This window comes from Camellia sinensis, chromosome 4, assembly GCF_055761805.1.
Source record: "Camellia sinensis isolate YWXY chromosome 4, ASM5576180v1, whole genome shotgun sequence".
Taxonomy (NCBI): Eukaryota; Viridiplantae; Streptophyta; class Magnoliopsida; order Ericales; family Theaceae; genus Camellia; species Camellia sinensis.
Genome location: NC_138964.1, coordinates 193,215,835 through 193,287,923, shown reverse-complemented (window position 1 = coordinate 193,287,923; position 72,089 = coordinate 193,215,835). Strand labels below are relative to the sequence as shown.

Sequence of the window (72,089 nt, the reverse complement as noted above, 5' to 3'; positions counted from 1 at the left end):
CCTACCACTCATGGCATGAAATTAGCCAAGGTTTCGCTCTATCATTCCACCTTTGCTTTTTACTTTTCTTTCTTCCACCAGCTCCCAGCTTCCCCTTTTTCTCACAGTTTTCATCCCTTCGAACCTACCAATATTGGCCCATCCTAGTTAAGGACCTTCTTGAGTGATAGGTCTTGCTCTACACCTCAGCATAAAGACATGTGGGCCTCTATTCTGATTCCTAGAGAATTATTCATCGGGACTATGAACCCCAGAGCTTACAAATGCAGCCCTATTGTCCTGCCCAATTTGTTAGGCAATTTGGCTTCTCACAAGGAGTCCCAATACCTCTCTATAGCCAAACCAATTTAAGTCTTACCAGCAGGGATCTGAAGGTTTGAAGATCTAGATTAGAAGAAGCAGCTTCCAAATTCATCTAGGATTTTATTGACTTTGAGTACTTTCCCTTCATACCTCAAAGCAATATACTGAAAAGATGCCAGAACTGGTGGATGGCCAATATGGAAGTACATTTGGCCATTCCTCCGCAAGATCTGTTAATGGTACTAGAGGTACCTTAAACCAAGCCCAAAGGGGCCAGAGTTGTTACCTCTTCCACTGCTCCTGCTACTTCAATTCTTGCACCTGTCACCACAAAGTCTTTTCCTGCTGCCTCAACTCCTTCTAGAGTTACTCGAGCTGCCTCGAAGAAAGGTATATACTCCTATTTCTTTTCTTTTCTTCTTCTTTATGACGCTCCTGTCTTTACTTATAGCTCTTTTTTTGATATAGGTGGTGCGGGTGCTTCTCAAGGAGATTCTCTCCATAAAGTCCAAGCTTTAAACCTTCTCAGGAGCAAACAGCAACAACAAAAGAAAAGAAAGCTTTTACTTGATCCTGAAGAGGAGGCACCTGGGGTTCACGTAGAAGAAGAGGAAACATAAAAAAAAAAGAGACAGAACAAGAGCAAGAGAGACCCTTAAAGAGAAGGAAGAAAATGGCTGTCTCTCGTGCTGATTTCACTGGAGACCCCATTCACGAAGCATCTGCTACAGCAGTGGAAGTAGAGCATTCCAAAGAACTTATTGTATTTCAGAGGGCTGAGAAGAGGAGACAACAACAAATGCTTCGGGATGAAGCTGCTGCTGCTGATGCATTCCAAAGAGAAGTTGCAAGAAAACAACAAACTGCTGGGCATTATACTCTTCGCAGCTCTCCAATTGTAGCCACCACTTCTGAAACCAGTAATTTCTTCGTGCCTCTATTCATTTTTTTTTTCAAGTTCTTGATACTGAGGCTTAACATTGTTTTGTATTTCTTCTTTTGTAGCAACAACAACTCTGCCTCCTCCTATAACAAGGATTCCTTCAATTTCATCCAAAGTTGAAAGACCTCAAAATGTGGAGCCAATTCAAGCAGTACTCCCACTCTCTAGTCCTACATTTTTCCTATCTTTCTTGAGGCAAAGCATCCTTGCATCCCTATCATTTGGCTTAGCTCCATACTTTCCTCTTCTATACTTCAACTCTACCCAACTTATTCTCCTTTCAAGCCTTGCTGCTCCTTCTCTTTCTGAGGAAATTCCAGCTATTACTTCATCTTCAGTGATAGCTGATTCTCATAGAGAAGGTGTTGGTAGCTCTCCAATTCCTTGTCCATCATCTCTACCTAGCTCCAGTCCCTCTTCTCTTGACCTACTGGTAGTTAAAACTATGGAGACTGCTAAGAATACTTCACTTTCTTCTCCTATTCCTATACAGTCATTTCTTCCTCCTACTAGAGTTCTTTCTGCACCTTCCATGTCAACAGATGAGGTGGACATCTTTGAGGCTAGGCTAGCTAGTCTTTTTGACATGCCCTCCACCACTCCACCAACTAATAATGAAGCCGAGCCATTAGTCCTAGCTGATTCTTTATTAGAAATTTTTTAGAGCTCTTCCTCCAGTGTTAGGACTCCCTTACCTTCAATAGACTTAGACAGCTGTCTGCAGTTACTGATATCCTTCTCAAGGAATCCTTTCGAAGCCTTACAAAGACCTATAATCAGGAATGGCTTCCTCTAGTGCTGCAAGATTGTTGAGCAATCCAACATGACTATTTTGAGTCATTTATCACAGGTGGTAGCCACCATTGATTTCTACATCAACATCTACCATGCTGCCAAAGCTGCAGAAAAAAAATTGCTGAGAGACCAGAGTTTTGTTTCCCAAATTCATGCTGAAGTGTCAGAATTGAAAGAGCAATGTTCCTCTGTCTCCCAATTTTGAGCTCAACTACTGGAGAAGAAAGCTCATCTTGAAGAAGAGTTATCAGCAGTCAATCAGGCTTTAGATCGAACTGTCACCAAGCTGTAGATCGCTAACCAAGGACTGGTTGATCGAAAACAGGAGATGGCTACAGCCATTTAGTTGTTCCCATCTCTTAAGAGTAGAAAATCTATTGTAAAGGAACAGCTGAAATATTGTACTGACTTTTGGGCCAATCTATGGCTACATGTATTCAACTCATTATGAAATAAAACCCTATTTATCATTTGAGTGTTTTCATGCTCTTTTTTTTTTTTTTATTCAGCACTTATTTTATTCCTTATGTTTCCCACACGATTGAATAGTAAGGCTTCAAATATCTGCCATTAATCTTTTTGGGATGTACATATCCATTCAAAATTTTCAAATGATATACTCCCGAAGGCAAGACTCTATGAACTTAATATGGTCCTTCCCAGTTAGATGACCACTTGCCAAACTTGTGGCTTTTAATCCCTATTAGGAGTATTGTCTTCCATACCAAATCACTTTCATTAAAGCTAATGTGCTTGACTTTCTTATTATAGTTTTTGGCTGCTTTCTTCTTTTGGAAAAGAATGCTATTTAATACCAGAATTCTAACTTCATCTATGTTCTCTAATTCCAAGCACATACTTTGATAATACTGCTCAGGAACTAACTGATCCTGATCTCTCACCCTTAAGGACTTGATGTTAATTTCTACTGGTAATACTGCATCATGCCCATATACTAAAGCATAAGGAGTAACCCCTGTACTTGATCTTAGAAAAGTCCTGTAAGCCCATAGTACATCCAACAACAAGTTATGCCAATCCCTGTGATTATCTTCCACAACTTTCTGTGTTCCTTTCTTCAAGGATTTATTGGATGATTCTACCTGACCATTGGCCCGTGCATAATAGGAGGTAGAATTAACAAGGCTAATTCCAAACTCTGCCACAAAAGACTTTATCATTCTCTCATCAAATACAGTTCCATTATCAACAGTTGTGGTCTGTGGGATGCCAAATCTGTGGATCAGATCTTTAATGAATCCAATAACTTCGGCCTGATCTACAGCCTTATATGGCTTAGTTTCGACCTACTTAGTGAAGTAATCTATGGCCACTAAGATGAAACAATGATACTTCGAAGAGGGTGGGTGTATTTTGCCTATCATATCCATAGCCCATCCTCTAAATGACCAAGGTTTCACAACCGCATGCAGATCAGTTATGAGTACACGTCTTATCATATGCTATGCAATCCTTAAGGATGGTTGGCCAATAGTAAGAATGTCTTCGAAGCAGCCATCTCATCTTCACACCAGGCTGATGAGCACCACAGATGCCTTCATGAACCTCAGCCATGGCTGTTAATGCTTTCTTTGGACCTAAACATTCAAATAATAACCCATCTACCCCCATTTTGTAGAGAGTATTACCATACATTATGTATTTCATAGATTGCAATTTGATTTTTTTGCTGGCTTTCGAAGATAGGCCAGCTAGATACTGCATTATTGGATGCCTCAAATCTTGTTCTTGTAAGTCATTATGATTGACTTCTAAGACCACATTCCTTTTATTTAAGGGTGGTATTACCTTTTGATATGTTGTTTAACTTATGTTCATTTGAGTGTTATCATTTCTCTTGAAATTCGAAGCTTTCTGAGCCACATCATTAGTTTTGTTATTCAAGAATCTTGGGACTTAAGTTACATTTGCTATCCAAAATTGAGAAAACAAATATAATGCAACAACATAGTATGACAACATGCTTACACTTTGACATTTGAAAACCTCTTTCACCTGGTTAACTACCAATTGAGAATCTCCAAATATGTCAACTGTATGAGCTTGTAATCCAATAAGTATTTCCAGTCCCATTATTAAAGCTTCATATTCAACTTGATTATTGGAACAAATAATTTTATCCACTCTGAAAACCGTGTGTGGTTTCTACCCTTTGTGGTGACTTAATCACCACACCAATTCCAGTTAGACCATTAGTTTTCAATCCATCGAACCATATTTGCCATGGTTCAATACTAGCCATACCAAGTTCCATTATCTCTTGGCTTTCTGTTTGACATGGATAGTCTGCCAAGAAATTAGCTAAAACTTGTCCTTTTACTGCCTTTTGGGGGACATATTTTAGATGAAATTCTGATAAAGATAGTATCCATTTGCCAATTCTTTCCCTCAACATAGGTCTAGATAACATATATTTAACCAAATCTGTGGTTACAATTACCAAGACAGTAATAAGCAAAAGATAGTATCCTAATTTCATTGCAACAAAATACAATGCAAAGCACAGTTTTTCTACAGCTAAATATTTACATTGACAAGAATTTAGAAACCTACTAAGGTAATAAACTGCTTGTTCTTTGCCTTCTTCATTGTCTTGGGCTAAGAAAAGCTCCCAATGAATCTTCTGTTGCAGCTATATACAACTTCAAGGGCTTATCACCCTTTGGTGGCATCAGCACTGGAGGGTTGGCCAAGTAGGCTTTGATTCCTTCGAAAGCAGTTTGATGCTCTACTGTCCACATAAATTCCTCTTCATCCTTCAATCTTAATAAGGAAGAAAATACTTTAGTTTTCCCTGCAGTATTAGAAATAAATCTTCGAAGAAAATTAACATGCCTAAGGAATTTTTGTACTTCTTTCTTACTTGATGGAGGTCTGGCTTCAATGATAGCTTTGGTTTTCTTCTGATCAATCTGTATTCCCTTCTTGTGTACTACATAGCCCAAGAAGTTTCCAGCTGATATGCCAAAAGCACATTTGAGAGGATTAAGTTTTAACTTGAACTTTCTCATTCTTTCAAAAGCTGCTTCCAAGTGAAACAAATATTCCTCCATGTATTGGGACTTTACTACAATATCATCACTGTAACACTCTAAGTATCCTCCAATGAGATCATGAAAGATAGTGTTCATATCCCTTTGATATGTAGCCCCAGCATTCTTCAGACCAAAGGGCATTTTAACCCATTCGAAGGTGCCAATGTTCCCAGGACATCAGAATGCTCTCTTATGAATATCATCTTCTGCAATGCAGATTTGGTTATAACTAGAGTGCCCATCCATCATTGCTAAAATTTGATGCCCTGCTGAACTGTCCACCAATAAATCTACTATAGGCATAGGATACTCATCTTTTGGAGTTGCTAAATTCAAATTTCTGAAATCGATGCATACCCTCATTTTACCATTCTTCTTAACTACAGGCACAATATTGGATAGCTATTCAATATACCTGGTTGTCCTGATAAAGCCTGCCTTTAGAAGCCTAAGAATTTCTTCATTGATCTTCTGAATCACTTCAGAACTCATCCTTCTTGATTTTTGCTTGTATGGCTTGAAATTAGGCCTCATAGGGAGCCTGTGTTCTACTAATGATCTATCCAATCCTGGTAGTTCATTATAAGACCATGCAAAACAATCTTTATATCTCTTCAAGACCACCAACAGCTGGTCCCTGTCAAGAGCATTCAACCAAGCACTTACATAGGTGGGCTGCTGTATAGAACTTTCCCCTAAGTTCACTTCTTCCAAAGGGTCTTGCATCTGAGGACTCACTGATGCTTTTTTTTTCTCGAAGCAATCTCCTTGCTTTGTCCTACTCCCAGTTTCTTTGATTCAACATCTTTGTCCTCCTCCTCATAGACAAAGTTTGTCCACAAGGCTTCTTCTTCCTGTATCTCCTGGACTTTTGTTTCAATGTCCAAAGCACAGTATTTATCTAAGGCCAAAAATCTGGCCTGTTGCTGCTCCTACTTGCAACCAATCATAATGACTTCTTTCTCTTGCTCTTGCACCTTCTGGACTATTGATTTTATGTCCAATACTGAGAACTTAATTAAAGCGAAAGACCTGGCCTCTTGGGTTCCATCTTTTTGCCTACAACCAGGCATCATTGTCATCTTTGGTGACAAACTCTTCATTAACACTTTCTTGGACTAAGTGCTTCAGGTGTGCTAATTCCTCATCAGCCGTAACTTCGGCTGATCCATCAGGTTTCCTCAGTACACTGAGTGGTGCCACTCCTTCAGTATACAATTTGGCCTCTGCAAAATCTGCATAAGCTATGAAGGGTTAAGGGTCTGCATCGATCTCCTCTGTCTCTCCATTGCATAAGGCCATCATGATCTTCTGATATAAAGAGGAAGGCACAAACTTGTTGGTGTGAATCCAATCCCAACCAAGTAGAGCATTATACTTAGCATTGTTGTCGATAACGAAGAATGTCGTCATGCAGTCCCTGGTTCCCACACTCAGGTTGATGGGAAAAATGCCTTGAGCCATCTGTTTGTCACCAGCGAAACCAACAATGGTTGTATTGGTTGGGATTAGTCTAGGGTTCCTCTTTCCTAGTTTTTTCAAAGAAGATTTCGGAAGCAGGTTCACTGCTGGCCCATTATCCACCAATACCCGGTTCATCTGTATCCCATCGAAGAAGGCCTTGATATACAAGGGTTTGACATGTTGCGTCATAGATGTCGTGGGATACTCAAAAGGGTATGAGAGGTTGGTACTCACCTCATTCTCATTCTCATCTCCAGTTTCCATTGGTGTGGCCACTCCGGATTTGTCTTGCACCATACTCACTTGTGAGTCTTCACTAGAAACTATAATTGGGTCAATCTCCTGACCTTGGTTTTCATCTTCAGCTTGAAACTCCTGGGGTAGTATATACACCATATTCACTGACACAGGAGAAAACAAGCCAAATTAGATGACTGGCTGTACCTGCTTCTTTTCCTGGCCAACTTGTTCAATTGCTTCAGAAGCATCTTCTATGCTACATTCTGGCACTTCATTACTAACAACCTCCTTCGAGCGGTCTGTTTTTGCTGGTTTTTCAACCAAAAATGTTTGTTCAGCCATGAAAGCTTCAAACAGTTCTTCCTTAACCATCTTCTTCTTTCGGCCTAGGCTAACTTCTCCCTTTGTCTCACTATCACTTTCTATCAAAGCCTTTTCCAATCTTGCCAAACTGGATCTTTCTTTGGCTTTTAGTTCAGAATGAACTTTGGCCAATTGCTCTCTGCTGCAACTTATTTTGTCTTGAGGAGTCGATTTTGGATTATGATTTAACTTTGAACTTTTTTCTCCATCTGCCTGGCCTTTTGGCTGGACCAATAAAGAGCTTTCTACACTTTCTTTCAGATCCTTCTAGTACTGAGTGTACCTTTGCTGGATCTTCCTCCTCTGGGACCTAGAAATCACTGGGATCATATTTGGTTCCTTTGTTTTTGGATGCTTAAGTAACACCCAATTATTTAGAGCCACCAAAGCAGGTTTAATCATCATTCCTTGGTCTCCAACAACACTTCTTTAGGAAGACATTTCCTTAAGGTTGTTCTGCATGGCAAACCAATCTGGAACTCTAGGTACCCATGAACCCACTAACCCAGTTGTTGAACTATCTCTTTCTTCCCTCGAAGCCCAGCTTCGAAGCTGGCTGTGAAGGCCACTGCCTGGCCCTGACCACCTGTTTTGGGCCTAATCCAAGCCTTCCATGAAGGTGGCCACTTTCTCTTTTATGTGAGGCTGGTCTAGGGGGCCAATCTCTGGCTTTGATCTCATGACTTGAACTCACTTCAAGTTTCCTCTCAGAATGATTGCACTCTATTCTGTAATAGTTGGGTGGTCTGGATTCATGTAGAGGTCTTTTGCCCTTGAAATGTACTCTAGTGGCTGTTGGCTCAACCATTTATGGCTGCTGCCTAATACCAGTTGGATATGGCCTTTTGTTATAAACACTGGTTGGTTTAGGGCGCCTCTGCATATCCTTGTAATATTGTTTCCCATCAATCGGAAGCCCTTTCAACCACTTGTAGCTCAACCTACATCTGGGACACATTCTCATCTAGTGGCTCTTCATCAGAGTCTTCCCTCTAGCCTGTAACACCTTGTCCAACAGCTGGTAAATTTCTAGCATCTTTCTTGACAGTTGTAACAACCTAGATTTTTAATTATTCTGTAAAATTTATACTAATATTATTTAATCACAGTTAGGAAAATATACGATTGATTTTGTATTATTATGTGTAATTTTGTAAAATAATATAATTAGTAAAAAAATTTAGAGGTCAAAGTATAAATAAATAATAATAATAATAATGGATGTGGTAGTAAAATAAATAAATAATTTTCTATTGGTATATGATAGATTTATATAGTTATATTAGAAAACTGGGCCAAAATGTAATTATCTTAAATATTTATTAAAGATAAGAATGAATTTATGAAATTTATTATCGAATCTGGAGAAGATTCGCACGGGCCACGTAATGCTCTCACCTCCCTATAAATAGGGAGGAACTGGGCAGAAAGAAAAGGAAAAGAAGAAAGAAAGAAAAGAAAGAAAGAAAGAGAGGAATGAGAATGGAAAGAAAGGAAGGAAAGAATAGTGGAAGCCGAGAGGGTCTTTGGTAATGGAAATAAAGAGTGAGATATTAAAGTTAAGGTGAGTTATATCATACCTTGAGTCAACATAATATATTTTACGTATATTTTAACTTACCATAATTTTGTACAAGTTATATTTTATTAGTTATATTAATACAAGTTACGTTTGTAAGTTAAAAAGATCTTTGATAGTGGAAAGAAATAGTGAGGTATTCATTTTAAGGTGAGTTATATTATATCTTAAGTTACCATAATATATTTTACGTATGTTTTGACTTACCATATTTGTTTTATAAAAGTTATGTTTTATAAATTATTATAAATTATATTAATATTTGAATTAAGTGGATTATTTTCTGAACCCTATTTATTAAAATGAAACCCATGGATATATTTGTTTATATTTTAAAAAGTATTTGACTATAATTTTATAAACAATTATGTTTTGTAAGTACCACCACGGGAGTCCCACGCCTTAGGGGACTTAAATAACCATCGGCTTCTGTTTGGTCACTTTGTGACCCTCTATCTGTCATGGATCTATTGACTCTCTAATTTCTGGTGTGGAGCAAAGTGCTGTACGGAGCTAAGTGCTGTACGGAGCTAAGTGCTACACTGTTGTGGAAGCCATCTCTAGAGTTCATACGAGTCACCTCTTGAATCTATACCTCTGTTTTGACTGTCACTCATGTGATCTCTGTTCTGTTCACCTCTTGAATCTGTACCTCTGTTCTAATTTCTGGTGTGGAGCAAAGTGTTGTACGTAGCTAAGTGTTACACTGTTGTGGGAGTCACCTCTTGAATCCATACCTTTGTTCTGACTGTCACTCCTGTGATCTCTGTTCTATTCTGTTCTGTTCTGTACCGTGGTTATAATTATTTATTTACATAATCTCAGTTTTGCCACTTAAATGGTTATTTGTTCAGACTAAGTTATCTTAAATATTTTAGTTACATAACTATCCATGGTTATTTTGTGTCCCTTATACTCTTGGCATAATATTTCTCACTCTGCCATGTGCTTATAGTTGTTTACCAATTTTCAGGAAACAATACAATTCAGAAATAGCTTTTGGAAAGTCTTAGACACGGGGCTGTGGAATTGACACACACAACACTTTTATGATATTTTTCTATATAAATATCAACCTTTTTGGTCAATAAATTTTGTGATAAAAATAGAAACTCCAATGATTATTTTGGTACCCTCACTTAAATATTACTTCCGCTCATGTTTATTAATTTGTTTAAGAATCGGCCAGAGGTAACCTCAGTTACTGGCCATCATGATACTTAACCCTTGGGTACAGAGAGCGGGTCTTGACAAGTGGTATCAGAGCAATGGTTTATAAAAAATAAATAAATCATTATTGGAGCATAAGACACACGCACATTTGAGAAGTTGGATAGCGGGTAATTATTTAATTATATTATAATTTTATATGATTATATATATATATATATATATATATTATTATTTTGTGCATAGTTTGTGAAGGATATTAGATATAATTTATATTTGTTATAGCAAAAGAAGGAAAATAAACAAAGGATGTCGGGTCAAGCACCCACCAAAATTATAATATTATTAAAATACATATAACTTTCAGTTCAGGATTCAAAAAAAAAAAAAAAATTTGACTTTTTAAAGTACGTTCAAATTTTAAAAATACTAATTTTGAAACTATTTTCCATCAGTGGAAAGTTCACGAATAAAAGAAATGTGAGTTCATCTTAAATTCCTTCAACTCCTACATATGATTCTGTCATTTCATTTCCAGTCGCTTGTGTAATTGTGTTCTTATTTTATTTATTTTTATTTTTAGAAACAAAACTAATGAAAAGTTTTTTAAAGTTATCGCTTGTTTCTCATTTTGGTCCAAAATAATTTTTGACAACTAGACAGTGAGTTGTTTTTGGGTAAAGTTTTTTTTTGAAGTAATATTTTCTATTAGATTAATCATCTAATATATATATTTATCTGAGTGTGCAGCAAATAGCTTACACATATGACAAATTTCAATGATGAAATTTTAAAAGGAGGGAAGATTGTAACAACCTAGATTTTTAATTATTCTGTAAAAGTTATACTGATATTATTTAATCACAGTTAGGAAAATATACGATTGATTTTGTATTATTATGTGTAATTTTGTAAAATAATATAATTAGTAAAAAAAATTAGGGGTCAAAGTATAAATAAATAATAATATTGATAATAATAATAATAATAATAATAATAATAATAATAATAATAATAATAATAATAATAGATGTGGTAGTAAAATAATTAATTAATTTTTTGTTGGTATACGATAGAGTGTAATTTAATTAAGGATTAACTTATTTATATAGTTATATTAGAAAATTAGGCTAAAATGTAATTATATTAAATATTTATTAAAAATAAGAATGAATCTATGAAATTTATTATCGAATCTGGAGAAGATTCGCACGGGCCATATAATGTTCTCACCTCCCTATTTATAGGGAGGAACTGGGCGGAAAGAAAAGGAAAAGAAGAAAGAAAGAAAAGAAAGAAAGAAAGAGAGGAAGGACAAGGAAAAGAAAGGAAGGAAAGAATAGTGGAAGCCAAGAGGGTCTTTGGTAGTAAAAAAAAAGAGTGATGTATTAAAGTTAAGGTGAGTTATATTATATCTTAAGTCACCATAATATATTTTACGTATATTTTAACTTATCATAATTTTATACACGCTATATTTTATTAGTTATATTAATACAAGTTATGTTTGGAAGTTAAGAAAATCTTTGATAGTGGAAAGAAATAGTGAGGTATTCATTTTAAGGTGAGTTATATTATATCTTAAGTTACCATAATATATTTAACGTATGTTTTGACTTACCATATTTGTTTTATATAGGTTATGTTTTATAAATTATTATAAATTATATTAATATTTCAATTAAGTGGATTATTTTCTGAACCCTATTTGTTAAAATGAAACCCATGGATATCTTTGTTTATATTTTAAAGAATATTTGACTATAACCTTATAAACAATCATGTTTTGTAAATACTACCACGGGAGTCCCACACCTTAGGGGACTTAAATAACCATCGGCTTCTGTTTGGTCACTTTTGTGACCCTCTGTCTATCATGGATCTATTGACTCTCTGATTTTTGGTGTGGAGCAAAGTTCTATACGAAGCTAAGTGTTACACTATCGTGGAAGCCACCTCTAGAGTTCGTACAAGTCACCTCTTGAATCTGTACCTTTGTTCTGACTGTCACTCTTGTGATCTTTGTTTTGTTCTATTCTGTACCGTAGTTATGGTTATTTATTTACATAATCTCAGTTTTGCCACTTAAATGGTTATTTATTCAGACTAAGTTATCTTAAATATTTTAGTTACATAACTATCCATGGTTATTTTGTGTCCTTTATACTCTTGGTATAATATTTCTCACTCTGCCATGTGCTTATAGTTGTTTATCAATTTTCAGGAAACAATACAATTCAGAAATAGCTTTTGGAAAGTCTTAGATGCGGAGCTGCGGAATAGACACATACAGCACTTTTATGATATTTTTCTATGTAAATATCGGTCTTTTTGGTCAATAAATTTTGTGATAAAAATAGAAACTCCAATGATTATTTTAGTACCCTCACTTAAATATTACTTTCGCTCGTGTTTATTAATTTGATTAAGAATTGGCCGGAGGTAACCTCAGTTACTGGCCATCACGATATTTAACCCTTGGGTACGGGGAGCGGGTCGTGACAACAGTAGTCTGGCTGGCGACATGCATTTGCACATTGACCTCTTCCAATTCTTTCAAGGATAAGTTCTGGAAGTCTGGCACAATAACATTGGCTGCTACTTCACCAATTTTTGGGAATGGATTAGTGTCAATTACCATGGTCTTTTCTGCTTTAGCTGGAAATTTTAAGCTCCCCTTTCGAATATGCTCTTAGATCCTGTCTCGAAAAACAATGCAGTTTTTAGTTGAGTGAAACCAAGAATTATGCCATTTACAATACACTATTCCTTTAAGTTCCTCTGGAGACGGAGTTTTGACTTCTTTTGGTAACTTCAGAAAGTTTGCAAGCAAATGATCAAAAATGTCATCTGCCTTCGTTAAATCGAAAGAGTATTTCCTATGAAGATCTTTCTTTTTAAACTACTGGTCTATTATTGTGTCTTTATGAACTAATGTCTGACAGATCACAGGTTCTTTTCCTACAATCTCTGCTGCATCAATCTCATAATTAGGATCTCTATAATACGTCTTGTATGATGCATTAGTTCGATCTTGTTCTTCCTCTAGTAATGCTTCATACCTAGACACCTTATAGGTTAGTTCCACTAAGTCTCTAAACTCAGTTGAGTCGAACTTCTTTCGAAGCCTAAACTCTAGACCATTTTGAGCCAATCTCATAAATTCAAGCTCTGGTAGGATGATCCTACATTTGTTTCGTGCTCTTTTGAATCTGACAATAAATTGAGTAGCCTTCTCATCAGGCCTTTGACTCAATCTTGCCAAGTCTGCCATGGAAACTTCTAGCTCTGTCTCCTCTATTTGTTGCCAAGTTTGGATAGAGTCAGGTGTAAGGTTAATAAACCATACAAAGGTTACCGTAGTCAGAGAATTTGGGAACAATCTTAACTTCATATAATCATTATTGGCAAATTCACCACATTGAGAAGCGAACCTAGCAATATGCTCAACCGTTGACTGGTTTCCATTCCCATAAAAAGAGCAAAATCTGATATCCTAAATCTTCTTAGGTATTCATGTACCCTATCTACCCATTCTGGATATGGTTTCTTGTACACAGGAGTTTGAACCCCCTGAGCCATCGATCCACACATCTCTCTAACAATATTAGCAATTTGATCCCTAAGAACCATATTTTGTACTTGTTGAATCACTACTGGAGGGGCAAACACAGGATTTGGTGGACAACCTTGTGCCTGAGGTCCTCTCTGTTCATAAGGCGACATATTTGGGACTGGTCGCCCCTGTGGCGCCAGCTGCTGTTGAGGGTATGGGTGACCCCTCTGAGCCTGCCCTACGAAAGGACTTGCGAAAGGTATTGGAATAGGTGTTGTGTCTCTTCCAGTTGCAGGAAACCCTTCTAACCCCCCAGGTACATATTCGAACTAAGGATTAGTGAACCCCCTCATGCCAGGTATGGCTTCGAACATGGGATTTGGAAACATCCTTATGCCATTTTCTTGTGTTGGGCTAGATCCACCAATTTGCATGGCATCACTGTTAAGTAATGAGGCATTTTGATTTGTCATAGGCCTTGAAAGAGGCTCATACCAAGACTGAGGTGATGGTCTTTCATAGTTTTGGTTACTAGTTTGATCATTAGTATGTCCATTACTTTGCATAGGCTGTTTATCTTTAGCCAATCTTTGCTGAGAGACATTTGAAATTTCCTCTATGTGCCTTGCGTTAGTTGGTTAATGGGTATTCATTCGATCCAAAAAAGATGTTGCCCATCTTTCCATTGTGTTCATTAATTGCTGTCCCATAGCATCTACTAGGCCTCCCTATGGATTCATTGGCTGAGTAGATGGAAGAGTGGATGGTGCAATTCCTTGGCCTCGTCTAATATTTTGAACATGTGGTACTTATTCCGAAGTGCTGGTCTGTTCAACCATGGGTTCTGATAAAACAGGTACTTCCACAAGATGTGTTATTACATTATCCTCTGGATTAGGCATTTCTACCTCTCCTTCCACGCCTTCTTTCAAGTGTTCATTTTCTCCTTGTTTCCTACGTCTAGCCATTTCAATTTGTCCCACCAGGCATGCCAAAAATATGTGTTGGCTTTTTTGGCTTTCGAAGGTTATTATTATAATTTTGAGCGTGCCAGCAAGGATCAATCAGTCCTTACAGAATATTAATTGCCAACCAATTATCAGACGATTGTGTTTTAGTTCTTTTAGCCTCAATGAAGAGGACTTTTACTGGTGACTTTGTTTAGGAGAATTAAGCCAACAATGATTAAATGAAGAATAATTGTAGCATTTCATTAAGTAAAATGAAGACTTACAAAGATCCAAATCAGCCTTATAGAGGTTTACAGCAACAAACTACTTGAAATTACTCCTATGAATGAAGTGCAGTGCAGGAATTTGAAGTACAGAAATGTAAAGAACAAGAAATGTAAAACTGGAAGAAAAAATAAAGTAGATAAAACTGGTGCTTTGGATCTGAGTCTGGGGCTCTTTCTGGGGCCTTCTTTGCTATTTATACTTCTCAATGACAACCATCGAAATGCATTTCTAACTGTCGAATCATTCCTCCATGATCGCTGATCATGCTGCCTTACAGTTAGCTCCACTATGCCATATTTGCAGTTAGGCTTCCTTCTTGATTTTGAATTTAAATATGAGTAACAGTTGAAGCCACGCCATTTTGCATCTCTTTGCTGATCCAGTGCTATGCAGATCCACAATAACCAATACTAACTGCCACGTGTGTGATTACGATTGAAGATTTAAATTGTCTTCCCGTATTGCCCTCATCCTGCCATGTGTCGAATTGTGATTGCCTTATACAAAATATGTAGCCAACAGAAACTATAACCAAAATTTATATCAAACGATAAGAAAAATCGAATGGATTTTTAACCACAGATTTGATTCAAGAATGGTATACTCTGAGGCCAAGCCAGTAAGCGTAGCCATTAATAGAGATTAGATCGTAAATATTAAGGTGGACTGGTACCGAGAGAGAGAGAGAGAGAAAGAGAGAGTTTGAGAGGTCAACAGTGGTGGTGGATTATCGGCATCTCCGTAGTACGACGAAGAAGCCGAAACAGAAGGTGCATGTTCCACGCGCTGAGTCCGACTCAAAGTTGACTCACCATCATCGTCTTGCCCTGAAGCTTGAGTAACACCTTCAACTTCTTTTCTCTTCCACGCCTGTCTTCCTATTCTTCATCCTTGTTCTGGTCATCATCGAAATCAAAAGTGTACCTGATTGTTCTTGTCCAAATCTTCGCAATGATAACGCTTCCAGATACGGCGACGACGACAGTGAACCTGGTGTAGCCAAAGGACGACGATTTTGGGGCAGTGGTGGTGGAGACAGTAGCAACCAAGAGAAATCAACAATTAAACAAGAAATCAACGATTATACATACATAAATATATATATATATATATATATATAGAAACAGATAGAGAGAGAGAGAGAAAGAGAGATGAAGGTGGATATGCTTGAACAGAACAATGAAATAGATAAATCTGAGACAATATTCACATATAATTTAATATAGCATGCAAATATATATATATATATGTATGTGTTGCATAAAAACTAGACATGGAGAGAAGAGAATACAATTGAAGTGTAATTTGGAACCCTAGCACTCTGAGATCTAGAAAACAACCTCACCGAACAGATCGGAGTAAGCGCCGAAGTGAGAAATGTTCTCCAGCCACGGTGATTACCAGCTGAAAATTAGGGTTCCTTCGACGGCCATGCCGAAGCTCGGAGCTGGAGACTTGAACTCACCGGCGATGGGCGATTGAACTCGCGGTCACTTCCTCGCAACTAAATAGACTCATTTCGAGGTCCATTTCAATAATTCTAACCGTTTACATTTTAGAATACATCAAGTATGACTAAGTAAGGAATCTGTAAAATTCGTAATTCGATTCGATCCGATCCAATCCGGTAGGTTTAAATTGATTTTTTGAAACCGTGGTTTGGTTCCGGATTGAAAAATTAAAAATCCGTAATCCACTGATTGATTCCTGATTGAACCCCACGATTCTGGATTGGAACTGATCTAAACCGTATACAAATAGCCTATATTTATATTATACACCCTCCCGCATAGTATGTTCTCTTATTCTATATAAAACTTAAACCCGCATAGTATCTTCTTTTTTTGCTTTTATTTGTTGATTTTTAGTTTTAATTTGTAATGGTCTAAATACTTATGTGAAACTAGTTTTCTTGTGATTGTTTAAATTTTAGAACAGTATGTCACTATTATGGAAATACATGTTACTATTGTGGAACTAGTATGATAATATGTTCATATTTTTATGAAATTAAAATATTTTATATTTTTTTTTGTTATTTAATTATGTGAATCTGTGGTCCTAAATCGATCAAAACCGTGTTTAAAAGGATTGGTTCGGATTGGTTCTACGATTTAAACGGATTGGATTGATTTCAATTTTTCAAGAGCCATAGATAATGGATTGGTTCTAGTTTTATCCCAACCTGGACCAATCCAAACCATGCTCAACCCTACCATCAAGTATAACATACCTGCTAAAAATTAACGTAATCGAATATCGTTAACCCTTTCATCTACTCATATTTGTATTCGTTTTAATACTTTAAATCACAATTGTTATTTATTTTTGTAGATTCAAATGTCAGTGGATGAATGGGTAAACGATATTCGATTAACTTAATTTTTTACAGGTATATTTTACTTGATGTATTCTAAAATGTGAACAGTTCGGATTATCGAAATAGGTTTCGAAATAGGCCCATTTAGCTGGACAATAGCCATCCCAAATCCGATATTTTAACGCATGAACTTTTGAATAAAAGATATTTCAATTTGGAATGTTGGACAGAGCGCCCCTATTAATATGATTTTTTAATATAAAGTCTGTTATTAAGGAATGAGACTAATATTACAGGAACTTCTAATTACCCACACTTAATTTTTTTTCCCCACACCCACCATGCATTGTACATTTTATAATTTAGGCATAAATATTAGTAAATCTAAGTGTACAACAAAATTAACAGCAATGCTAGAGAGCCACAAAATCAGTGGCTCAAATTTTGAGCCATTTGAGCCACTGATTTTGTGGCCCTCAAACATTTTCCCAAAATTAAATGTGTAATTACAAATATTTTAATACCACCGTTGTTGATGGGGTATTAAGAAGTTTATGTAGCGTTAAAAATATTAAATAAAGACCAAATATTTGAAGACTCTTAATTTAAAAAAAAATCAAAAAAAAAATCAAAAATAATAAAATATTAATATAATTTTGTAATATAAATTCTCTACCGTTTGAAAATATTTAGAAGTTAATTTAAGAATATAAATTTATTAAAAGGTTAGAGTATCTATATATGGTATCAATAATATAATTATACAATGAAGCCAACTATTTGAATATTTGGAGGACTTAATTTAGGAACAAAAATTGGCCATATTAATGATATTAAAAAATGTTTAATCAACTAATCATTTTAAGGCATGTCTTTTTTTCCTTTTACAATAATTCAAAATTTTGAAAATCCATGTTAAACTCGCACAATCCATCCCATTATGAACTTTATTTTTCTTAATATATACTATATACATTTCCGAAGCGTGAAATAGAGTTTGGGAATTTTAAAAAAAATTAAAAAATTAAAAAGTTATCAAAAAAGTTAAAAAGTTATCACTATTTATAAAAAAAATATAAAAAAATTAATATACATAATATTAAAATACAAATCAACTTCACGCCACTCTAGGTACTCACGTCAAAGCAAAAGCAGTGAAAGGAAAAAAAAATTATATATGTATATTCACTAAGTTAGATGGTAGAGTTGGGCCCATGGGGGCTAACCATGGGTCCCGTTTTGATAATCTAAACTATTGACTATGTAGAACTCGTCTAGTACTATATGCTTGTAAAAAATTACGTCTATCGGATATTGCTAACTATATGATCAAATCAGTTTTGTATAAAAAAATAGATGGTGTTATAATTAACAGTTGACAAAAAAAAACTAACAGATCAGATAGCTATCGATATTCAATCAATGTGATTTTTTATAAGCAAATAGTACTCGTCGAATTCTGCACATTGAACGGTTCTAATTAGAAAAAGGGGACCTGTGGTGGGCTCCACGGGCCGAACAACACCGTCCAATCAAAGCACGAAAAGTAGGCAGTCTTTTTCCATCTTCTACCCAGCTGACTGCACTGCCCAACTCGTACGGCCTACTTTACTATCTTCTCCTACACACTTATTTATACAATTTTTTAATACATATTTTTTTTTATAAAAAGTTAAAAAATTAATCTAAATATTCATATTTTTTTCTTAAATATTTTAATTTTAAAAAAATAAAAAATACACTTATTTAAGACACTTCAAACAATTCCTTAATTAAGGGAAGTGTCACGCCCTCAAAATAAACCCATAATAACCATCACATTAACATGCATTTATAAAAGAAAACGAATCATTTGAGTTATTCATCAGAGTATTCTTATTGAAAGACATCACATGTAACATCCTGCAACATCAAAATAAATGCCCTAAGGGCTTACATCTTTCCAAGCTAACACTTGGACACAAAAAGGATGAGTACTAACTCATTTACAAGTTAAGCCCTAGGCTTGAATGTTTACATGAAATCTCAAAATTAACAAAATAAAACATATAACTAAAGACAAGTCTTCAAAATCCCAAACATCAAATCCTTCCAGGCTAAGTCCGGGGAGGTAGCTTATCACCTGAACCTGAAAATGATGTTCCCATAAAGGGTGAGCCACAGCCCAGTAGAAAAATACTAAACCAAATATAAGCATCGAATAAAGCTATAGCATTCAATAGATGGTTAACCAAGATAATCAATTTTATCATTAAACAGTCTCATGACACTAATGTCTAAGACACATTTCACTTTCCATTATTATCAACATGGCTCAGAACCTGGCCAACTTACAACAGTGAATTGTATAGCATATTCACATTACTTCCAATATCAACAAAACAAACGAGACTCATGCTCATATCAAAACACTTCATACTTCCCATTTGATACACATTTTAGTGCTGTATCAATAATCATGTAAAAACACTTCAATATAATAAGCACACATAAAAATGGTGCTAATGGAGTCCATCCCCTATCTCCTCCCAAACAAAAATCCGGTTTAGAGGTCCATCCCCTATCTTCCCCTAAACCGTGGAGTACATCCCCTATCTCCTCCCACACAAAACAATGTATGCAAATGCAATGCTCAATCAATACACGTATTTTCTGTATTAATGCAATAGTCAAAATTAATGACTTAACCAATGTGATTAGTTTCAGTTATTCCTAATCCACATGCAATGTCTACAACAATCACGACTATCCTCCACCGATAGCCCAAAACAGTTATTTCTAGACTGGAAATAAATATAACAACAATTCACTAGGCGAGTGGTTTAAATTATCCCACCACACCATTTAATCAATGAATTCCTCAATTTCATGAATTTAACCAAATTCCCTTAAACTAATTATACAAATTAATTTATTAATACAACTAGGGTTTTTCCCAAAATTACCAAAGTATCCCCAACATATCAAAATACCAAAACTTAGAACAAAACTTATAGAATGGAGTAGGAAATCCCTACCTCGAAGAAAATAACCCGTATTGAGAAGATGGAGATGAAGACCAAAGACCAACGTGCTCCAAATCCCAAGTTTCTCAGATTAAAACGAAGCCCTCAACCCACTCTAACTTTTTAATAAAGGATCTAAGGTAGAAACTCACTCTAAGTAGATCAATCGTAAGAGAGAAGGTGTGTAGAGGGAGAGAGAGAGATAAAAACACTCCAGGGGCGGTTTTTAAAAAGTTATGAAGGAAAAGTAGGTCAAAAAGTGATCCAAAAAGTGAAATCACGGACTGATATAATCGACTCTACGCTCGAGCGTAGAAAGCCCCGCTCGAGCGTAAGACACAGAATCATGCTCGAGCGTGAAGAAAGCCGCTCGAGCGTCGATTGCACCCTTCCAGAAGTTTTGCAGGCGCTGCACCCGCTCGAGCGTCAAACTCCCCGCTCGAGCGGAGGAGCAAAAACAAGGGATCACGCTCGAGCGTAAAAACTACCGCTCGAGCGGAAGAACTGCAGAGCAAAATACTGGGAGATGGAAAATCCCGCTCGAGCGTCAAAAATTCCGCTCGAGCGGAGAAGCAACAACAAAGGGACCGCTCGAGCGTTAAAACTTCCGCTCGAGCGTGAAGGCCAAAATCTGGGCATCACCTATCGGCATCTAAAATCAACCAACCTGTAACAGACCCGTCCAACACAACCTATACTTCAAATACAAAGAGATTAAAGGACAACAACAACCAATAAGTAATGACAGGATCCACGGAACCTAGGTCCGGATACAATAATTTAAAGAGAAAAGACCGGGGTCGCTATAACCTCCCCTCCTTAAAAGAATTTCGTCCCCGAAATTTAGCACAAGGTTTTGAAAACAAGTTTTTCTCAAATTCCAACAATATGATAACTCACTAATAAACAACTTGACCCAACACCGGCCATTCCATCTCTTAACAAAGAGGCATGCCACAATATGCAAAACAACCATATATTTCAACCTGCATTAACACTATGCAATTTTCTTTCAATTTCAACAATTTTCAATATATTCAATATATACAATGTTCCATTAAACTTCCATTTCGAGGCAAGTTCCAAAATATTTCCATTAACCAAAACATTCTAAATGTTTTACAGCTTAAGACATATATAAAAAGCTTTAAAGTTTGACAATATTACAAAATTTAACTACAAGATTACAAATCAATAAACATGTCCGGATATTTCTCGCGGACTTCCAACTCACGTTCCCATGTGGCTTCCTCCACCCCGTGATGTTTCCACAAAACTTTCACCAAAGGAATGGTCTTGCCTCGCAAGACTTGATCCCGTTTATCCAAGACCCGAACCGGTCTCTCCTCATACGAGACATCCTCATCAACTACTAAATCGGTCCAATCCAATACATGTGATGGATCCGGCTCATACTTCCGAAGCATATTCACATGAAACACGTCATGTACTCCGGACAACTGCGGCGGCAAAGCTAAACGATAAGCAGTCTCGCCAATCCTCTCAAGGATCTCAAAAGGACCAATGAATCGAGGGGACAACTTCCCGCTCTTCCCAAACCTCATCAATCCCCGTCTTGGTGATATCTTCAAAAAGACATGATCACTCACCTCAAACACCAAAGGTCTCCTCCTACGGTCGGCATAAGATTTCTGACGACTCTGGGCTGTAACAAGCCTCTTACGGATAAGCTCAACCTTCTCCGTCGTTTCCCTCACTAACTCCGGACCCAACAGAGGTGCATCACCCACCTCGGCCCAACAAACAGGAGACCTACACGGTCGGCCGTATAAGGCCTCAAACGGTGCCATACCGATACTAGACTGGAAGCTGTTGTTGTAGGCAAACTCCACTAATGGCAAGTGCCTCTCCCATGACCCGCTAAAGTCAAGAACACAACCCCGAAGCATATCTTCAAGGATCTGAATAGTACGCTCGGACTGCCCATCAGTCTGAGGATGATAAGCTGTGCTAAAGGTCAACTTAGTACCTAAGGCGCTCTGCAAGCTCTGCCATAATCTGGCAGTAAAACGAGGGTCCCTATCGGAGACGATCGTCACTGGAACCCCGTGCAACCTCACTATGTCCCGAATATACAAGTCGGCAAGATGATCTACTGAATCTCTAACGCGCATAGGAATGAAGTGCGCCGACTTAGTCAACCGGTCTACAACCACCCAAATAGCATCACTGCCTCGCTGAGTCCTCGGAAGACCTACAACGAAGTCCATAGTGACATGCTCCCACTTCCACTCGGCAATAGGCAAGGGTTGCAACAAACCCGCTGGCCTCTGATGTTCGGCCTTCACTTGCTGACAAGTAAGGCACTTAGACACGAAAGCTGCCACATCTCTCTTCATACCCCGCCACCAAAACTGGCGACCCAAATCCCGATACATCTTAGTACCTCCCGGATGCACCGCAAGGCGTGAATGATGAAACTCTCGGAGTATCTCCTCTCGATGAGACTCCGGCACAAACAGACGGTCTCTGTATCTCACACTCAGGTCGGGATACACCGTCAAACCTTTCTCAACCTTCCCACCAGAAATCTTCTCACGGAGGGATTCTACCTCAAGGTCGCCCCTCTGAGCCTCTAACACTCGAGTCACAAGTGTAGGTTGCGCAACAACAGAAAACAAGGCCGCAGCCTCAACGGATTCGCCCAGAAGCAAATCAAACTCTCCAAGTACACCTAACATCTCCCACTCTCGGATGGCTAAACTAGCTATGTCACCAACAGGTTTCCTGCTAAGGGCGTCGGCCACCACATTGGCCTTTCCCGGATGATAATGCAATTCAAAGTCATAATCCTCAATAAATTCCATCCACCTCCTCTGCCTCAAGTTCAAGTCTTTCTGTGTGAACAGATATTTCAGACTCTTATGATCCGAGAATACCTCGAACCTCTCACCGTAAAGATAATGTCTCCAAATCTTCAAGGCAAATATCACAGCTGCTAACTCTAAATCATGCGTAGGGTAATTCTTCTCGTGAACTTTCAACTGACGTGAGCCATAGGCAACCACTTTCCCCTCTTGCATCAACACACAACCAAGACCCTCTCGTGAGGCGTCACAATAGACTGCATAACCCAACCCTCTCTCCGGAATAATCAAGACTGGAGCAGTGGTCAGTCTAACTTTCAACTCCTGGAACGACTTTTCACAAGTCTCACTCCAAGCAAATTTGACTCCCTTCCGAGTCAATCTAGTCAAAGGCGAAGCTAATCTGGAGAAATCTCTTACAAACCAGCGATAATACCCAGCTAATCCCAGAAAACTGCGGATCTCAAACACACTCTTAGGCTGTACCCAATCTTGCACTGCCTCTGTCTTGGATGTATCAACAGACACCCCTTCCCTAGAAACTACATGGCCTAAGAACTTCACCTCCTCTAGCCAGAACTCACACTTCCCAAACTTAGCATAAAGCTGATGGGCTCTAAGTAAATCAAGCACCACCCTCAAGTGTTCCTCGTGCTCTTCCTCTGAAGGTGAATAGATAAGGATGTCGTCCACGAAGACGACTACAAAACGATCTAGAAATTTCCGGAATATCCGGTTCATCAAATCCATAAATACTGCCGGTGCATTGGTAAGCCCAAATGGCATCACCAAAAACTCATAGTGGCCATACCGCGTACGGAATGCCGTCTTTGGAATATCCTCCTCCCTGACTCTCAACTGATGATAACCTGACCTCAAGTCTATCTTCGAGAAACAACGGGAACCTTTCAACTGATCGAACAGATCATCTATACGGGGCATAGGGTACTTATTCTTAACCGTAGCCCGATTCAATTTCCGGTAATCTATACAAAGTCTCAAAGCACCACCTTTCTTTTTAACAAAGAGGGCCGGTGCTCCCCAAGGCGAAACACTAGGACGTATAAAGCCTTTATCTAGCAACTCCTGGAGTTGGATCTTCAACTCAACTAACTCAGCTGGGGCAAAACGATAGGGTGCCATAGAAATCGGCGCCGTGCCGGGCACTAAGTCAATAGAGAATTCAATCTCTCGATGCGGTGGCAAACCAACAAGATCCTCGGGAAAAACGTCCGAGTACTCACACACCACCCTTGGCAACACAATCTGAGTCTCACCGTCCTCACTAATCGAAAGGTTAGCAAGTAGACCACTAAGCTCACTCCGTCCTCGCGGAACATACCCCGGTGGCAAAACACTACCAACACGGTCCCCCAGAAAATGAAAACACTCACCATTCACGGTACAACAAGTGACTCTCTGGCGGTAGCAATCAATAACTGCCCGGTATGACGATAACCAGTCCATACCCAAAATAACATCGAAACCTCTCATAGGCATAACTACAAAGGAAAATGGGATTCTATGGTAATCAACCTCTATATCACAACCCCTAACACCGTGTTTCAAAATCAATTCACCCCCAAGAGGCGACACTACACAAATAGGAGATGCTAACTGTGCTAACTCCAACTCCAAAACAGATGCAAATGCAGCAGACACAAAGGAATGAGATGCACCCGTATCAATCAAAACATTAGCAACCGAGTTGCAAAACAAGAAAGTACCTCTCACAACAGATGGAGCCGGTACAAGATCCTGCGCGGTAACAGCATACACGCGCCCAGATGACCTCTGATCAACCTGCTCACCCCTAGGAGCATAAGATTGTTGCACCGACTGAGACGATGAAGCCCCCTGATTGGCCCTCGAGGCCTGACCCGACTGAGCTGGCTGTTGACCCTGAATCTGCCTCAAACCAGATGCACCAGGTGTGCCACCCAACTGCGGGCAATACCTCTTCATATGCCCTGGCTGACCACACTGATAACACGAGAGTGGCTGGCCTCTACCCTGACTCTGGCTCTGAGATCGAGCCGAAGATGATGCTACTCTCTGCACTCCTCCCCTCTGAGGACAAACTGGAGACTTGTGGCCCAGCTGGCCACACTTGAAGCAGGTAATGCCTCCTTGACTGCCTTTCCCCGAACTAGCACTCGGCACAGGAAAAGTCGATCTAGAAAAGCTACTCTGAGACTGTTGGGGATTAAAACCCTTCTGTCTCCTACCATCACTCTGCCCATCCTGACTCCTCTTGGAGCCCTTCTGTCCTTCCTCCTCCTCCTGCATCATGATTTCCATGTGGGCTGCAGCATCAACCAAACGCCCATAATCCCGAATCATAGTTCCCCCAACTCTCAGCTTGAGGCCACGCCTCAACTTCCTCTCAAACTCAATACAACGGCGTTCCTCAGACGCCACCAATTCAGGTGCAAACCTGGATAAACTAGTAAATGCAGCCTCAAACTCGGCCACTGAAGAACTCGACTGCTTAAGCTGGCAGAACTGGTCTCTCAGCTTCTCCCTAACTGCTGGAGATAAGAACTTTTCCTGGAAAGCATTCACAAAAGCCTCCCATGTACCTCCTATACGCCCCTTAGTGAACTTCCACCACTGACCCGCATCCCCCTTCAACTGGAATGATGCCAAGGTCACCTTCAACCCCTCGTCTTCGATGCCAAGCATCTCAAACGTCTTCGTTGTCTGTTCGAGCCATTCGTCTGCCTTAAGCGGCTCTTTAGGATCACCCACAAATTCATCCGGATTAGACCGGAAGAACTCCCTCTTCAGAAAGGAAGGTCCTGCATCCGCAACAACAACCTGGGCTTGATTCTCAGCCCTAAGAATGCCTACTGACTCCCTGAATGCCCCTGCTATCTCTCGGGCTAAAGCGCCCATAGCCTGCTGGCCTACTGGCTCGGCCACATTGGCCTGGCCAATTCCCTCATGAACTGCCAGAATCTCCTCTGGCACCGGTACCTCCTGCCTACCCGGCCTACCACGCCTACCGCGTCCTCGTCCTCGCCTTGACATCCTAATAAAGGAAACAAACAAAGACGTTAGCACATTAATAAATGTGCCGAAACTAAACACTCGCGTCCTAATGCATTGGACAAAAATAATTCATTCCACGTAAGCACATAATCACATAAGCACCTACGAATTTCATTCCTGGATAATAATAGTCCCGAAGCGTTACTATAGTTCCGGTTGGAAACAGCATTGATCAAGTGCCTTTCCAACAAGACTACTAGAAACTCAAGGGTCCAATTAACATCCTAGAAACTACGTTCCATACCCACATAATCACATCAACATGCTATCATATAAGCACATAACAGTACATCTAAGTCTCTATCAAGCGAGACGAACCCATTGTGATACTAATCACTTCCCACGTACCCAAAGTATTCGAACCCGGTACGCTCTGATACCAAGTTGTCACGCCCTCAAAATAAACCCATAATAACCATCACATTAACATGCATTTATAAAAGAAAACGAATCATTTGAGTTATTCATCAGAGTATTCTTATTGAAAGACATCACATGTAACATCCTGCAACATCAAAATAAATGCCCTAAGGGCTTACATCTTTCCAAGCTAACACTTGGACACAAAAAGGATGAGTACTAACTCATTTACAAGTTAAGCCCTAGGCTTGAATGTTTACATGAAATCTCAAAATTAACAAAATAAAACATATAACTAAAGACAAGTCTTCAAAATCCCAAACATCAAATCCTTCCAGGCTAAGTCCGGGGAGGTAGCTTATCACCTGAACCTGAAAATGATGTTCCCATAAAGGGTGAGCCACAGCCCAGTAGAAAAATACTAAACCAAATATAAGCATCGAATAAAGCTATAGCATTCAATAGATGGTTAACCAAGATAATCAATTTTATCATTAAACAGTCTCATGACACTAATGTCTAAGACACATTTCACTTTCCATTATTATCAACATGGCTCAGAACCTGGCCAACTTACAACAGTGAATTGTATAGCATATTCACATTACTTCCAATATCAACAAAACAAACGAGACTCATGCTCATATCAAAACACTTCATACTTCCCATTTGATACACATTTTAGTGCTGTATCAATAATCATGTAAAAACACTTCAATATAATAAGCACACATAAAAATGGTGCTAATGGAGTCCATCCCCTATCTCCTCCCAAACAAAAATCCGGTTTAGAGGTCCATCCCCTATCTTCCCCTAAACCGTGGAGTACATCCCCTATCTCCTCCCACACAAAACAATGTATGCAAATGCAATGCTCAATCAATACACGTATTTTCTGTATTAATGCAATAGTCAAAATTAATGACTTAACCAATGTGATTAGTTTCAGTTATTCCTAATCCACATGCAATGTCTACAACAATCACGACTATCCTCCACCGATAGCCCAAAACAGTTATTTCTAGACTGGAAATAAATATAACAACAATTCACTAGGCGAGTGGTTTAAATTATCCCACCACACCATTTAATCAATGAATTCCTCAATTTCATGAATTTAACCAAATTCCCTTAAACTAATTATACAAATTAATTTATTAATACAACTAGGGTTTTTCCCAAAATTACCAAAGTATCCCCAACATATCAAAATACCAAAACTTAGAACAAAACTTATAGAATGGAGTAGGAAATCCCTACCTCGAAGAAAATAACCCGTATTGAGAAGATGGAGATGAAGACCAAAGACCAACGTGCTCCAAATCCCAAGTTTCTCAGATTAAAACGAAGCCCTCAACCCACTCTAACTTTTTAATAAAGGATCTAAGGTAGAAACTCACTCTAAGTAGATCAATCGTAAGAGAGAAGGTGTGTAGAGGGAGAGAGAGAGATAAAAACACTCCAGGGGCGGTTTTTAAAAAGTTATGAAGGAAAAGTAAGTCAAAAAGTGATCCAAAAAGTGAAATCACGGACTGATATAATCGACTCTACGCTCGAGCGTAGAAAGCCCCGCTCGAGCGTAAGACACAGAATCATGCTCGAGCGTGAAGAAAGCCGCTCGAGCGTCGATTGCACCCTTCCAGAAGTTTTGCAGGCGCTGCACCCGCTCGAGCGTCAAACTCCCCGCTCGAGCGGAGGAGCAAAAACAAGGGATCACGCTCGAGCGTAAAAACTACCGCTCGAGCGGAAGAACTGCAGAGCAAAATACTGGGAGATGGAAAATCCCGCTCGAGCGTCAAAAATTCCGCTCGAGCGGAGAAGCAACAACAAAGGGACCGCTCGAGCGTTAAAACTTCCGCTCGAGCGTGAAGGCCAAAATCTGGGCATCACCTATCGGCATCTAAAATCAACCAACCTGTAACAGACCCGTCCAACACAACCTATACTTCAAATACAAAGAGATTAAAGGACAACAACAACCAATAAGTAATGACAGGATCCACGGAACCTAGGTCCGGATACAATAATTTAAAGAGAAAAGACCGGGGTCGCTATAGGAATTAATTAGTTTCATTATACAGGATGGAGGATTTTGAAGAATTGGGATCCTCCCCTTCATTTCGGTCCTTCATTCCCTCATTGCAAGGTCTTCGGGCCCATTTTGAGGCCCAATTTTGATAATCCAAACCGTTCATATTTTTAGATTTATTCAGTATATCATATCTGTAAAAAATCAAGTTGATCGAATATCATAAAGTATGTGTTCGGAAAATTGTTTATTAAAAAATAGTTTGTAGTCCCAATTTTCTGAACGCATACTTTCTGATATTCGATCAACTTGATTTTTTACAGGTATAATATACTGAATAAATCTAAAATCTGAACGGTTCGGATTATCAAAATTGGGCCTCAAAGTGGACCCGAAAGCCCCTGCAAGGAGGGAATGAAGGAGGGGCTCAAGGAGGGGATCTGGACTCGATTTTGAAACCTAACTCCACGTCATCGGCCACTGACATATCTGAACTATGATATAGAAAAAATATATATTCATACGAATTACGAAAAGATTGTGATGAATCAAAATTTTAAGATAATTTTATATAATCTTTCCATTTTAAGATAATTTTATATAATTATACCAAATTTATAGGCTTCGTATATCTTTTTCCCTCCAAATTTTAAGGGGAGACTCTTATTTAATTAAAAAAAGGAAAATGGCTCATACACACACTGGGGTCGACCCCCAGTGAGGTGGCAGTCCATAATTGGACAAAAAAAATTTTTTTTTTTTTTTTTTTTTGGGTTTCGGCCAGTAGGGGCGCGACACCTCACTGGGGGTGCGACCCCACTGAGGGTATGCAGCAGGATTGTTAAAAAAAAAAACCCTTAAAAACAGCCTTTAGGGCGGTTGATAGCATTGGGAATGTATAAAAGCTGTATTAAAATATATAAAAAAATTTGGAGATGTAAAAAATATATTGAGAATACAAATATTTAGGGTTTATGTGTTTATTATTGACAACGGGTAGAGGGATAATGTTATATATATTAATTGATATATTAATTAGTGTACTAATTGATGATGTAATATAATTTAAAAAGTTTTCAAAATTTGTAATGTGATTAATGAGTGGGGTCAATAATAATATCATAATTAGTGTTGGTACGCTAGTTAGTATACTAATTTGTGCATGTAACACCACCGCCGGTAGAGTTAGTATTAGCATGACCTATTTAATAATACAATGTTATTAGCATGACTCATTTAATAATACAAAAAGGGTGGTGCTACATGCATATATCACTTAATGTACACACTAATATACTAATTACTATTATGTAATTATTATTGACTCTATTTATTATAAAGGGCATGGCTTCTGTCCGGTCCTTAATCGGACTGGACTGTGCTATTGGGCCCGTGGGAGCCCACTACGGGTCCCGTTTTGATAATCTGAACAGTCAATGTGTAGAACACGTTGCGTACTATATACTTATAAAAAATCACGTTAATCAGATATTGATTGCTATGTGATCAAATCAGTTTTGTATAAAAAAAATGGATGTTGAATAAATTAATGATTGACAAAAATCTGTTTTGATCACATAGCTATCGATATCTAATCAACCTGATTTTTTATAAGCACATAGTACTCGATGAGTTCTACACATTAACAGTTCAGATTATCAAAATGGGACCTCTGGTGGGCCCTCATAAGCCTAACAGTACGGTCCAGTCCGATTAAGGACTGGACAGAAGCCATTCCATATTATAAATATCCAAAACTTCTAAAATTATGCCACATCGTTTGTTAATATATTAGGTAGTATATTAATTGATACATATAACATTATTCATACATTAATTAATACTAATTAATACATTAATTAATATATATAGTATTATTTTAAGGACCACGAAAATTTAATGTGAAATTTACCTTGAAGATGATTTCGTAGCGTAAATTTAAAGTTAGTGGGAGTTGAATAAGTTATTGGGTGGTGGGTCACACTCACAATAAATAGTCTATTTATTTATATTTTTTAGTAATTTTTCTGAGTACACAATATTGTTGTTAATAATATGATAAGTGTAGTTTTACTTGAGAAAATAAACTTGAAGTTGGTAGACATGGCAAAGGGTTGTTTGGTATAATTAATCTAAGTTGTTTATAGCTTATTTAATTTTGAGAATTTAAGTTAAATTATTTGGTGTAATTTTTGTTAATAACTTGTTAAATAAAAATAATTTAAATAAGTTAAAAAAATTAATACGTGTGTTTGGTTTGAGTTTTTTGAATTTAATTTTCTGAAAGCTGAGTTTTTTATTTTTCATGTTTTTTTTTTGTTTAGTGAATATTTTTAAAATTTTAAGTAATTTTTTTTACTTTTTTAGATGTACCTTAGATGCACCTTACTTAAATATATCTAAAAAATAAAAAATTTATGAAAAAATATTTTAAAAAATTAATAAATACATAAAAATACGACAAATATACTAAATTCTCTTCTTCTTTTTTTTTTTTGTATTTTTGGTATTTAGTGAATTTTTTTTAAAAAAAATTTCACAAAAAATATACTTTTTATGTGTATTTATATTAGATGTGTCTAAAAATTAGAAAAATCACTTAAAATATTAAAAAAATCAGTAAAAACAAAAAAGTATGAAAAATAATAAAAAAAAATTCTCAAAAGTTGTTTTAGAGAAAAAAGAAAAAGAAAAAGAAAAAGAAAAAGAAGAAGATGAAAACATGTCGGCCTGTGCTTGCCACGTTAATCAAACAATACAAGTCAATTTTTCGGCTTAAAAGGACGACTGAAATGTGAGAAAGTCCACATTTGAGAAGTCCACAAGAGGCGAAGTCCACAACTCATTTTGTGCTCTCCACATAACAAAACAAAACAAAATTGTGGAGTGAGGGAATTGTATGTTGGCTTTCATGGAAATTTTTTTGTTCAAACTTATGCTAGTTTTGGATTACAAAAATTTCAAGGGATATGAAAATGTGATTTTGGCTGTACCCCATTTTGGGAGTGTGATTTTTAGTTAAAAAGTCATTATAAGTTATTATATTACTATCTTTATTTGTCTACATATCTTTTCGTAAATAGTTAATTAAAATAGCGAATTATCAAATAATAATATTTTAGAAGAATATTTGCTATTTAAAAATAAATAATAATAATAATAATAATAATAATAATTGAACTCATAATATTTTAAGAAATTTCGTTTTTTTCATTGAAGATTTCTAATGAAATCAAAGTCTTGAATAACATTGAATTAAAGTTTTTGACCTAATCATCATGTATAAATGTTTTATAGTTTGAGGTTGCGAGCTTAACACTTATAATAAGGAAGACTTTGATATTCTTGGTGGTGTTTATTTGTCTCGCATTATGAGAGTTGTATGTAGTTGTTTATTATTTCCCTAATTTAAGCTAGGGTTGTTAGAATTGATAATTGTCGACTTTCTAATTATTGTTGAATTTTAATTGTTCAGTTTGACATCATACATCTCATATTTGCAATTATTCTCCTATCAATTGACTAAAAAAACGAAAAATAACATTAACGTAATAATTTTGTTTTTAGTAACAACATTCTTATTCCCTTTCAAGATTCTTATCATTCAAATATAATTTTGAATTATATATTAAAAGGTGTAATGAACTCGTTTTTCACAAAAAAAATTATAATAATTTTTTTAAAATTAATTTATTATTTAAATCAACGGCAAAATTTATTTTGTTCACACATTGTTAAGTGAACAAAATTTGATTTGGTTTCATCTGTGCTTTCGTGCCTAACTTTATGCTTCATGGATGGCTGCAATCGAAGAAATGTTACAAATTAAAATTAAAAATTAAAAATAAAATAAAGGTTAAATTATAAACAAATATACTTTTAAAAATTTGTTTAAAATATAGATTGTCTTCAATAGTTTTGAAAATTACATTTCATCTCTTAAAGTTTCTAATCGCATAATAAAGGACAATTTTATTAATAAATTATTAAGTCAATTAATAATTTTTAATGATGTTAGAAATATATTTTAATTAATAATTCAAATAATTTTATTATTATATAGGAAAATAGTTAAGAATTTTATTTTTTCTGTTAATCCTATAAAATAAAAAATTCTAACAAAAAAATATTTGTAATTTCCAAAACCACAAGAGTCAATCTATATTTTAAGCAAACTTTAAGGAGTGTATTTGTAATTTACCTAAATAAAAAGTGTTTGATTCCTTAAATGAAGATGAAATAAAATTTGAACTCATAATACACCATTTGAATATATCAATCCTCTATTTATTTTCTGGATCAATTTCTTGGTATCCAGTTCTAATACTTAGACTTTCCCTTACTGGGATGTAGAGTTTGATTTATTAAAATAAAAGTAAAACATAATAGAATGGTTATTCTTTGTTCTTTTATAAAATAATTATTCTCTTAAAAAGGTAAATAATTATTTTAAATTCTAGGTTTGTAGTGTGATTGCTCCAGTAAACAAAACTAGTTTGGGGCAACTCATCCCAGTCAAGATCACGAATGTGTCAGTAATACAATATAGTAAGAGAACCTATGTCAACATTAGTGTGTCCTTTGGCATAGACCTCCACAAACTTCCACTTGGCCATATGATAAACATTTATACCATTTGGTTCATGCTCTGCCCTTGACTTGACTTCATTCAATCCTAATTCTCACACATTCCACCTTCCCCAAATTAGAGCTGTCAAACTGAGTTAAATAGTGGATTCTTTAAACTCAATTTAAAAACCTAACAAACATTTTGAACCAATCTCAAATAAGTACAACTGAACATGATTCCAACACAGAGGAAGTTGGTTTGTTTGCATGCCTGCCCCAAATAAATAAAAATCAACATTAAAAATTATTCAACATTCTATCCAAACCAGGCCTTTTCTGTTACAGCAGGGCAGGTAGAAGATGCTGACCAAAAAGTATGTGGAGGCAAAAAGTGACATCACGCAAGCTGGCTCTTGTCCAAATCTGACAAGTGAACATCAGCCTAATTTTCAGATTGCAAAGTTAATCCAGTAATTGCAAAAACACCACACAAGCTAACAATAGTCATCTCATTAAAATTGTTCAATAACATTTCACAATAATTCACACCACCCTACATGTTTATTATAACAGCAAAAATGATCCAGCCGTCCAAAAAAACAAAAAAAGGTAAAAAACCTAACCTGCATTTGATTATGGTGTGAACAAAAGTCATAATCATTTTCACTGGCCATCCAAAAGCACTACAACAGCTAAGCAAATTTCATTATCTGAAAATTCTTGATTTGGGCTAGTGAAAACTGCAAATTCCTTGCATCGTGCTGCTCCGGTGCCTACAGTGCAGGTTCAGAGTTTTCCAATGTCGTTGCCACAACTTTGCATATGGGAATACTCTCATCTTTACTGAGAAGCTTCAACGATGGGTGAACCTCAATATCGTGCATGAACACCTTATCTTCAATGTCTAGATTGCTTATGTCCACCTCAATTTTGGGGGGGATGTGTTCAGCTGGGCATAGATATTTTAAAGTTGTCCTTATCCTATTTAAAGTACCTCCTATTTTGCATAAAAAACAAGAATCAGTATCCATAAATTGAAGAATATTTGATCAGCAATAAAAAATAATAAATTCAATACATCATGAGTTTGTATTAGGGAAAGGTACCGCCCATAACATTTGTTTAAAAGGGAACCTCCATGCACCTTAAGTCTACTCCGCTAAATTATGCCAAGGGGCAATATGATATGATACCATGGATGATAGAAACCCACATCTGTCTCTAACATTAATGCTGACAACAGCATCACAACAAATAAGCTAACCCAAACGCACAAGACCAGTGCATCTGGACTCTGCGTGAACAAAAAAGTAATTAAAAGTTATGGAGTGATATCATTTTTCGATGGAATCCTGACAGACCCTCATAATTTCTACAATATTGATTGCCTCAAGACCCGTATACTAGCATGTATTAACTAGATCCAAGTTCCAATTTCTCCATTATGTTTCATCAATATCAAAAAATATTATTACCCTAAAAAAAAAAATTTTAAATTTGATTGGCACCGGAGTGTTTGGATCAAAGCCCGACTAATCCCTAGGGTTGCACAAGCTCTCGTCAATGAATTTCCCACAAGTGCATCACAGTCAATTCAATGGTTTTTTCTTGGTCCGATGGTTTTAAGGAATTGTTAGCACCAAAGAGGTTTCGATTCTTGAACCTTTGAGGGAGCACACCTCCAAGACCCAAACCCTTGCCACCAAGCCAACTCCTTGGGGCTAAAAAAATAAAAAAGTAAAAAGTAATAGTCAAAGAAATGAGAAATATAATCACAAACAAGCAAAACTAAAAGCACAGACCAGACAATTTCCAGACTTGACAATTATGGTCTTAGTAAATAGAACACCAATGCTCTCTACCCTAGATATGATATGCCTAAGTATAACTTTTAATCTAGAGTTAACCTCATTAGATTCTATAGTTAGAGAAGTCATTAGATTCTATCTTCAGAGAAGCACAGGAAACAAACTTCAAGCAATCTCTGTGAAGACTTGCTATCTTATAAGAAGAAAAGGACAACCAAAACCACACAAAAAATGTTCCACTTGCAGTTTTTTTTTTTTTTACTTAAATGAGGGGGTGGGGTGGAAGGGTTACAAGTGTTTCAGATCCATTTTGAGCAAAGGAAAATTCCTATAGATGTATGCAATAACCCACAAACAATGCCCACTGGGTAAGTCTGCTGGAGATCCAAATTTATCCAATCACAGTTGCAGTTTACAAAGTCAAATATCAGCAGAACCAACTATGAGCAAAAAACATGAAGATACATAAAGCTCAACAGTTAAAACAATAGCTCACCACCCCAGTTCCACACACTTGCCATCTAGAACAAATAAGGAAGCTGCATTTAGGTATAGCACAAAGCTTCCAAAAGCTAAAGTGGACAAACTGCATACTAACTAGCCAATATGATGGGCACAAAAATGCATTTATACTTATGGAGCAACTATAACAAGGTTGGAATAAACAAAAATATTTTATATAATCACCTGCTGATCAACATGAAAGAAACAACACTAGAAATCATCATCATTGTAGCACCAAGGATTTGTTTGGATGAAGTGAATTTGAAATGCATGGATTTGATTTGACATTAATTACTCAAGGAGAATAACTCAAATTCAGGATTAAAGGTTCAACCTTTTTTTTTTTGGATAAATAAGCAAACTTTATTAGAAAGTATCAAGGCGACGCAAAGAATACAAAAAAACAACCCACCACAGGACTAAACAAAACTAACTAATCAAATCCTCTACAAAATCTACAAAGACCAAAACATTGGGGTCGACTGTACACGTTACCCAACTATGGAACACCATCAAAACCGACTCTGTAGCCAGAAAACAGAATGGCACTCATTCCTAAACACATTTCTATTCCGTTCTAACCATACCAGCCAAAGCAAACAATGGGAAGTAAGATCCCAAGCCTTCTGGCGCCGCTTTCCCACCCTAGTACCACCCCAACTCTGAATCACTCCCAATAAAGACCCCGATTGCACCCACACTACACCAAACAAAGCAACAAGAAAAGTCCAAAGGCTGGACGCGACCGAGCAATGAAGAAGCAGATGATCCACCGTTTCCGCGTCCATACAGCACATACAATACCAATTGACCAACACATGCCGCCGCCGCCGAATCAAATTATCAATGGTGAGAATATGACCCAAAGCAGCTATCCAAACAAAGAAAACAACCTTGGAAGGATAACTAGTTGCCTAAATACACTTATAGGGAAACACACCACCAACCCCCCCAGCAAGTGCCCCATAAAAAGATGACACTGAGAAAACACCCCTAGAGCCCTGGACAACCCTTACTTAAGAATCTAACCCATCCCTCCTAAGCCGCAAGCCATAAAAAAAACCAAGAAGATCCACCAATTGGTTTAGCTCCCAATCTTGTACATCACGGCGAAGACGAACATTCCAAACCACTACTTCCCCTTGTTTCATCCTAACCGAAGCAACCAACTCTTCTCCATCAGCAGCAATAGCAAAAATCAAAGGAATCGCCACCATAGTGACACTCCCACACCACCAATCTTGCCAAAAGCGAACTCGATCTCCAGTCCCCACTTTAAACCAAACCCTCTCCCAAAACACCTCCCTCCCCCAACCAGATCCCCTTCCACAAACCATAACCACGAGAATGAAACACCCTCTTGGAGCACCAACCCCCCCTCTCCTCCCCATACTTAGCCGCCACCACCCTCCTCCATAGCCTCTCCCGCTCCCTCACAAAGCGCCACAACCACTTCCGCAATAAAGACCGATTAAACACCAGCAAGTTCCACACCTGCAAACCCCCCCTCTCCTTCAAGTTACATACCCTGTCCCAAGCCACCAAATGATAATAAAAACCCTCCCCACCCCCACTCCATAGAAATCTCGTTACAGCTTCTCTAACCTTACTGCCACCCCTATAGGAATTATAGGCACAGACATAAAGGCCTTGTTTGGTTTGTGTTTCCCAAAAATTTTTGGGAAAAATTCTCTACAAATAAGTTTTCAAAAGTAATCAAACCAAACAAATTTTTTCAAAAAAATTTTCCAAAACTTGTTTGGTTTACAAGTTTTCCAAACAAATCTCTCTCTCATACACATCAAATCAATCACTTTTTCCAAAACTCTCTCTCAAAATAATTTTCCAAAACATCTTTTGAAAAAAACCAAACCAAACAACTTTTCATACTTTTTATCTCTAAAACTCATCTCCCAAACTCAAACCAAACATACCCAAAGTATGTCGGAATACTAGAAAGAACACTCTTAAGCAAAGTAATCCGCCCCCCTTTGGACAAGTATTGACGCTTCCACCTGGCCAACCTCCGCTGAACTTTGTCAACCACCCCATCCCACACTCGAGTCTCCTTAAAAGAAGCCCCCAAGGAAAGCCTCAAATAAGAAACTGGCAACCGGGCCACCTTACAGCCCAGAACAGCTGCCAACACTAGTAAACGAACCACCTCACCCACAGGTGTCAATTCCGATTTTGTCAAATTGACCCACAGCCCTAACACTGCCTCAAAACATAACAAAACACAGCGCAAAATGCCAATCTGAGTCACCCTCGCATCACAAAAAATCAATGCATCATCTGCATAGAATAAGTGAGAGACCACCAAAGAGGCAGACCCCTTCCCTACCACAAAGCATGATAATAAACCCCCTTGGACCGCCCTAGAAAGCAAACGACTCAAAGCCTCCATAACCAGAATAAACAATAGGGAAGACAAAGGATTTCCCTGCCATAAACCTCTCCAGGTAGGAAAGAAACCTACCAAAGTCCCATTAACCAGAATAGACATCCGAACAGTAGAGATACAAAACTGAATCCACCTCCTCCACCGGACAGACGTCGACCCTCCCCGTCATCTTCCACCATCGTAGCACCCACTGGGACATAACCGCAAAACCCACCTAGCCCACAGTACCCACCAGAGCCCTGTTTAACAATGGAACCACCCCTTCTCCGCCATCATCGGAACCAACTAACAACCACCGCCCGTAAGAGCCAACTCTCTAGCCCTCGAAAAAACAACCCTGGGTACCATCGAAGCTCCTTTCCTGACACCTGGCATCAAAACCCAGCCCTCCCCTTGGCAAACCCTCAATGACCAAAGCCACGCCTTCCCACCCATCCCCAAATTCCGAAGCAGGTATGTAAACTTGGTGATGTTTCCCCTCCAACGAAACCACAATCTGAAGCGAAACACCACCATCCTTCTCTCCATGAATCCAGACCGCCACACTCCGACATTTCCTATCCAACCGTCCCAGAAAAGATGGAGTCCTAATAGGATAAGAAGCCTCCCTTAACTTCTTGACGATCGAAGCTACTTCGAAACCAACCAAAATCACTTCACGCCGTAATTCGGATCCACGCTCCACAATCCCCAAACACCGATGGCCCTGAGAGACGATGGGCTCCTCCTGGAACTCAAAGGAACAATTCCCAAGGAAAAGAATCCTTCACCGCGGCCCATCCGCCTCCCTCGCCGGAAACATACCAGGTATCTCTTTCATTCCATCGGAAATCCCTCAAGAATCAGAAATAACTCTCTCCGTGATTTTAGGATAGAGCCCAGTAGAATATCCAGCATAACATTATTAAAGAGACTACAAAAAAAAAAAAAACAAAAAACAAAAAACAAAAAAATTTACCTATGAATTTCAATATTAAATTAAAAGATCCATGGATTTGAAATAACCATACAAAAGTAGTTATTTGAAATGATGCTAAGAATTCTCTTCTAGCTACAAGGATCCTATAATAACTAACTCTTCAACATTTTTAATCTTAAATCCACATCCATCCAAATGGATCCTAAGGTTTGGAAACGGGACTAAAAGTTTCACATATGGAATTCTTGACACCGAGACTTTGAAAAGCAACTAATTGAGTAGAACTGCTGACCAATTAGTGCAACTCCAACAGTACTAGTCATTTTTTGCTAGCTAAATGAAACAAAAAAAAGTACAATCTTTATTTTATCTAATCACTACCTAAGTAATTACTCCAGCACTACCCTCTTTCTAGCTCTCTATCCAAACTACTTAAGATTGATAGTGTTTAATGGCATGCCACATCATTGTTAGAGATTGAGGGAAAGAAGAGAGAGCGTTCCTAAGGATTTGAAGAGCCTTCAACAGGTCTTTAAATGTAGAGAGAAAAAAAATGAGGGAGGTAAATTAGCTTGGCATTTGGAGAGCATGTTGGAACTATAAAAACTAAAAATAACTAACTATTTAACCTAACAAACCTCATTTGAAGAGCATGTTGTAGTTGACTTTACCAGGCAAAGTGCATTTTCAATTGTTAAAGGCATTTTTTTCCCAATGAACACTTTAGGATGAAGTGTCCTACCTACGTTAAACCATTACTTTTGGTATGACACATTTGAAGAAAGCTGTGGCTATTGGTCTTCAATTTGAAGTATAACCACTAAACTGATATCACCTTAGACATTCCCAAGGCAAATTAAACACTATATTAAAGAGGTTATTTTTTCCTCTCTTAAAATTGAGCCTCGTAAACACTTAATAATGATAATATCACCTTAGACATTCCCAAAGCACGAACCTTTCTTGAGACCAGGGCAAACATCTTCTCCTTTGAAAACAACAGGCACATCAACCTTCAACTCCGATCCCTCATCAGCCCAAACAAACACCAAATTCAAAATCTTCCCACTCTCCTCATCCCTATGAATCTATACTGCATTAAAAAAAAAATTAGAAAAAAAAAAATCAAAATCACGAATTCGAAATCAAGGAATAAGAATAATACTGGCCTTGATGGGGAGAACAGTGCCGGATTCGAGGAGAGTGGAGGAACCAGAACCAGCGCGGATCTGGAGAGGGAAAGTGGTGGAGCAGAAGAAGGGGAGTTGAACGGAGTTGAGGATGGCCTGAATCTGCTTCCTCTCGGTGGTAACGAGTTGTTTTCTGGAGGCCGACCTGCTGGTGGTGGTGGTGGTGTGGCCGCCGTTGTCTTGGGCTAACACGACGGCGGGGATTCGGCCTTGGAGTCTGTCTGTGGCGGAGACTTTGCGGCCAGTGTACTCTCTGGGAATGGCTTGGATCGTGTGGTATGATCTCCTCGTTGCCTCCACCGTCTTCCTCAGGCTGCCGGCGGCCCCCCACCACTTCGACATTCTTGGAATTGTGGTCTGTAGGGTTTTGCTTCTGTTGGGGTTGGGGGTTTAGTGGCTAGGCATCCCTTTGGCAAAACAACAATGATTCATCCCTTTTCCATCCACTCATTTTGATTCCTTCTCTCTCTCTCATTAGTTACATATTTTTTTTTTTTTCTTACTTCTTCAATTACCACTTATCACATAACTTCCTTTACCACCTACCACGTAACAAAAGGACGTGAATGGGTGATCCCAAAAAAAAGTCCAAACATTATTCTTGGCAAAAAGGTTAAAAATCACTATTTTTTTTTTTTTTTTTTTTAACTGTACATTGGTGCAGTGAAAATAAATAAATTACAAACGTATAAGAAAAGTACATTTTAGGACGGGGCTGCTCGCCAAACTGGAGAGGAGTGTCGGGCATTGGCGAGTCTTGATTCCGTCTATATAAATAATTCAAAATATTTAATGTATGATATTTGTTGAGTATATTATTGTTATTAAAAAATTATATTAATTAAATATTAATAATTAATTTGGAGAGGAGTTATGTCTAATATTTTAATTATTAAAGGCCATGTTTGATTCACAACACTAATAGTGAGGTATTAATAATCCTATCAAATTAGTGTGGTATTAACTATCCCACCCCTACCCCATTACTAATAATCCTACAAATTTGTTGGATTAATTATCCATTGGATTAATAATCCTAAATCAAAGTGTCAAAACAAACATAGGATGATTGGGCCCACGGATTAATAATCTCAATCCCATACTTTAATTCTTCCAATCAAACATACCCAAAGTGAGTATTGGGTGACTTATGTTACATTTACGTTTTTCATTAAATATTATTAAAAGATATTATTAATTATTAATTTTTAGCGATGATTTAAAATTTTTATAATAAAAAATATCATTAATTATAAATTTTGGAGATAATTTAAAAGAATTGTCACAAAAAATTTTTAATTTTTAATTTTCAGCGACAGTTTAAAAAAATACTACTAATTATAAATTTTAGCAACAATTTATAAAAATAATGACAAAAAAATTATTAATTGTCAATTTTTAGCAACATATGTAAAAAAAAAAAAAAATTAGCGACGATTTTATTAGAATTTATTTTCAATTGGACTTTCTGAAAATTAAGTCAAACGATTAAGACTTATTAACAATTTACCTTAAAATTTATCATTAATTTTTTTATTTTTTTCCCTAGCCTACTAGTCAGTAATTCACCCCATTTTTCCTCTACTTTAGTAGTTTTATAAAATTTATATTAAGATTTTTTTTAAAGTAGTGGTAAAAAAAATTATATTTTTACGATGGTGTAACTCTCTTATATACATAGTGTAAATTTATTTATGTGTTTGGTGCAACTCTTACACCAAAAAATATTTTCATTTATAGTGTAATTATTTTGTGATTGTCTCATTTATTTGCAATTTTCTTAAAAAAATTTCTTCCAAGTTAAAGGAAAAATTGAATCAGAAAAATACTGGGACCAAAAAAGGATAAACTTTTAAAAAAAAATATATATATTTTTAGTAATTTTTTTTATTTTATGAAAAAAAAGTTAGGATCCTCTAATCTAGTAAGACTTGAAAGTAATTTTTTTTTAAATAAAATCAATATACACTTAAAACATAAGAACAAAAAACACATTAAAAAATTATTTATCAAACCGGCTCGCAGTCACCGTTGGGCCTCGTATCAACTTTGAATTTGTATTCATCTATTTGCTTATGCACTTTATTGATAAGTTGATTTGAAGAGGTCAATCCAATTGCGTACAAATAAATGGGTGATTAAATGGACATATGGTGCCTCATAATGTTTTAATTGGTGGAGAGATGTAAAGGCCGACAATTTATGTTGGGATGAGAGAATAACATGGGACTAAGTAATTGGTGATTGACTTGGAATATGAACACATGGTGATCCAGGAGTATTGAATAATTTCTCCATATAAATAGATTATAGAAATATATATAAAATTATATGAAAGGGCGGCATTTGGGGACAATATATTTTAATTAAAAAGTTAAAAATTTATTATAAAGTTTCGTTTGGCATTTGATTTATGGCTAAACAAATATAAAAAGATAAAATTGATTATATAAATCAATAAGACAAATGAGTGTTTTGGAAAGATTGTTTTTTGGCTTTTTTTTTGCTTTTTTGTGAGAGGGAAGTAGGTTAAAAGCTGGGAAGTGACTTTTAACTCACTTCCCAAAATAACTCAAAATATCAAATTCAAACCACATTCATTATATTTTTTCTCTCACAAAAGTCGAAAAAAGTTAAAAAAACCAAACCAAACGAGGCTAAAAAAGTCCTAACACAAAAAACCCACTAAAAAAGCTAATGCCAAACGAAAACTAAATTGTCACATCACTCTTTATTTTTTTTACATATTTTTTCATAAAATCTTAAAAAATTATTAAATAGTCTGTGCTTAATAACATATTTTTGTACATTCATATCAATTATGTGTGTGTTTTCCTAAATTTATTGGAAGGGAAAAAGAAGTGAATTATCTCTTCCAAAGGGCATTGCTATATAAGTTAAAAAATTAGATTTAATTTTCAAGCCCAATAATGTGATAATCAATTAAGATATCTAAAGTAACATTTTCTCTCATATCTTTTTAATCATTAATCAATCATATCATTTACACATCATTAAGTTTAGAAAATAAGTCTAAAAAGTAAACTTGTTTATCATTTTCTCAAAAAAAAAAAAAAAAATTCACCTTTTACGTAGCACTGTGATAACCATTTGCTGTTTTAGGCCCAATAAATTGGTCTTCCTCATTTGAGAAACATATGAAAATATTTAGGATCTGATTAACAATAGAGGATCAAAAAGTTGAATCAGAAAGTTCCTACTTTGAGAGAAAAATATTAAGTAATCTCGAAATATCATGTTATATCATTTCCATGATGCTTTTGATAAATAAAAAATTATAAAACATGTAACTACCTAACAATAATTGATTAATAGTGTTTTACCTGTAAAATTTTCTACTACCTCATTAATTGAGAGAACGGTACACTCCGTAAGCAATATTATATGGTATTTTGAAATTACTGAATAATTCTCTTATACCAAGAGTGATTAGGAGTCATCTTCTTGTTGATATTTCCATTGTCAAAAAGCAACTGGGGTTATATGGGTGGGCCAGTACTGACTAAATTTATTTTGAGCAAAATTGGGCTCACATTTGGGCCGGCCTTATCACTTTGATACCGAAATGGGTCTACTAAGAGGAAAAATCAGTCCAGTGAAACTTTTATTAATGTTGATTCAATTACTGTCCACACCACAGCAACAACTATTATTACCTTTCAAGCATCTTTGTTGTTTTCCTACTCACTAATCCTCCTCCAACAATCAAGATTAGTTGAATGTGGGTTGTAAAAGGAACCGAGCTATTTGACTTTGACTTGTATTTAAGTTTGAATAAATTTTGAAACTTGCTTAATTTTCTAAACTATGTTCAAAGTTATATGCAATATAAAAAATCAATTTACTCAAGTTCGGTTTATGATCAGCTTGATTGAAACTCATCTGCGATTGACTAAAAATAAATAAGTTAGTTAAATTTAGACACAATTTAAGGCCTTATTTGAGAATATATTATTTTAGTAATATTTTGATTTTGACTAAAATATGAGATAAAAACTAATATGTTTAAAATGACTTTTTGATTTTTTTACGAAAAGATATGCAAAAAGTAGAGAAAAAAAGAAATCTTTGACTTTTTAGTATATGTTATAGGTTTTTTTGATTTTTTTAATTACTTTTTAGCTTTTAAACTAAAACTGTTACATGCCAAACGAGGACTAAATAATATTAAAATTTTAAGTTAAATTTAAACAATTTATTACTTATCTGCCCTTGAACAATTGATAGCCCTACTTTTTTTGTTTTCTGTTTTTTTGGATAGGGTTGATAGCCCTACTGGATGCCTAAGATGTGGCTTGAATAATTGACAACCATACTTAAATTGGGCCTACAACATGGAACAACACCATAGCAATAGATTTAATAATTCTATGATTTAGCAATAGTTTTGAGAGACCAACAGAGATGAAATTTTAAAAACTTTTGCACAATTTTAATTTTGACAAGAGTTATAACAGACCATTCAATATACTGTTAGCACCAGATAACATAGTGTAACAAATTTAATATTTCAAAATATAAGTTATAAGAATATTTCATAAATCTTTGCTGATTTATTTGTAAAATCATAGTTGACATAAAAAATTAAAGCAATTTTCGAATATATTTTATTTAGTCATGTAATTACTAGTGTGTATATAAATATATTGTGATATGTTGGGAAAATATATTTTAAAGAGCTTGATTTGTTTTTTTGAACAAAGAAAGAAATTTTTATTAAAATCAACGAAAAGAAACTTTAGAGTAGAACGCTAAAAAGAAGGGCCTCTAATATTTCGATCTAAGTATAAGTAATAAATTGGGAGGGGCCTTCTTCTAATACAATCAAGAAGTAAGGAAGTAGCTTCTTTAGCCAAAAACTACGTTGCCTGATTTGCCTCCTTATACACAAAACAAAACTTAAGACTACTGAAATTAGATAATAATCGTAGACAGTCTTGAGAAAATTGATAGTTTAGTTGTATGTTGCATGTGAAAGAGTTTGTGAGGAATCAATCAACTTCACTACATATATAGGGCAAAGTAGTCGCTTTTCTTGAAGTCCAAAAGTTCACCAACAATGTGGGTAGTCAACTTTATGGAGCAAGCAAAAGCTTCAAGGAAGTGTCACAAAGTGATCACAAAAAATGCCTCAAATGCCTATTGTTCCTGAATTGACTTAAATGGACCTATCAATGTTGAGCTTAACAAAAGGGGGCGGAGTGGGACTCTGGCCTCGTTTGGAAAGTGGCTATTTTAGAGGTTTTTTGATTTTTTAGTTATTTTAGCAAGTTATTTTAGTTTTTGTATTTGGAAAGATGAGATGAATTTTTAGTTGGGTTGTTGCATTGAAAAGTGTGTTGAAATGATAGTTTAAATTAAAATGACAAACTTACCCTTGACTTTATTTTTTCTAAAATTGATGTATAGGGGTAATATTGTAATTTAACAAACCTGCAGCCTACACTGTTGGTGGCAGTGTAGGCTGCGCTGCTGCAGTTAGGTTTTTGGGCTAATTTTCATTTTCAGGCTATAATAGCCCTAACCTGTGCTTTCCAAACAACGCCTATATTTGACAAAAAAGAAAACTTTTCTTTCATTATCTATCTATAATAACATATGTGAATCCCACTTTTGGTGTCTTGTAGCCCAATTATTAATTATAAAGATAAATATAAAATTACCATTAATTAAAAGGCTAATTATTTTAATAATTCAGTTAATTTAAAAGAAGCCCACATTCTCTAGGTAGCGCGCACGCAGTAAAAATTATTGTAAAAAGTGAATTAGTAAGACAGAGATTAGGAATGAATATGTTAGAGAAAGAAAAAATAAGAATAGTATAATTCACGAAAGTAAATTAGAAGACAAAGATTAAGAATGAATATGTTAGAGAAAGAAAAAATAAGAATAAGATAATTCACGTGCATAATGCGTGTCACCCTTCTAGTTACTATAATGTAAAGTGAAGCCTCGCACCACACAACATGCTTGCTTCACGTTGTCCTTGTGGCTAGTATATTTCTATGTTTTTTTGGGGGTCAAAAGTTGGCATTTGATTGTACCCAATATTTACTACTAAAACACTTTCACATTGCTCTTGCCCATGAGATTTGCAATTTTTTTTTTTTGGCATTTTGCTAACAAGGAGTCAGTTGAAGTTAAAAATAAAATAAAATTTCACACTTTTTACATATTTTTTAATTTTTTAAATATATTTTTCTCATTTTAAGGCAAAACACGCATCAACCTAAGATTTAGAATTACAAAATGCTAGGGGTGAGCATGGTCCGGATTGGACCGAATTGGGATAAAACCAGGACCAATCCGTTATTTACGGTTCCTAAAAAATTGGAACCAATCCAATCCGTTTAAATCATGGAACCAATCCGAACCAATCCATTTAAATACGGATTGGATCGGTTTAGGACCACGGATTCACATAATTAAATAACAAAAATATATATATAACACTTGAATTTCATAAAAATATAAACATAGCGCTATATTAGTTCCATAATAGCAACATGTTTTTCTATAATAACGACATACTGTTCTAGAATTTAAACAACCATAAGAAAACTGGTTTCACCATAAGTATTTAGACCATTGCAAATTAAAACTTAAAACTAACAAACAAAAGTAATAAAAGAAGATATTATACGATTTTAGGTTTGAGTTTAGATTTTACATAGAATAAGAAAAGATACTATTGGGGAGGATGTATAATAAAAATATAGACTATTTGTATACGGTCCGGATCGGTTCCAATCCGGAACCGTGGGATTCAATCCGGAACCAATCCGTGAACTACGGATTTTTAATTATTCAATCCGGAACCGAACCACGGATTCAAAAAACCAATCCAAACCTATCGGATTGGACTGGACTGGATCGGATTACGGATTTCACGGATTCCTTGCTCAGCCCTACAAAATGCTACCTACAATTTTGTATGGAGTTTATGCATAAAAATTATATTTGTAAGTTTTTTTTAATATCAATATACTAATATTAATCACTGTGTTTAACCTATTCCCTTTTGAAATTTGCAAAAAGAGAGAAGAGGATGTGTTTGAGAATTGAGACTTGTTTATAGCTTGTTTTGACAATTCGGTTAGAAGTAATTTTTTTAAATCATATTACCTCTATCTTTTTATACATTTAAAAAAAAAAAAATTACAAAAACAAAAAAAATTAACTTTTAACTTAAGCCTCGCTTGGAAACAAGCTTTTTAAGCAATTTTTTTACTAAAATATGATGTAAAAAATTAGTATGTTTAAAATATTTTTTAATTTTTTATAAAAAAAATGTATAAAAAATAAAGAAAAAAATGAATATTTATTTTTTTGTTATTAATTATTGACTTTTTAATTTTTTTAAATTTTTTTTAATTTTTAGATTAAAAAGTGATGTTTTGAAAAAACAAGCCTATTGATTGACCTTTGATGGTCAAGAAAAGAAAACCACACAAAAGTTAGCTCTCAAAAGTGTGAAGAGAGAGAGAGAGAGAGAGAGAGAGAGAGAGACTAGGGAATAGTGAAAAAGTATTGAGTTGAGTCATGAATGAAGTCATTAATATAGGGAAGACAGGTTGATTGATGGTATCAGAATATTCAATATCTGTTTTAAAATCCAATTTCTTTTTAACATAATAGTAAGAATAAGTTCTATGTAATGTCAAATCCATGCACCTGATGAGAATGAAAATTGTGTTACGTAGATTCATCTAAAATTTATACTATTTGAATTCTCATCATATTAATTCGATCTGTTTAATTAATTATATCAAGTATTTTAACATTAATTCAGATCAATTAAATCATGATAGGATCTTTTTTTACCCCAAATATTGCAGTAGGAGTACTTAATTTTATTGTTTTTTTTATTTGTACAGATTTTTTAAACATAGTTGTGGAGGTTAAATAAAAATTTAAAATTTTGAATTTGAGTCATTATTGAAAGAGTTATTAGAGATTTTTTTGATTCTTAATTTCAAGTGTCTAAAAGGATTAGTTATTGGGTGAACTTGAGTTCAACTGGACTGAGTTGAAAATAGTTGTTGAACTACTTATATCTTTTTCCCAAAAAAAAAAAAAACTGTTCAATAAAACTAAAAAAATTTAAGTAAAAAAACATGTGTGTGTTTGTGTAATTAAATAGATTGAGATTAGTATTTATATAACAATTAAATGAAATTCATGTAAAATTCATATTATTTGAATTTAACTTTAACATAGTCTATGTATTTTTCATGCTATCAAGTCATACTACTTTTAAGTCTGTGTAAAAAAAAAAAAAAAAAAAAAAAAAAATTTGAAAATTATAACTTGTAGTATTTAGATTACAACTTGTAGTCTGTTTATTATTATTATAGTAATAATTCATTCCTCTAAAATTAGAGCTCATGTGAAAAATAAAATAAAAAAAGCCCAAAATATCATATCAGATGGGATTCACACACACATTAAAATTATTAGAGCTCATTTTCTAGATCTCTTAAATATTTTTCTTACGCTATTTTTGGTTAGGAGATTTGAGGAGAGATTTGGAAAGGGAAAGAAAAAAGTTAGGTGAAATGTGAATAAAATATACTTACATTTCACTTAATTTCACACACATTTTTCCTTTCTTTTTCCAAATGTCTCTCCAAATTTTCCAACTAAACACAATATTAGTATTTTGATATATGTCTTGGTTGAATCATAAATATTGTGTTTTGACTCAGTTGCAGATGCTATTGGGGGTGTTTGTTTCAGCTTTTCAGAGTCAACTTATGGTTTTTAGCTTTGAAAAAGTTATTTTGGACTGTTTGGTTAAACTTATTTCAAACAGCTTCTGATTCTAACAGCTTATTTTAACGCTTATTTTAACTCAAAAAAGCTGATTCTCAGAAGCTGCTCACCCCTTACTTCTAATTATCAGCTTCTGCTGTGGGCATGTTAATTTATAGTTATACTCTTAAATTTTTTTATTTTTTATTTTTTTTAAAAATAGAAAAAGACTCAAATGGACTAGATTATTATTATTATTTTTTATGAGAAATGTAGACAAATAAAAAATAAAAAATAATTGAAAAAGCTATTTCACAGTTTATTTAACAAACCCTACTCAGCAACTTAAATCTATAATCCAACAGTTACACCAAACAGATTAACAACTTCTGATTAAAATCATAATCTATAATCTGTTAAGTTATAATCTATAAACTGCTTTAACAATTACACCAAACGGGACCATTATTAATAACTATTATTTTTCTCTGCAAATGTTTTTCATATTTTGATGAAGAAAGAGGAACAATCATCATCCACAACATCTCCAAAATAAAAGCAATGGAAAGTGGTGGTACAAAGTCATGTAAAGCATGAGTTGGCAGAAACATAAATGGCTTTGTGTTGTCGCTTTTCATTAAATTCTCCACTGCAAACATGTCATTCTACAGTGTACATACATTAATAGAGGTTTCTTTGTCTCGTAGGGTCTACAAATGTTTTTTTAACTTATCTAAATAGTACCCCAATTTTTTTTATATTTTATAAAATGGCCAATAGACCAATTTTATTACATATTCGACCATAAATCGGTCAATTAAGTATAACATAGTATAGTAGAACTCTCGAAAAGGAGAGAGAAAAACCCACAAAGAGGGGGTGAAAACCTCTAGATAAGAGAAGGAAAATAAACTTCAAAGCAGAGAGAAAAATACATAATGACCAAATCACAATAAAATATAACAAAACATAAAAAATAGAATACTGTGGAAACCTTCTATTGACAACTTGGATGCTACAATCTCTACCACACAAAAAGAGTCAAACTTTAGTTGACCAATGATTATTGTCTAGCACGAAACAATGTGTTAATTGGCATTAAATGATAGTCTTCAATAGAATCAAATTTAGATCTGAAAACCAGAGTGGCAACAAAGCCAAAAAAAACCCTGTAAAAAGAGTTACAACAAATGGAATGGTGGTAATCGGTGAGAACATAAAACCAATTTCAAATAACTAGACAAACGGGGATTTTTTTTTTTTTTACCTCAACTTTGATATTTATAATTAGATGTTAAATCTTAGACACATTATAGACATACACAATCCCCCCAAAATAAATTACAAGTATATATGATTTTACCCTTTAAGTTATTTTTTAAAAATCAATTTTGCTGGTATCTTTTTAATCATATCATTGCACTGCTGGAAAATTCACTTTTAGCGGCGTTTAAAAAACGTCGCTAAAAGTATTAAAAACATCGCTAATTCTTTTTATGACGTTTAGTACCAAACGCCGATGACGCGGCCGTCGCTATAACTTTATGACGTTTTAAAAACGTCGTTATATTAGTATAGGCGGCGTTTTTAAAACGCCGTCAAATGTCCTACCTACTGTACTATGACGTCACTATGACATTTAGCGACGTTTTTGAAAACGCCGTCATAGACATTCATACATTTTTAAAATCTAGCCGTTGGGGTGGGATATAGTGACGTTTTTTAAACGCCACCATAGCCTTCTTTTTAATTTTTTAATTTTACATGGTTGAACAAAAAAAAAATACCTGTCAAACTAATAATTGATGTTTATTAAAATAATAAATAAACTAAGCTTGAAACCAAAATTAAAAATAAAAAAACAATACATTGCATACCTAAGAATAACAACAATTTAGACTTTAAATACATCAATTAAAATTAAAATGGTCAAGAAGTGTAATTTGCCCAAAAAAATTAAGAAGGAATAAAAAGCACACTAATATGGCTTATAATATTAAAAACATCTGAAATTAGATAATCATTTAGCTCTTCACTTGCATCATTCAGCAAAACATCAGCTACATCTTTTGCAACTTCTGATCTGCCTCTGTTCTTCCTTTTCGCTTCGATAATTTTATGTACTAATTCAACCATTTTCTTCTTTGCCTGAAACAACCCATCTTCAAATTTATTATTAAAAATGTTAATTTCCACAAAAATATTTTCCATCAAAACAAATGGGGCAAAGTTTACTCGAGACAGAACAAATGGGAAACTCTAAGGCCATGTTTGTTTGGGCGGACTGGATTAGCATTCCCATGACTAATAGTCCTAGGACAACCAATCCGTTGGATTATGTATCCTATCTTAACTAATAGTCAAGTTTAAAATAATTAATCCGTACTTCAATTGTTTAACCAAACATCGGATTAATAATTTTATTGGACTATTAGTCCAATCCCAAGCTCATGTCCACCCAAACAAACATGCCTTAAATGTATATGGCATACAATTATTATTATTTTTTTAATATTTAGGACATACTAAAGTGAACTGGGATTAAAATTTACACCTACCACTCTCTTGGCAGAGGCAAAGTTAATAGGTGATTGTGTTTGACATGTGGTGAATGCCTCATTAAGTTTCTATGAAAAGTAGCATGGTTCATCCTTTTAGTATCAACAACAATTTGTTGCAATGAATCATTCTTTATGGATGCAGAAACAAATAGAGATGTTGGTTGTTTGGTTGCTTTCAAATACTACTGAAGTCTGAAATCAATGTTATCTCAATAGCAGATCCTAGTTCAGTTAGCCATCATCTGCTTGATCTCAGTTATTATTAATTCAAGAGAAAATTGCAAACCTGTTGCATAATTTGTGGAAACTCAGAGCAGAGAGTTTTTCTTCCATGATCATCAAATATCTTCTCCAAAGTAATGTCTTGAAGGGCGACCAAGGTTGTCTCAAGCATGTCAAGACCAGCCTGGTTAGTAAAGGTGAAAACTGGCAATGCCTGCATGTACAGTTAATTGTAAAGATAATGAGCTTGTAGAAGCAGCGTAATTAAAAGCTATCTAATTTTTGTATTTTAGGGGTCTAAACTAACTGGGATTTTTAACTGTGACATATCACCCTCTATTCTGTATTAACTGAGTTTTTTTTTGACAATCAATACAAGGGGAATAGGGGAAGCAAAGCTGCACTCGTGGCAGTAAGACTTAAACCCAAACATTACACTTACTAAGGGAGTGCCTCATCCATTAGGCCAACCCCTTCGTCCTTCGCTTAACTGGTTAGTTAAACTCTGGCAAAATACAAATCTTTCAGCTTTTTGGAAGTCCAATTACCTTTTAAATTTGAAGCTGTGAATAATAAACAATTAAAAATAATAGCATAGGAAGACAATTCAAGACCCATGTCACAGAGAGAGAGAGAGACAGAGAGACAGAGCTGAAAATTTTAAGCCACGTACCTTTAAAGAGCAACACATAATAGCATCTGTGTGATGCCAAAGGGTTTTGAGGGTGGTTTCATTTCCTTCACTGCCAGACTTGAGAAGCTCTACTCCCAAATAACACCTGTCAAGAAAGAAAGAACACACCAAGGACCAGTGAGAGCAAAAAAATTTATTTTAAGCCCCCCCAAAAGACCAATTGCTACATTTCGGGACAACAGAACTCAAAAACTAGATTTTTAAAACTCCTCTTGATTTGACCTATTAAATAGAGTATGCAAAGTTCAGAAATTTTGTGTTCATTGGCATCCATCTACGAACACACTATTACAATCTAATCCAATAATGCCACAAGGAAGATATAAAACTTCAAACATCAAAGTCATGCTCCACTGTACCTTCAAATGCAAATTCAAATGCTATTGTCATCACAGATCTTGTACTGCCACCATTAGAAGTATAATCATTAGATGCTTTATTTCCAGCCGGTCCAATCTCGAGAGCAGAAGCAAGGTCAAGGGTACGATTTGGACTGGAAGCTTCCTACAAAATGTCCCAGTTCATCAAATAAATGGAAGTCCAAAGAAGAGTTTAAAGTAGAGAAAAAAGAGAAAGAATGATAGCCGAATACAGCAACTATAACGTAATTCTAGATGCTGACCTTGCCAGAATCAAGAGGAATGATGCGAAAACCAGAAGGCAAAAGAGGTGCATCATCAGCAAAAGAGGCATTGATAGGAGCAAATATAAGTTCAGCACAGGTGCCAACAGCATTCTCATCCATTCCGCTCCATAGCTGTTAGGAAAGTATAAACAACGACATTAAGCAAGAAGGTTGGGGCCATAAAAAGTAATGGATAAAAAAAAGAACGAGGACTTTGTAAAAATGAACTAGTAGTAACATTTAAAAATATCCCCATTACAAAAAAAAAATTCTGTGAAGATATGAACCAAAACTTTAGGCTTGTTGGGGGGAACATGCCCACAGACCGTGATAATTCATGCATTAAAATATATGACAAAAGATATGAGGAACCAAAACTTTAGGCTTGTTGGGGCAACATGCCTACAGACCGTGATAATTCAAGCATTAAATATATGACAAAGATATGAAGAACCAAAACTTACTTGCAAGAGAAACATGTCTCTAGGCATTATTGCATCTTCAGGACAATGTCCAACACCTTCCAGCTTAATGACCTCCAATAACTAATATCCATGAAATGAAATGTACAATCTATGTCAAAATTCAAAGTAAATATTCAAAATTTTGGAATAGATAATGAAGAAATCAAGATGAAATTACTTGCCTCTTCATGCTCAATAGTATGAGCCAGTGGCAGAATAACTTGACCTGAAAAGCTTCCAACTCTAGACCCTGGTAAGCTACAGGGACCAACTTTAACAGCTGCAGCTGAGTAAGCATCGATACTACTGTCTGCCCATTCTGACCTGTGCTCCCGCAGGAATCTAAGTAGTATTGCAGGGGGCACATTCTGAAATATAGGAAAAGTGTACAGCAAGATCAGATAAAGAAATGTTAAGCTCGAAATGAGAACATGAATACAGAGAACTAGTAGAAAATGATTGGGCAAGACTTGCGTTAATAGACCTATATACAACAATTATCTTAATTTACTTCACTTGCTAATATGTGAAATTTCATAACAATTGCTCTCCAGAACAAAGTGGAAAGCATTTGTTATCTTGGGATGCTTAATTTAACAATCAATTAATGGGCAAATTAATTATAGAACGAGCACTCTACATTTTATTTTAGAACAGCACATTTAGAACATCCACAGCTCGGCAATCGCGATACCACGAAGGCCGATCCTTAAGGATTTCTGCAACCTGGAAGTAGTGAAGCTCCTTTTTCACAGCCACATTAGACCTTAATTCCAAGATAAAATATTTGTTAGGTTACAAAAACAAAAGCATATAATTAACTGGCAATAGAAAAATTCAGGATTTAAAACATTCTTTTGGTACCTGCATGAATGTTGTGCATCATGAAAAGCATGACCATTTGACATGCTCTTGTCCAATATTGATGCATCTGTGCCGTCATGATATACCACACGATATTCCAACACAGCAGCAGTGTAAGGAGTTGCAACAGTTGAACTGTCATCATCCTTAAGCAACTGATCTAACTCGCGCCAAAGTAAATACAATGGCAACATTCAACAATTTATAGAGATGTAAGACACCACAATTTATCAAAAAAATTTAACGATAATCAACAGAAGCAAATAAGTACTGCTATAACTTTTCCCATGTCCAATCCACAGTTTAGCATTCACTCCTCAAGTATAGTAACTTTTGTTCAAATTCCAACAAATTGATGCAAAAGGTCACTAGAGGAGAGCAAAACAGGGATTCAAAACATACCCTGCTCATCAAGGACCTCATCCACGATCTTTGCTATCTGTTTCCCAATAACACAACCACAAATACAAAATTTTAGTTAAGAATTACACTGCATACACACATAATATATACGTGAAATTGACCAAAACATGAAATGAAATGAAATTCAGAACACTCTTTTGTACAAAATCAGCCCCCAAGCTCACATCATCATCTTGAATGTCATCATTTTCATCCTCACAAGGATCGAGCACACTCTTGATAATCTGGAGTAGCAACTAACTTGCAGAACATGGTTAAACTATGAAAGAATTAGCTAGAAGATAATGACCCGAATTCAGAATTTTCAAGGAACACATAAGTGATGTCCTCTATCACAGTTTAATATGGATGAATTAATTGTTACATAAAAATAATAAGGAGCGAGGACGGGGATAAAAATTGGGAAGAGAGTTCACTAATGAGTAACTAATAGGTAATAAAGACTACCGACTTCTCTAGCTTTGTACATAGAGCAGCCGTACAGTGGATGGTAGGTCTATACGAGCCAACAGAGAGCATATCAAAAGGAACCATCAAAATGTGGTTACTGATTGTTAACTTAGAAATTGTTGATAAAACTTCTAAAAATTACTCTGGTCTGTGAAGAATTACAGAGAAACCTAATAAAAACTTAAGTGAGAAGAAATCTTGTGCATGGAACACACCAGAGTCACACAGGGATTGAAACTTAATCCAAGGGATTTCATGAACTCCTCTGCAATTTGACGCCATTTAATATCAGGGTATGCAACAAGATGTGCATTGTAATTTCTAACTACACCGGCAAACTTCCCCATTATCTCAACTTGAGAAATATCCCGTCTTTCCCTGCTTAATCTGACAGCAAAAATTGCAATTTCCTTTCCAAGGGTGGTAGGTGAAGCTGGCTACAAAATAATAAACCAAACGAGTGATCTATTGATGACTATTAGTCTAAAACAACTGTATAAACGCAATTGTATGCACCATCATATGCCAGGTAGGTTAAGTATACAAATTTACTCAACAAATCATATATCCCAACAACTTGAGTTAAAGTAAGTAAATCATTTTCCTCCATTCAGTTATTATTTCACCATTTAACTCAACTCCTTCCTTCTAGTCATCAAATTTAGTTATTGTTAAGTAATTATGCATATTCTCGATAATCCAATATATGAAGGGTTCTAGTCAGATGAACCATTTTCTTTTTCTCTGTTCTTTTTATCTATCTTTCTGAGACACCATTTGCAGACTCCGTAACTTCTCTCTCACAGCCCTACACATGAAAGACTTCAGAGCATAGACGAAAGTGTGGAAGAACTAGAGAAAATTACCTAAAACAGTACCTGTACCTGTACCTTCTCAACAACATCCAACAAATTACCTAAAAAATACAAACAGTAAGGTAAACTTCCTCTTAAAACAAAATGACTGCATTACCTTCAAGATGTTTACGCCATTCAACTTATTTGAAATGACAATGCTTGAAACTGGACCAACATTTATTGTGGAGTTGCCAGCACCAATAGCATTTGATAAGACTATAATGATCTAAGAAAATTTCACATCTAAAGTGAACCACGAAGAGAAAACAAAATTAAGGGAAAATTTGATCAAAGAAGCAACCACTGAATAATGAAGCCAAGGTCCTATTTATCTCCGTGACAGTGTTATGATTTTTTATTTATTTATTTTTAAATCATCTTGATGGTGTTGTATTTGTGCTCCATATTTGTATTCTTGCATAATCTATTTTCCAAAACAAATAAAAACAAAGAAACAATACAAACACAAACAAACAAGATAAATAATAGCACTATTATGATGCTATTAAGAGAACGGGAAGGAGGAACCTGGTTCTAGGTCAACATTTTATTATGTAATTCCTTTTCAATCAATAAATCAATGACAAACCTGTTCCAGCCAAACCCAGCTTTGGCTGATGACCTTCAATACAATATTGTGAAAAATTATAACCAAAGATAGATGAGTGATAGAAAAAAAAAAAAAAATCAAATTTAAGTCAATACCCAAATTAACCAATAGACAGACTGCTAATCACTACTGAGTTCTCCAATTAATGTTTATCATCTAAATAAACCAAAATATATTTTGATACATAGAAATTGACATAAACCAATGTATCCTCATATTTAGAAGCATTATAGACAAAAGAATATAGCTCCAGAAAAGTAAGAGAAACCAAATTCAAGTAGATTCTCATCAGTATATTGAGTAAACAAATCTAAATAGAGTTGTTCAATACAAATCTAAACAAGATCAAAAACAGAACAAACATGTAAACAAATATATTAGAACTTACCTCCAATGAGAAAGTTAGGGTTTCTTTTCTCACAGGAGTTGATTTTTTCCCTCACTGCCGATCAACGATTGGATCATTCGAGAGCCTGAAAACAAAATAAGGATGATTATTCAATTAATACATAGAGATACATATAAAAATTCATATATATACTTGTATAGAGAGTTTTTTAGGACAAAAAAATTATCCAAAAAAAAGTACAGATAATGTATACACAGAGAACGAGACTGTGCGAGAGAGAACGAGATCGAGAGAGAGGGAGACAGAGACAGGCAGAGATCGAGAGAGAGAGAGAGAGAGAGAGAGAGAGAGAGAGAGAGAAGAATCGACGAAACTGAGATTGGATTGAAATCAAAATCGTGCAGATGGTTAGTAGACGATGCAGATGCAGATGCAGATGGGGGTGGCGGTGGCGGTGATTGTGGAGCTTCGAAATCAAAATCATTTTGAGATTGGATCGACCAAATGATGAATCACCGAGCGAAGAAGGTTGAATTGAGTTGAAGGAGCTGAAGGGTTTAGAGAGAGAGAGAGAGAGAGAGAGGGAGAGAGAGAGAGAGAGAGAGAGAACGAGTGAGAGATTTGAGGGATCAGTTTCTTTAAGACTCTAGGGTTTCTCAGATTCAAATACGTTGGTGAGAGATTGGAGGGTTTGAAGAGAGAGAGAGAGAAACACATTTGGAGGCGCTTTTCAAACGACTTGGATTACTTAAACGGTACCGTTTTAATTAAAATAAAATATGACGTTTATAAAACGTCGTTAAATGTTAGAAATAGTGACGTTTAAAAAAACGCCGTTAAATAAATGCCGTAAAATCATATATTTCCTTTAGTGTTGGTATTTTTTTTCTTCTCTTTTTAAATTATTTGTTGTCATTTTGCAATATATAATTAAATAATGGTATAACAATTCGTGTGTATAACTTTATTTATAACCAGACTTTTCAATTATTTCCCTGATCAGGAGAATAGATTGGGAGTAAACTGGAGATTCCTTCTTATTATAGATGGTAGGTGTTACATTGATCCAAATCAAATAATTTAGGTATAACATTGATATAGTACCTGTTTGGTGCAACTTAAAAGTTACTTATTTCAGCTTTCAGCTTAATTTAAGCTATTTTGATGCGTTTGGTTTAGCTTAACAATGCAGCTTATAGCTTTTTATAAGTCAAAAATCAGTTTATTCTTTGAGTGGAGTAGGAGATGCTTAATTTATAAGTCAGAAATCGATTTATGTTCATAGTTATAAGCTATAAACTGTTAAGGCATAAGCTACAAGCACTTTCCCACAACTCTACCAAACAGGGCCATAATTATAAAGTACAGGCATCCAATAGATATTTTTAGCAATAGTTTGAAAGTAAAATAAAATTTAATAAAAAAATTAGAAACTTGGGCATATTCACTCGTGATTTTTGTAGTCATGTTAACTTGATCCATATAGTTTTAATTTCATCCATTTATCTTTGAATTTTTCACAATTGATTAATTTAGTCTAATTAATCACGCTCTTTATGAAATTGGAGCAAAATTAAGGAAAATAGTCCATTCTTTGCCTTTGAAGTGATTGAGGAGTCTACAGTTGATTTGAAACATTTCATTTTTTAATGAACTATTTTTGTCTATGATTTCTATCTACTTTTTTGAGAAGGGTGTTACATGCATCAATTAGTATACTACTAGTATATCAATACTAATTATGATCTTATTATTAACCCCGTTCATTATATAAACTACAAATATAAAAAAATCTTAAATTATGTCAGATTATCATTTAATACACGAATTAGTATACTAATTTGTGTATATAGCATTACTCCTTTTTTTAGTGGACACAATTAATCACGCATTTAACAATAATTGACCTTATGAATTCTTAGTTAAAACTGTGCATGTGTAACTAATTGAGGTAGCCACGTTGATTCAACTTTATTATTATAAAACGTGAGCTTTATGTTAATTTCTTTTCTTTCCAATTTTTCTACTTTTTGGAGTGATGAAGAACTCACTTTTTTAAGAAAAAAATGTTTCCCTTTATTTATTCTTGTTTTACTATATTTTTATTTTTAATAGTCTGAACAAGTGATCAGCATTAAAAAAAAAAAATTAAAAAGGCTTAACCTTACTAAATTATTAATTTTTTTACCAACTACACACATAGATGCCAATCAAAAAAAAGAAAAGAAAAAGAAATGGCCTAAAAAAGAAAAAGAAAATGCTAAAAAAAAATTATTACTAGTGCTAAAAAAATATGTATAAATAAATATATTTAAATGTGTAAAAAATAAATAAAATTTTTTAATATTATATGATTTTTGTTAGCAAGCCCAAAGAAAAAGTAGCTACTTTTGACAAGTAAAGACAAAAAGTAAAAAGGTTGGGAAAGGGGGGGGGGGGAAGCTACATATCCCAATTTGTCACTATGCAGCGGCTACCTCTGGGCAGCAGTACTGAGCACTATACATTAAGGCCTCGTTTGGCATAACTTATATAATTCATCTTTTTATCTTTTTTCTATCACATCACCTCTCTACTTTTCTGCACATTTTTTCGTAAAAAGACAAAAAGTACACTTTTTAGGACACCCCAAACCACTCCTAAGGGTTGGATTGAAATGGTCTAAATAAGTATATTTTTTAATTTTTTATGAAATATAGATTGGGTATAAGTTAGGTTTAAAGTGATGTGTTAGAAAAATAATGTGACTTAAATAAGATAGTGAGTTTTTAATTTTTTTAAATCATGTCAAATAAGGCCTAAAAATTGGTTTGGGAAGTAAATTTTTTAACATTTTAATTAAAATTAAAATATAAGATAAAAAAGTGAAAATATTTTAAAATAAATTTTTATTAAAAATTTATAAAAATAAAAAAGTTTAAAAGAATTTTTAATTTTTTATGTTATTTTAATATTTTTTTAACTTTCTAATTAAAAAATATTCATCCCAAAAAGGACACTTAAATGGAGTGAATCTCTGAGGATGCAATTGCTATTTGGTCACCAACACAACAACACGGAGACACAGTAATACATACACTGCCCTCAGATCAGTCAGTCGTCTCGTCGTGTGCCTCTCTCTCTCTCTCTCTCTCTCTCTCTCTCTCTCTGTGGTTGGTGTCGTCGCACCTGCACCTCCCTCCTCCCCCCACTCTCCCTCCTTTTTGTCCCCTAACGGCTACCCAACCATCAGGGTCCTACTTCTACATTAGTGGTACCTGAAACAATTTTACCATAAATTACCGCTTGTTTTGGAAAAGATGTTAAAAGTTAGATTTTTTATTTTTTTAAAAAAAATATATAAAATAAATAGGGAATTTTTTTTTAATGTCCCTGATATTAAGATTTTACAGCATAAAGGGCACTCAATATTTTCATGATGTCTAAGGTCTCTCAACATCAATCCAGAGAAAATTCGATCAAGAGAATTTCTCTGGACAAATCACACAGAAAATTCCAAATTTCTCTAGACACATCACAGTGAAAATTTCAAATTTCGCTGGACAACAATGAGGACTAGTGCTCTGCTTCAGAGAAAATTGGGTTGGTCCAGAGAAATTCTTTAGTTTGGACTCAATTTTCTCTGGGTTGAACTAGTGCTCTGCTTCAGAGAAAATTGGGTTGGTTCAGAGAAATTCTCTAGGTTGAACTAGTGCTCTGCTTCAGAGAAAATTGGGTTGGTCCAGATAAATTCTTTAGTTTGGACTCAATTTTCTCTGGGTTGAACTAGTGCTCTGTTTCAGAGAAAATTGGGTTGGTCCAGAGAAATTTTCTGAGTTGAACTAGTGTTCTGCTTCAGAGAAAATTGAGTTGGTCCAAAGAAATTCTCTGGTTTGGTCCAGAGAAATTCTCTGGTTTCCAAAGCTTTCACATATTATAGGGATGAAACATTGGAAATGAATAGGTTATAAAGAAAAAAGAATTCAAATGAATTAGAGCACTGGGAGAAGAAATCTATGGGTTATAAAATGAATTCAATTCTCAAGTTGACATCATTACACCTTTATATATATCAAAGATTCAAAAAACATGATTTCCAAAAACCACTGATTTCCTTGCTGCAATACAAAAATAAAGGAAATCATTTTACCTAATGGGAACTGACTTATATAGTCAGTCCTGATCGGAAGCATTTAATCCATCACTATCATCATCGCGCCCAGCAGACTCAGAAGAGAAGAACAACACCAGTTTTATCAAGAGCACGGGTGAAAGCAACAGCTTCGTGGCGAGATTTGGCAACGCCCATACTCTCACAGGCTTGGAGGGGCTTCGAATAGTAGATCACCTCTTTCTCTTCACTCCCTAGCTTGATCTTCAACGCTTCCACATTTACCAATCTCCTCAGCTTCTTCGCCTCCGCAAACGACATGCTACTATTATTATTATTATTATTATCCCCTACTCCTCCGACCACATCACCACCACTTCCGCCGCCGCCCGACTCCGTTGAAAACGATGCGCACACCGCCCTCAGCCCTAACGCCGCCTTTGCCTTCGATTTGTACCAAACTGCCGATAACAGACTCTGTTTTAGGAAAATACACGACCATCTCCACATCATCTCTCTCTCTCTTTCACACCATCAAATTTATTTTCTCTCTTTATGTATATCTATCTATCATCTGCTGTTTCCATAACATCAAGTAACTGATTTGAATGCCTTGGATCTCGAAGACTAGTGGGTGAGAGGAGAAGAGAGAGAGAGAGAGAGAGAGTTGGATCTTGGAGTGTCTGGTTTCGATCGACTTTGCCCATCTCTTCTCTTTATGGTTTCAGAGAGAGAGAGAGAGGAAGTGCTGCTCTGCAGCAGAGGAGGAGAGACAAAGAGTCAAATTTCTCTGATATATGTTTAGGGACCTTAAACATCAAAAAATAATTTTGTGGATCTCTTCCATTACGAAAAGTAGAAGAGGGATCCTAGACCAATTTTTCCAAATAAATAAATAAATAGGAGATATGACCTAAAAGAACTAAAAATGTCAAAATGCTACTTTTAATCATGTTCTTAAAACAAGCTGAACACATCATTTTAAGATTTGTTTAAAATATAAATTATTTTAAGAAGATTTATTATAAAATCATTTTTCAAATGTTTTTATTCAAATTAGTCCATAAAATATTCTTGTATTCTAATAAGTCCTATAATTTGAACATTTAATCTATCAAATCCTAATTATCATATTTAATGTATTTTTATGGATATTTCTACCTTAAATTTTTTTTTTTGAATAGTTAGCAATTTGGTGATGTGAACATTCATATTTTACAGTATGAACATTCACTTTGACATGTTAACATTCACATTGTAAATGTGAATATTATTAGGGATATTTTGGTAACTATGTCACTCATAGGACTTATTGAAATATAAGAAAATAATGTATACTAAATGAAAAATAAGTATGTGAAAAAAGATTTATGAAAAAGTGCCCATTATTTTTTATAGTTTAAAAAATTATAAATATTTCTTTGTAAGATTTTTTATTTAATAGAATTAATTAAAAAAATAAAATTTATAACTGTTCTCTTATATAATGATAAAATTATCTAAATTATTAATTGAAAAAAAAATATTATATCATTAAAAACAGTTAATTCACTTGATAATTTATTAATAAAAATGATTATTTATTATGAAATTAGAAATTTTGGACAGAAGTTAATTTTAAGAATAAATTTGAAAAAACTAGAAACACAAAAAGCCAAAGTGGAAAAAAAAAAACTTCAAGGATCAAATCGGGAAAATGGTCAAACATAAATTAGGGAAAATGTAATTTAACTTAAAAGTTTTAAGAGTAATTCTACTTGCATCATTACTTTACTTCTTTACACCCTTCATATGAGATGTTCTTTTTACTTTCTTCTTCTACTTCTTCTTCTTTTTTTTTTTTTTTTTTTTTTTTTTCATTTTTACCCATGTGTGAAATTACCTTTAAGGACAAAATACTAAAATTAAATATATTTTATTATCTCCTTATACCCTTTAGTCATCAATCCCTAACTCCTCTTATTCATTTCTCAATTTTTCTTACACATCTCTTTTTAAAAAGTGAGAATCATATTATTTTGATCATAGAAGAAAGTAATGGATGAAGAAACGGGGGTGAAGAGCCATCCAAAAAGTGAAATGGTGAATTTTTTTATTTGTTTGGTAGGCTTTTGTTTTATTTTTCTGAACTATTCTTTGACTTTTGTTCGGTGTTTCAAAATCGAACAAAATAAAATAGTCCAACATCACATTGCCAAACAAAAAATATATGTCTGGTAACCAACTGCTGAATAAAATATACATTTTCGGTAACCCAAGATCGAATTTTTTTAATTTATTCAGCTACTCATTGCCATGTATTTTTAGCTTCATTTTTTTTTATATTTTTATTTTATTTTCTTAAAAGGATTATGCTTCTACTTATTACAACAACTAGCCTATCACCCGTGCTATATACAGAATAATTATAGATATTTATATTTGTTTTTGATTTTTTGATTATATAAATTATGTTTTTTAAGATTTTTTATAAAAATAATTTAATAATCTTATCACTAACTATAGTGTATGAGAAAAGTTGAAAAATGGTACTGCAATAACTATACACGGATTGTATTTATAATTATTTGTTTGAGGGGATTTTAAATGCTGATCGGGAGATTTTGACCAAATCAATAAATGTAGGCATGTGAAAAGACATGTCGATTGAAAAAAGTTAATAAATGCTGATCAGGAGATTTTGACCAAATCAATAAATGTTGAGTTTTTTTTTTAAATAAAAAATTTAGAAAATTCAGATTGAGATATTGAAACTCCCACAAGCCTTGAGGTTAAAAACCCCATTTTGCTTAATATATAGTATAAATGCAGGTACTGCATTGTTAGTGGACTTCAATCATAAATTCATTACAGACGAGATTTATTAAGTTTTTTTTATGAATATGATTTTTTTTTACGAACAACAACATATTGCTGGGAAAAAAAAAGTTTGTCTGATAACATGGCATTGTATTACTGAATAAGCCCGACACATACTTAAAAATCATTATTTGGAAGAAAGTGGCTCTGTAAATGTATAGTAACAAAATGCTGGATAAATTTATTTTTTTCGGCAACATAATACCGAAGGAATGTAAATTTCTTAGCACCGTAAGATTGAACAGGCACTTCGTTGTAGGTTTTATTCACTATCTTTCATGCGTCTTTTTCTTTCCTCTTCTGTTCCCTTATTTTCCCTCCACAAACTATTGGTATAAAAAGATAAAAGGGTTTTGAAAAGTTTTATTTTAGGGTTAGTTTTGGTAATATAATAGGTATAGTGATAATCACATTTTTTTTTAGTGGTGTAGGGTGTAAAGAGGTAAGTAGAATCACTCAGTTTTAATTGTCAATGTCCTATTTCTAATTATAATATTTTTTGTTGTGACATTTTTACTTGTAGTTTTAAAAAGTAGGTTCATTTATACACTTTTATAGTTTATAGGACAAACTGACATGTCTCAATAGTTTAAAAAGTATATTTATATACTTTCATAATTTAAGGAGTCAAATTATATTTTTTAATAATTTAAAAGAATCTCCATATGAATAACACCTAATGCTGAAAAATAACTAAGTTCGTTCTGTATTCTCATCAAAGCAATCCGAACTCTCATCAAGGAATTCGTCCAACGTCACGACCACCAGCAAAACATCTTTCGATGAAAAATTCTGTGAACATTTTAGTAATGGTCCATTTCACTATCTAGGTTGAAAAAATAAGAAAAAAATTGTAAATTTTTGTGTACATGGTATAAGCCATTTTGGTACTGTTAAATATAGTAACTATATATTATATCTATCATATACATTATATTATATTCATTACCTTATTTAGGATTATCATACTTAGATTTCTCTCATCCTATATAAAAGAGTTTTATATATATTGTTACATAATATTCAATATAATACAGATTTATCTCTCTCTCTCTCTCTCTCTTAAATATTCTAACATAGTATTATAACTATAGGTTAAGGTCTTGGTGTTTTTCGCCTTACTAGCGAGGCTGCCCACCGAACCTCAACCTATTTCGCTGTCATATTTTACTTTTAGTATCGTTTCATGGTGATCTCTTCCTTTGTCCACTGATTTATTCATATCCCAAATATTTCTATCATATATTTTTTTACTTGCAATATTTTTTTTTATTTATTTTTTTTGCGCTTTTGCTCCACTCTGTCTTTCCATTTGTTTCAACCTCAAATAGGTTTCTATTTTCAAACCTATTTGAGATTGAGGGGGTATTATACCTATATTATGATGAGCATGGTTATACATCAAAAAAACCACCCAAGTCGATCCCTCGGCGCACTATCTAAGCCACTCCTAGCGCATTTTCTCATAAGTCACCCCCTGGCGCACCAAAGTCACCCCTGGCGTACCATCTAAGCCACCCCCTGGCGTACCATCTAAGCCACCCCCTAGCGCTCTTTTTAATAAGCCGCCCCCTGGTGCACTCGGTCATCTGTTGCCATCATTATTCAGTACCATGTCATAAGTTACGTGTGTGTCACATTTGCTGGTTCAACATCTAATTCTCTACATCAATCTGGCATGACCCTTTTAAACTGTTTGACATTAATTCCGGTTAGTCTCTACAATGGTCTGACATGACCGCTTAAACTGTTCCGACATTGATTCCGGTCAGTTCCTACAACGGTTCGGTATGACCCTTTAAGCTGTCTCGATATTGATTCCGGTCAGTTCCTACAACGGTATGGTACGATCTTAAACTATTTCGGCATTAGTTCCAGCCAGTTCTAGCACAGTCTTACACGACTATAAAATGTCTCTCGGCATTAGTTTCAGCCTCTGATCTATCTCAAGTGCTTTAGCGGTCCCGTTTGGACTTTACAATCTATTTTCCTTTTATTTTATTTTTAGTGTTATTTTATGTTTTAGATTCTCTTTCTAAACTCAAGTTGGTATCCCTATTTGAGTTTTAGGAGGTGTTAAATATAATAACTATATATTCTATCTATCATACATATTATATTATATTCATTATCCTATTTAGGATTACCATACTTAGATTTTTCTTCTCCTATATAAAGGAGTCATATATATATTATTACATAATTATTCAACACAATATTCAATATAATATAGATTTCTCTTTCTCTTTCTCACTTAAATACTCTAACAAATACAAGTTATTCTTATGTGTCAAAATTGCATCATAAAATATTCTATCTATAATGTAATTATTTTTCTATTATCTCATTCATTTTTAATTTTTTTTCTAAGCAAAAGGCCTAGTTTGGGAAGACTAAATAAGTGCACTTTTTGACTTTTTACGAAATATGGGTTGGGTTTGAAGTGATGTGCTAGAGAGGTGATGTGACTTAAATAAGATGATGTGACTTAAATATGATAGTGACTTTTTGACTTTTTATCTTTTTTCAATCATGCCAAACTTAGCCTAAAAATCTCCAATGTTTTATTAAAAATTTATGAAATACTTACATGGGTGTAGATTTAGGTGAAATCCATACCCATGTGATTGTTTGGTAAATATTTTGTATTTTTAGTATTATTCTTTTCTAAAATAAAAAGGACAAACATGGCATTGAAATCTTAAAAAATAATTATTAAATATTATTAATATTAATAATTAAAATTATAAATTCTGTCACAAATTTGTACTAAAGCCTAGTTTGGGAAGACTAAATAAGTGCACTTTTTGACTTTTTATGAAATATGAATTGGGTTTAGGTTGGGTTTGAAGTGATGTATTAGAGAGATGATGTGACTTAAATAAGATGATATGACTTAAATAGAATAGTTACTTTTTGACTTTTTATCTTTTTTGTCTCACGCCAAACTTGACCTAAATTTTTTTAAAAGTTTCTCTTGAAAACGACTCTACTCTCCATAAATAACAACCAACTACTAAAGTGAGAGGACGGGGGGCGATTGATGACCGGCTTGACCGGTTGGGAGTGTCTTACATAGCCGGTTAGTTGGGTTGGGGAACCGTAGATGTGTGACGGCCGAGCGTGGGGCACTGGAGCCATCAGTCCAATGGGGGAAGCTTAAGGTTAAGTCACTTCGACATGAATGAAATAGGCAATAGTGGGGTCTATCAACGCCACTGTTTGGGAACAGTCCCATCCCACAACAAAGCCAGACAATCCAATCCTTCTCTATAAAACGCTTTTGCAGTTGCACCGGTCAGCAGCTATTGGTTCGTCTCGGTATTGTCAGGTTGTGTTTTAATAATCTTGCGATTAATAAAGGAAGTAAAATTTATAAATGAATAGTATTATATGTATTAATTAATATATTAAATAATATATAAATTGATAATGTGATATAATTTTAAAAAAATTTAAGATTTGTAATGTGATTAATGAATGAGATCAATAATAATATCATAATTAGTATTGATATACTAGTTAGTACACTAATTGGTATATATAGCACCATTATTTATAAATTTATATTAAGTAATTAAAAAATATAAAAAATATAATAAATTGTAATTAGTAAAAGATATAATTACATAATATCCTAGATATCTAAAACATTTTCCTCCTTACAGATCGTTTACGAGAATTGCAGGTCAGCCTTATCTCCAAAACTTTTCAATATATATATACTATTGAAATTTATTTAAAATACAAATTATATATTGTAATTTTGAGAATTATAAATATCTTTATATTATAATTTTTTATTTAATAAAATTAATAAAAAATAAAACTTTTAATTTTTAATTGAAATAATTTTTTTGCATCATTAAAAATTGCTAATTACTTTAATGATTTATTAACAAAATAGTTCATTTGCTATGCAATATTCGTATTTTAAATAAATCTAAGGAGTGTATTTGTAATTTATCCATAAAAAAAAAACTACAATGAACTGTTAGTCATATAAATAAAAAAATAATAATATTATCATATTTTTTTACACCGAAATATATATTCTTATTTGTTTATTTTTATATTTTTACACAATTTAAATTAGTTTTGATCATTTAACTTTATTAAAAGAGTATTCGACATAATTATAGCAAAATTGTAATTCTTACAATATTTTTTATTTTTTTTTTAAATTTTAGAAAGGGAGACTATTTTTACCTAAAAAAAAAAGAGTAAATTAGTGATAAATCTAAACTAAGGAAGATATAGTGTATTACGTCTAGTGCATATATATTTGTTGAAAGAAGTTCACCATTTGTGAAATGGTTTGGTAAGGAGTCATTTTGTTTATTTTGAAAGACATTTTATTTTCAATTTTACTTCTTAATTTATCTACTAACTTTTGTTGACTATCTATTAAGAAAATTTCCTATCTGTTCAATTTTGTTACTCTATCTATTCAAAATCTATGGGTTTCTCTTAATCTGTTTAAAATATGTGGATTTCTCTCTCTATTTGTTCAAATTATCTTATTCAAAAATCTATCTGTTGAAATTATTTTGGATTATCATATAATAATTTTATATTATATCTATTAAATTTAAGATTGTAAAATAGACACTCTTAATTAAATTAAAATATCAACTATATAAAAGAAATTCAACAATGACTAATCAATAAAGCATCACATAACAACATCTAAATTTAAAAAGAAAAAATAATGAATATTGGAAAATTGGTTTTTATAGGCTTATATTGGGCCAACTTCGAACCCAAAATTGAGTGGGGTCCACATGTCTTTTGGGGTGGGTCCGAAGAGATGACGTGTTCTTTGCCGTGTGGCAAGTTACACGGTGAAGACGGTTCGTCAAAACCATTTATGAGTGAATGGGAACTAGACGTTGTTTTTGGGTTTATGGAATGGACGTTTAAAGAATTAAATATGGGTTTCCTTGAAATGGGTTGTCCCACATTGAAACTTTAAGAGAGTTTTTGTTAGTATATAAGCTCTAAATTGCAATACTTGGGTTGGGCTCCAAGGGACACCCTAAGTTTATAGAAGGGTAGAGTTATGGACAAGTTGAACCTTAGCCAAAACCACTACGCGCCGCCGTTGATTGGCCGTGTCGGGCGCGAGTGTGGGTTGTGGGTCGGGTTGGTTCTTATATAAATTTTGGGCAAAAATTTATTTGAATTTTTTTTCAAAAATTCTTAATGAAATTGAATTCAAATTTTGTGCCAAAATTGAATTTAATTTTCTGTCCAAACTGTACCCATTTTCAGTCCATAGCAGTTCAACAGGTTCAAATTGTCCAACAAATTGGGAAAACTGCCCAGTAGTTCCGAGCAGTTTTAAAACTGCCAAACAGTTTGTAGATTTGTTCAAAATTTGAATTCAATCTGTTCAAACAGTTTCATATCTATTCAATTTTTTATAGCACATGTTCGGACAGGATTTTTTGCCTATAAATACCAGTTTAATTCCAGCAGTTTAAGGATTGAAAATAGTCTGATAATCATCCACATAAAATTTGTTCTCTTTCTTTTTCTTGCTCTGTTTGCATAAATTCTTTATATTTGTTTTAGGAAAAATTAAAGAAAGTATAGAACACAAGGTTTTGTTCGCCGAACAAATTGTTTGGAGTACTACTACAATTTTTGAAAATCATTGTATCCTGGGAGATAGACGGTATTTATCCGTAAGCACCGTAGTGGGACGAATTTGTCTTAAGGACAGAGTGTCACACACTCGACTTGATCTTTTTATTATTTATTCGGTACGATAAAATAAATTCGGTACATTATTTATTTTATTTGTTTGATTTAGTTTCAATTTATTTATTGTACACAGAAGATTGTTCCAACAATCTTAAGATAAACTCGAATTATTCTGTTTACAAAATTTTTTCATTTGTTTCCTTTTCTCTTTCTTCTTCTTACAAAAATTATTTTCTATAGTTTTACAAAATAATATTCTAGTTGAAAAACAAATAGTAGTAATATACTATTTGACAGATAGTAGTAATATACTGCCTATTTTCTTTGACAACTAGTAGTAATATACTAGTGTCATTAGCAATTCAGAATATCTATTTATAGAATTTTTGTCAGAAATTAATTTTTGGTTTTCAGAAATTATTTCTAAGTGTTCATTAATTAAAATTCTGTTTTAGCATTTTAATTATTGAAGTGTTATAGAAATTTAATTTTCTGTGTGGAATTAATTTGGTTAAATAAAATTTTAATTTATTTTCAAATGAATTGAAAAATAAAAGTTACATTTCTTGTTTCTTTTATTTTTACTGAATTTAATTTTGTGGTTTTGGTTTAAATTTTCTATGTAATTTAAAATTCTAATTATAATTTTGTTTTATAATTTAGAATTCATGTCTACTGAAACTAATGCTCAAACAAGTACTAGCGTGGTGACTGCAATTGTTCCAACCCTTCCTGTTATGACTGTGCCAATCAATCATGGTGAGAAGCCAGAGAAGTTCTCAAGAACTAATTTTAAAAGATGGCAGCAGAAAATACTGTTCTATCTTACAATTTTGAACCATACTCGTTTTCTCCGTGAGAATGCTCTTACTCTGAACGAGGATGAAACTGACCGGCAAGTGGTTGCTGCAGTCGATGCTTGGAAACACGCTAATTTCCTTTGCCGCAACTACATTTTGAACGGACTTGACAACACATTATACAACGTCTCCAGTCTTATCAATACAACAAAGGAACTTTGGGAGTTTTTCGAGAAAAAATACAAAACAAAAGATGTCGGCTCAAAGAAATTTGTGGTCGACAAATTCCTAGATTTTGTGGTGGTTGATTTTAAGACTGTGATCAACCAAGTTCAAGATCTCCAACTCATTCTGCATAATATTCCCGTAGAAGGCATGTCTCTCAGTGAATCCTTCCAAGTTGCAGCCTTAATTGAAAAATTACCACAAGGCTGGAAGGAATTCAAGAACTACCTCAAACACAAGCGCAAAGAAATGTCTTTAGAAGAATTGATTGTGCATTTGAGGATTGAGGAAGACAACCGCAATTTAGAAAAGAAGACTGGTAAGCATCTAATGGAGTCAAAGGCAAATGTGGTGGAACATGCTCCAAAAGCAAAGAAACGAAAGTTTTCTGAAGAAAGTTTCGCACAAGGCTTTAAAAGGGGGGAAAATAAGAAGTACAAATTTAATGGCAAGTGTTACATCTGTGACAAAGAAGGATATCGGGCCAAAGATTGTCGTAGCAAAGGTAAATGTAAAAGAAGAACAAGCAAGAAGCATGTTTAAAGCCATATGACCGAAGTGGACAATATTTTCAATGGTGTAGATGACATAAATCTTTCTACAATTGTTTCCGAGGAAAACCTTGTCGGAAATCCTAAAGAATAGTGGGTGGACACTGGTGCTACTTGCCATATCTGGGCCGACAAAAAGCTGTTCACATCTTATTCTACAGTGGACAACGGTGAACAACTTTTTATGGGCAACTCCTCAACTTCTAAAGTTGAAGGATAAGGAAAGATTATTCTGAAGATAACATATGGAAAGGAACTCATTCTCAACAATGTGCTGCATATACCGGACATTCGCAAAAATCTTGTTTCCGGATCTTTGTTGAGTAAAAATGGGTTTAGGCTAGTTTTTGAAAGTGACAAGTTTGTACTTACCAAAAACGGGATATATGCAAGAAAATGTTACATGTCTGATGGCTTTTTCAAAATGAATGTAATGACTGTTGTACCCTTTGTTATTAATAAAAATACATCTTCTTCTTACTTGCTTGAGTCTTCAAACTTATGGCATGGTAGACTTAGGCATGTTAATTATGGATCTTTGCGTAGATTAATTAATATGGAATGTTTACCTAAATTTGACATTGATTTAAATCATAAATGTGAAATTTGTGTTAAGGCAAAATTATACAAAACTCTTTTTCAGTCAATTGAAAGGAGTACGAAACCACTTGAATTAATTCATAGTGACATTTGTGATTTTAAATCAATTCAAACTAGAGGTGGGAAAAAATATTTTATCACTTTCATAGATGACTATACTAGATATAGTTATGTTTATTTAATTCGAACCAAGGATGAAGCTTTGAAAACTTTCATTCAATACAAGAATGAAGTTGAAAATCAACTTGGTAAGAAAATTAAGAAACTTAGAAGTGATAGAGGTGGTGAATATAAATCACCTTTTGGTGAGTTTTGTAAAGAATATAGAATAATTCATCAAACCACCACTCCTTACTCACCTCAGCAAAATGGAATTGCTGAAAGGAAAAATAGGACTTTAAAAGAAATGATGAATACCATGTTAATAAGTTCTGGATTACCTCAGAACTTGTGGGGGGAAGCAATACTTTCTGCTAATTATATACTTAACAAAGTACCCCGAAAGAAAGTGAATTAAACACCTTATGAAATGTGGCATGAGAGAATACCATCCTACATATACTTAAAAGGGTGGGAGTGTTTGGCTAAAGTGGCTATTCCTAGTCCTAAAAAGACTAAGATAGGTCCTAAAACTGTTGATTGCTTTTTCTTTGGTTATGCCATG

General features: G+C 34.6%; 1 protein-coding gene across 3 annotated transcripts; it reads right to left on the bottom strand.

The window, feature by feature from the left end:
- Positions 1 to 33,023: 33,023 nt before the first annotated feature.
- On the bottom strand, positions 33,024 to 40,265 carry LOC114280049 (Ribosomal protein L25/Gln-tRNA synthetase, anti-codon-binding domain-containing protein). 3 transcript variants are annotated; one of them, XR_014328165.1, is made up of 4 exons: positions 39,677 to 40,224; positions 39,466 to 39,595; positions 33,496 to 33,869; positions 33,024 to 33,314 (listed from the first exon to the last, which is right to left on the bottom strand). XR_014328165.1 is itself a non-coding variant. In XM_028222365.2 (3 exons), exons 1-3 carry the CDS (start codon positions 40,037 to 40,039, stop codon positions 33,646 to 33,648), a joined length of 717 nt encoding a protein of 238 aa, XP_028078166.1. In that variant the 5' UTR covers positions 40,040 to 40,265; the 3' UTR covers positions 33,365 to 33,645. The 3 variants fall into 3 exon arrangements, 1 of the variants encoding a protein (XP_028078166.1); XR_014328164.1 differs by having other exon boundaries at positions 33,024 to 33,295; XM_028222365.2 differs by lacking the exon at positions 33,024 to 33,314 and having other exon boundaries at positions 33,365 to 33,869; positions 39,677 to 40,265.
- Positions 40,266 to 72,089: the final 31,824 nt, after the last annotated feature.

Excerpts from the sequence above, each read along its gene's own strand:
- LOC114280049 (XM_028222365.2), bottom strand. The coding sequence starts at position 40,039 with ATGTCGAAGTGGTGGGGGGCCGCCGGCAGCCTGAGGAAGACGGTGGAG. Across the intron at positions 39,596-39,676 it reads GCACTGTTCTCCCCATCAAG|ATTCATAGGGATGAGGAGAG; the intron begins GCCAGTATTATT and ends AATGCAGTATAG. Across the intron at positions 33,870-39,465 it reads TTGCCCTGGTCTCAAGAAAG|GAGGTACTTTAAATAGGATA; the intron begins GTTCGTGCTTTG and ends TATGCAAAATAG.